At 39.6% G+C, this 72,089-nt stretch overlaps 1 protein-coding gene across 1 annotated transcript; it reads left to right on the top strand.

The window, feature by feature from the left end:
* The first annotated feature begins 36,677 nt into the window (after window positions 1-36,677).
* TMEM26 (transmembrane protein 26) lies at window positions 36,678-54,225 on the top strand. Its single transcript, XM_005153659.3, has 6 exons — window positions 36,678-36,981; window positions 40,201-40,279; window positions 45,999-46,112; window positions 46,658-46,878; window positions 47,898-47,974; window positions 50,263-54,225. The coding sequence occupies exons 1-6, from the start codon at window positions 36,791-36,793 to the stop codon at window positions 50,676-50,678; spliced, it is 1,098 nt and encodes a 365-aa protein (XP_005153716.2). The 5' UTR covers window positions 36,678-36,790; the 3' UTR covers window positions 50,679-54,225.
* The last annotated feature ends 17,864 nt before the right edge of the window (window positions 54,226-72,089 follow it).

The following is a 72,089-nucleotide window of genomic DNA, read 5'->3' as shown; positions in this document are numbered from 1 at the left end:
CTCCCATAATGAGATTAGGATAGCTTGTATTTAGCTGTATTTTTGTTGGGATTCAGCAAATGTCTACCTGTCCAAACCTCTGTTTTCTGGAAGAGCTATTGCTAGATCTGGCTCTGTACAAGCAGAGGAATTTTATAAGGTAACTGCCAAAGTAAGAAAACATAAAAATGCAATGCTAGCTCAAATATTTACTTGATGCTTTCTGAGACATTATGTCCTGAAGTGAAAAATAAAATGTAAACTCCATAAATCTCAAAATCTTTAATTAAGAACAACACCTGACAAGATTATTTTTTCCAGCTGACAAAAAAATGTCACTTTTAAAGGTAACTTCCACAGAGTGATAAAAACAAGCAAAGGGGCAAAAATTGTTCTGTCTTCACTGGTAGAAAATACGGAGGGGTTTTTGATAAGTACTTACAATGACTGCACTGTTGGCTTGGCACACACATCAAAAGACTGACAGACTTGATTCATGTTTCTGTGCAATACAAACAATGACATAGAGGCTGTATCTAAGCAGCTCTCAGCAAGTAATTGAAGGCAGTGTGAACAGATTCTAAAGGACAAGCAGCACACAGTTCTGCTGTTAATAGATAGAATTGCAAGTGAGACACACACATTACTATTTCGTGGTTCTCCAGTTATTTATTTCATTTTAAAAAGTCCTTTTTGCCTCAGGTCAGGGACTTTCAGAGTCCAACTGGTGCAGTTACTCTGTAAAAACCACTGAATTCTTGTAGCTGGTGGGGCATTTTTGCATTACCTGGTATAAGTTTACACAGGTAATCTTTCTCCTCTTTCTACAGGAGTGATGATGCCTTTGCAGATGAGTAAATGTGGACCCTGTACACTTAAAGACAACAGAGTCGGAATATGTCTTGCTTGATAAGATACAGCTGTGGTGGATCTCTTTAGTCATTTCTGGTTTTGCAGTACTGTTCTAAAAAATATAGTACAAGCAGTTCTGTTTTTAAATACAATATACTTTTCACTGGTACTATGGCAAATGAATAGGGATTTACTAGCATCATAGCAAGTTACACTAGGTCAATACATAATGTTTTCATTTTCTAGATGTCTGAATTCAAGTAATTTCCTCTAAAGAATGTTAATATGTATTCCAAACTAATGATGCATTTTCTTCTTCCATCTTACAGAAAACTATGCTGATATATCATTCACACCAAATTCAGAGGCAATATACATTTAAAACCAAGAAACTCAGGGAGCATGCATACTGGGGGGTGGGGACGTGGGGTGAGGTGGGTGGGAGAAGCGGGCTTTATAGAAGGATAAAAACTAGTAGTTTCTTAAATTCATTTGCTTGGGTTACTAAAAATCATTTGCTTGGGTTACTAAAGCATAATTAGTTCTGGGTTCGTCTGCAACATGCCTGATCTTAACCTGTTTAGGTCAGCTATTGTCTGCAGGTATTTGGGGAAGGTGGGTGGAAAAGGGAGTCTTACTTGAAACAGAGGATATTTTTTAGGTTAGGTGCTCTGAATGCAGCACTGATTAGGAATATAAAATTCTAGCTTCAAGGAAGTCTAACATATCTTAAAAGAGGGCGTTAAAGTAATTTTTAAAGTGAAAGAAGAAAGAAATCAAAGGCTCATACAAATGTTCTAAGCTGTCTTTTCACCACAGACGGGTTTTTACTAAATGTACTAAGTATCATAGAAAAGTTTCCCTTGACTAGAAAAAGCACCCCAGGGGTGCATTTAAAAAGATGAGGTTACGTATTTTGAATCTCTACTAGCTTACATCATCATTTAAAACCAAGATAATTTAGTTTCTAAAATTTTATTGAAATAAAAATTTTCTCCAGGTGTTTTCTGTTCCTTTAGGAATTTTTATGCTCATTTTCACTGAAAACTAGTTTAAGCAAGTCCTTGACTTGAGAGCTCCAGTATTTTAACCTGTAAAGAATTCATTCTGATAGCCCATGCAGGAAAGAAAAGCAGTAATCACATCTGGAGGCAAACAAAGCATGAATTGCTGTGCCGGCAACCAGCCAAGACAGTAGGGGACAAGTGTAAAAATATCACTGAAATAGCAGTACAAGATTCTAACCACATGCTGTTAGCAAGACAAAACAAGGTTGAACATTATTTCTATTGTCACAGATCATTGCATTTGAGAAGGAAAGAAATGAGGGGACTTGCAAACTGGGGGTCAAATTCAAATGTGGAATAACAGGGAGCAAATTGTTTGAAAGGCAGTGGGAAAGTAGCACTTGTTTACATCAAACCCACACTTAAACACCAGGGATTCCAGCTGGGAAGGGTTAAGTATTCAGAACCTGGTATTTCCAGTAAATTCTTTAATATTATATTCCTGATTTAAAATACAGTCACACAAATTTGAAGCAAATAAGGCTGGAATCATAGAGGGCACATGGAAAGCTACATACAGGTGACAGTTTAGTTAGTCATGAAAAAGCAAATACAGCTGCATGAGATGAATGCCAAAGCGCTTCATTATGTAAAGATTTACATGATGCATAAATTATCAACTAATGTTTAGATATAAGCAAGACGTTCCAGTCCAGCTCAAGGATCCATTATATATCCATAATTTTTAGATGTTGTTCAGGAATAGAAGGGGTAACCTTCACCACAAAAAGTCAGGTTTAAGAAATGGGTTTTTTTAAATAATAATTAGGTAATCATGCAGGTAAATTCCCCAATGATAACCTTGCAATCTGCAATATCAAATGCAATCTGACACAATATCCATCACTACCCTTCATATGAAAAGAAGAAAGTTCCTGTGATTGCAGGCAGACAGGAAAATGCTGACATTCTGAAAGGGATGAGATGTCAAGCACATGACACAGAAGACAAGCAAGAAGTGATAAACTACTTCCAAACATGGAGTGACAATGTATAATAGATATTGCAAGTCTCATCTCCATGTTTCAAGCCCAATGATATGAAGCTGAATTTTTGCTTAGAACCTATTTACGAGGTTCTAAACTATTTTAAATGCAAACACTGAATAGACTGAATGGAAATCAGTAATTTGATGAGCTTTCCACTTAGCAATGGAATTCTGAGAGAATTTATGACTGACACCAGCTGTAATAAACTGGAATTGCAACTAAGTACTGAAATTACGTTTCAAGAGAGCTACAGATTCCTATGAAAGCCAAGTGAGCCATGAATTCAAATTCATCAGAAATGGTACCTTTGATGTATTGTTAAAGAAAAAAGGAATTTTCTGTAAGTGCCAAAAAAATGATTAGGCAACATACAACATCAGAAAGAACATGGAGACTTGAAGTATAGTTGTACGAATAATAATACAATCAAAATGGGCTATTTCCATCATAGAACAAATGTAAGACCATGTGAAGGTAGATCTATGGAAACAGTAATTTCTGATTGCACTTCAAGTTAGCTGGATGCAAGCCAATTCCTGTCAGTTGTGCCAGCGTTATATGAAGGCCATGAAGAGGAAGCCCATCTCTGATTTCCAGACTGGCATTTACTTAAGCATCAGCTTAGGTGGTGGGAAGGGCACATACTGGACTGCCTACACTTGCCATTTTGATACATTGAGGTGACCAGCAGACAGACAGACTCCCATATGAGTACCACACCCTGCAAAACCCAATTACAGCACATTTCTGTGAAGGTGATAAACCATCACACTGAAGATGGGAACCTCCAAGCTCAGAGAAGCCGAAAGGGCAGACTTACAAACCACATTATACAACCAACTTACTCAAGGGCCAGGACTACAGATATGATTGACACCTCCTGCTATCACAAAACAGATTTAAAAAACAGCACAAATGGATTCAAATTGGGAGATTAATTTTGTGCCATTGCTTTACCATGTACATTATTTGGATAATACTAGATTCCTGGAAATAAATTTTTATTAAGAATTTGTGCACATTTTTGCTCTATCTTACCAGGGCCAATAATCTGTTTGGAAATTATTCTGTCCGTAAAGCAAGAAAGAACTTCTGTGTGATAGCTTTCAGCTGGTGACCCCCTTGATCTTGATACCACACTTTGAACAATAGCACACAATGCAAAGTGAATAGATTTTCTTTTTCTTTAGCATATAAAGCAGATGTTGATACCCAAGGGCTAATGGTCACTGTAAAGCAGATCTCCTTATGCTATAAATTCCATAAATCCAGTTTCTGTAGAAGGAAACCACAATATAAAACATTCTTTGGAAGAGGTCTAAGAGGAGAGACAGAAGATTCAGAAACAAATCAGAAAGCCAGGGATAAAAAAGCTTAAGAAGTTTGATGAAACAGGATGAAAGCCCGATTGATGAGACATTATTTCTATTCCTGTCAGCTTAAAGAAATTTGCTGAAGCACAAAGTACATATAGTTGGCAAAGGAAGCATGCAGTTAACTGCCTGATGAAAAAGTGAGGCAGAGCATTCATCATTTCTTCTGTTAGCCAACAGCAGTGGTGAGACTTAATCTTGTGTTTTCTCTGAGAGCACAAAGTTGAACAACCCTGCATTCGTGGGGCAATGCTAATACTGTACTGTTACTGCTTGGGCAGCTAACTTTCTGCACTCATGCTGGAGGGCTCATCACTCTAGGGTCCTTATGGTTTTCCAGCAAGTGGGAGAGAAGACACAATAAATTGCTCTGACCTGGCATATGTGTGTGTTCCTGATCTCAGATTTTGCAACACAAGACATCTGTGTAAGGCACAGCATGCAAATTCTCCTCTAAATATCAACCTTTTCCCAACCATTTTCATCCCTAACCTCTTTCTCTGAACTGCATCAGTGCTATGATCATATTCTCATTTTGCATCACACAGAACCAAAACACCATTTTAAAACATTTTCATTACCAACAGCCTCTTAAAAGATTAGTTTGGAAAGCCATTGTGATCTTCCTGTAATTTTTCCCTTCCTAATTCTTTCATGCCACTCTTTCCCTGCCATAGCATTATAAGTCTGCTCACACTTTTCTTTGCCTTAAAGCCAGTGTTTGTCCGTGATGTAGAAGGTAAGGAATCATTCACTAGAACACAGTGGCCCCCACTCATACACTTCAGAGCAAGTTAAATCCTCCCTTAGCAGAGTGTCACAGTTTAGAGTGAAGTATACAAACTGCCTATAAAATGGAAAAATTGTTTAGAAGAATAATATGGAAGCCTGTCTGGAAAGCACATTTTCTTGTTTGCAGGCTTTATTTACTTGTTTATTTTTAACTCAGCTGGGGATGAATCTCATACACACAAGGAGCTCCTCATACTGGGAGGCAGATCAGCAAAGCAGGTACTAGCATCAGTTCTAAAGCTGCTGATAGTATCAGGAAGCTGGTTTGGCTGTTTTCTGGTCCAAGCAGCACACCCAAAACCTGACTGACGGCTTTACCATGAACCTGTGCACCTCCAGCCTGGAGGCATGAGCATGTTGGGCTGCAGAGCTTGGAGAGCACTCCAGAGACAGGGGTCTGGGTTTGTCACAAAGCCAGGCAATCCTGGTTTGGGGAGACACACACCATCCATCAGAAGAAACTATTGCTGAGGAGCTTTCAACAAGACAAGGTGCATAGCAGATTTGAGTCATCTTCCTTCTGCCCCCATTTTCCCCTCAAATATCCCCAAGAATAGCTAAGCACCAATACTCTACAACAGGAGGAATCTGTGCCTGCCCTTTTCTCTGCTTTGTATGCTAGAATTGTCCTCTGGGTATTTCATCTGGTGGAAGAGCTGACCATGCTGCCAATATTTGAGTATCACCATCAATCACAAAAAGTAAAGCTGGTTACAAACTCAGTGATAATAATGCCAGACTAATTAGATTTTTGATAGAAATTTGCCATATTCTATCACTTTGCTCTGCTTTGAATACCTGATTCTAATCTTAAGCCAGTTTTGCACTGGCAGTGCTAGTTTGACTTCAGTGGAGCTAATGCTGATTTGTAGCAGCAGGCAATCAGAATAAGGCTCTTATTTTTCCTTGGCAATGTGTCCCCAGGGAAAACTTGTCCCTCTCCAGCAGCTGTTGCTTTGCTACATCTGTCTAACTTCCCTTTTTAATGTCCATTTTTTCAAGTTTTTTTCATGTCAATCAGTGTGAGATAACACCATTCGGTTTTCCCTCTTGCAATCAAGTTTTAGCAATCACAGCCAGATGTTGTTTTCATTACAACCCCAACCCCTTTTCAATAAAGTTTCGATGTTTAACTATCAAAAGCACTTTCCTTTCAGTTGCCAGATCTTAACGCTTTCATAATCTATTTCACCCTGACATCCTGAGCACAAATATGGCATGTTTGATCACCCCTGAATGTTTGCCTTTGTGTTCTTTTCATTTTCTTTTCCTGTTTCTTCTGCAGAGTATACTTTATCCTCAAATCAGGTCAGTCCAAAATACTACAATGCATTTCTCTATCTAAAGATATTTAGAGATCATTAGAGAGCAGGTGGGGGAGGGCAGATGGAGGCAGATGAAAATTTATCGATTTAAAGATCTGAACTTTGAAGAACTGCTTGATCCTTTTCTTTCAAAATCCTGCACATACTGAGGAGAGATAGTTGATATATTCAGTATTGTACTCTATAGGGATAAGTTCCTCCACAACCCAAACTGCATTTGATTTTTGTTATAAAATACAGACAGTTCAGCATCTAAAGAAATGTTTCTATAAGGGATGAAAATATAAAATACTTTAAACAAAATCACCCCCCACACACATTGTATATTGCTCAGGGGCTCTTATGTGGCTACACAGATGTGCTAACAAGAGGATATAATCTTACTCACGGAGGAAAGAAAGAACAGAAAGTTCAATTCCCCTGAAGAATGAGGGGTTTCACACATACAGCCAAGTTGTGAGGGATTCAAGTAAGCCTAGAGCAGGCATCATGAACAAGTAAGCAGAATAAAATTTATCTGAAGGATTCCATGTGCTATGTAATCATTTCTGCCTTGAGTGCAGGCCAGGTTTGTTCTCACCAGTTCTGAAGCAAGGAAAGGAGTCAGGGCCAAACCTTTACCATTGTATGATTGCCAACTCATAGCAATTGAACAATGACTACACTTCCCTGAAGGAGCTGCCTAGCTTTTAGAAATATAGGTTAGTGTAATGTGTGTCAGGTATAAGAAAGGTGTTTAAGAGCTCATCCTGTATTCAGTTTGATTGCAAGATTAATTCCCAGATGGTACAGTTCATGAGCAGATTTAATCCTATACTATTCCCTCTCTGCAGAATACAATGGTTCTTATTTAGGGTCCAATCTTGCTATCCAATCAGTGGCAGTTCTTATGTGCGAGAAGATAGGCACCTAGCTCCAGTGAATTAATGATACAGGCTACATCCATAGAAATAAGATTGAAGGACTGGACTTTTTCTGAAGAAAATTTATATTCCTTAAAAGTAAACTTGGATAGGATTGAGAATTAGATTCTAATCAGCACTGGGTTTATTCTGTTATGTTTTGAAGAATCTGAAATATGAAATCAGTAGCAAAAGAGAATGTTAAGGTATTTGCCACCATGCACCTCATCATTACCTGCATTGTACCAACTGCTGAAAGTATTAGAGGGTGGGGTAAAAGCTTCTAAACAAAGAGAAGTCAAGTGTCGGATTACCTGCTTTATATCAAAGATTTCTCCTAACCTTTTACTGCAGAAATAACAACTTGTTAAATGAAAACTCACTCATCAGTACATCAGTGAACATGACTGAACAGTGAAGTAAATTACTCGAATTTCCTTTCCAAAATTCCATTTCAACTTCTGCAGTTTCTTTCTAAGAGCAATGACATTTAACAGAATTCTTTAGATCACTTCTGTAATGCAGTGTCCTAATTACAGTAAATGTTCTCTGTACTTCACCAGTAGCTTGATAAAATTGATTTGATTTTTCTTTTCATTAGCAAAGGAAACAAAAAATTAGAGCCATGGTTACAGACAGGCTGGAAAACAGAGGTTTTTTATGCACAGGAACTGCTATGAAGAAAAAAGAGAAGTTGAAGAGAGAGGCCTAAAGAAACTGAGTGTCTGTTGTTAGCATAACGGAAACAAATGTATAACCCACTTGTAATATATTTTGGATATATATTAGTATACTTCAGAACTTTTGGGAAAAAATAGAGAAGTGTTTAATTACAGCTATTTGGCTCTGAGTAGTCACATTTTTATACATAAAATATATAATTAGGTATGCATGACAATACTTAACTGGCTGTACACTTAAGTACTATTAGTCCACTGTCCATAAGGAGAAACTCTGGAAAATGATCCGCATCTCATGATGGCTTGTTTAAAATGGTAACATGTAAACATAGAATAGTCAGGGTTGGAAAGGACCTTAAGATCATCCAGTTCCAACCCCCCTGCCATGGGCAGGGATGCCTCCCTCTAGACCATGTTGCCCAAAGCTTTGTCCAACTTGACCTTGAACACTGCCAAGGATGGAGCATTTACCTTTTCTTTGGGCAACCCATTCCAGTGCCTCACCACCCTCACAGTATAGAACTTCTTCCTTATATCCAACCTCAGCTTCCCCTGTTTAAGTTTAAACCCATTACCCTATATCCTATCACTACAATCCCTTATGAAACACAAAGGCTGTTGGCCAGACTCTTTGCTTTGAAAGATAAAAGGAGCTCAGTAACAATTTCAATAGAAAGCAGAACACATTCCACTTGGGCTGTTTCATTTCTGTAGATGTCTCCTTGTGTGCAGCACCTACACTAGCGTTTTGGTTAAGAGTGTCTAGGACATGCACCTGGGCTCTGTACAGTTCAATGTGACAAGGACAGCACGCCTCACTCGTGCTTATGATGGTGGTTGCTAAATGACCAGGTAAGGTTTCTGACATAGAGTCTAATGAAGGTATGTTTGTAATACAATGGCTAGATTAAAACAAATTAGAAGAAAAATACTGGCCAGTGTATGCTGCTGGGAGGGAAGAAAGAGCACAAGCTACATTTCTTTTGCCTTAGCTCCTGTTCAATACTTGATTATAACGCTAAACCTGTTTAAACTGGAACGTTCCCAGTTTCAACTTGAGCCTCAAAGGCTAGGTATTTTACAGCCCATAGTGTCACCAGGTGTAGTATTCACTTTTCAAAGTAATCATGATGAGCTGGTGGCTGTGCTCCATGTCCCTGATGGCCTGTCATAGCTTATCGCACTATATTAGAAAGGAAAGACCTTCCTGACATTTATGAAAAATCACAGCCCTTTATGGACAAGAGAAGGAAAAACTGGCTTCTCAGCAACAGGTAACAGATTAAAATAGGCAAGGCCTCTTGCACCACCCTCTTCCCCACCTATTTATGAGGGCTGAAAACTTTCTCAGCTCAGGCTGCTGCTATTGTGAAAATATAGTCCATTTATGCTAATGAAGCACTCAGTCACTGCAGTGATGATGGCCACGTTAGATAAGTTCTTTCTGTGAGAAAGTAACTTCTAGAGTATTTTTTAAATTGCAGAGCCCAAACTACTAAGCTAGGAATAAAGAAACAGGCTAAGATATCTGCACTATCACATTTTCAAATGTTACAGTAAGGAGAAAAAAAAGCTGCTCAGCTCAACCATATCTGACAGATATGTATTAGTCAATTATCTCTAGAAACATTTTCCATTCCAGTATTTGCTTTCCTTTGTAAGGTCCAAACTTTGAAACTTTTCTCAAACATATGCTTGCTCTACAGGAGACCTGTGTTTTGCTGGGGAAAAGATTCCAGATCCTGAGCACTATGGTCATATTAATGACAAATAAAGTGCAGTATATGCATGTGTTCAAGATAAGAAATACAGCAAGTCTTACATTCCATTCCAGTGTATAATCTGTTGTTCACTTAAGCAGGACCAGATTAAGACAGGCATTTAATGATGATATGAATTTCTAACGCAGGGAGATAATCTTGAGGTTTAAGAAAATAAAAGACAAGTGGTTGTTTTGGGGTTTTTTTTTCCTCCTATTTCTGTGTTAGAGCATTAGATTGATTAGTGAAAACTAACATCAGTTTCATTTGTGCATCCAAAGATGTCCAGAATTGTTTAAAGTTTACCTGATACCTGTGTCCCTGAGTGACGTATCATGTACTTTTATTTCTGATGACATTGAAGATGCAGCCAGAAAAGACCTATTGGCCAAACATCTGAGAAGTTGGGAGGGTAAGTTATCCCAGTTATGTGCAGAAATGATTTATGAAGTCTAGGGGTGTTTTTAGTTGTGACTCTTTTTGGGAATGTGACAAATGAGCTGGCTGCTAAAAGCTCCCTAAAGTCAAAACCAAATCTCAGTGTTGGGGCAATCCAAGTAGAGATGTGGGACACATAACTTGACCAAGGCAACACCAGTGCCACTCTGGTAAGTAAACCTGTGAAGAGAGGCAATGTATGGCATTGCGCAAGGCACTGACATATTGTCTGTGCTCATCCACCACAGTAGAACTCTCTTCCCAGCTCACTCTACTGAATCTGGTGCCTGGACTACTGCACCAGGTTCCAGGATGATCCTCTACTGCTGAAAATGAGGGAGAGGAGTAAGCTCTTATTCCTCGGCAAGAACACTCCTGAAGCAGTATTGCTGGGATAAGGGAAAGTGGGAAAAGCAAGTAAGCCTACAAGCAGAAAGGGCATCACAAAGGACTTTTACCCTCTCCACCCTATGCAGAAGCATAAATGTAAGGCAAGGCCAAAAGAGGGATCCAGCTTTCTAAGATGAAGCCTCTGCAGACTAGTGCTGTACTTTCTGCAGAGGTCTGTTCCTCTCACTATAGAAGCAAGATAAATATGAGCTCATTTCCTATTGAAGCACTCAAAAATTCAAAATGAATATTGCCATATATACAGAGGATTTCATTTCCTGTAACAGCATCCTAACACCCTTACCAATGTTTACCTCACTACAGCAACTCAATTTTATTCTTGGGTAATGGAGTCAGGTCATCAATTTTACCAGATATTCTCTCAATGCACTGTCAGATACATGCCAGGATATTTCAGGTGGTGTTACTGAGCTATTTGCTAGCCTGCCTCAGCTGGAGTGCATGAAACAGGGCTTAGGGTAACTAGTTCAGCATGGTGTTCCCTACCCAAATATAGACTGTACAGAACCAAAAGCATTGGGGTATTTCATTAAATATCCCATTTCCATGAGCCATTTTATCTGCTACTGATGGTCTTTAGACAAAGATCATTACAGTAACTTTAGCTACTACACTCTCATCCTGCACGCACACAATTTTACTCTATGCATTTTGCAGGACTTGGTAACTCTTGGCCTGCTTCACTGTCCAGAGTGCTCTCCCTGGCCTTTCACTGAAGTCCACTGCATCCCTCCTCACCCCCAGTCCGAAGGACTGAAATGCCCCACAGAGTTTGGAGGAACAGGATCTGCTGCTTGTGCAACCAAAGGCTGCAAGAGAAACTGGCTACTTAGTACCCTTACCCCTGGCTCTGCTCCCTAGTTCCTGTTAAAGTATCAAAGGTGAGGGAGTGAGAAGAGGCTTTTGCTAGATCTGGAGATGAAATGGCCGGCCACAGACCTGAACCACTGCCGCTCTTATCTTCTGTAATCATACAGCTACTTTGCACCTGCCCTGCCTCTCTCTAAAAATCAAGGAATGTAAGGGATTGCATTTGTCCCTAAGCTATTACTTTGCTTTAATTCCCTTCCCAAAGAAAATTCGCTTGAACAGTTTGAGATGAATATTTTCTTTTAAAGAATAGATGATACTAGCTGCCTCCTGCAGATAAGACATCTGAGTTTTAAAGCTCCCTGTTTTCATTCTAGTACTTTGATTAAAGGTTTCAAGAGATTCATTTTGGTCATTTTAACTTCTTTTCTCTGGAAAGTAGTAAAGGCTACAGAGAAAAAAGAAAAAGCAGCAGAAAAAGTCCTGAAGCAGGAATTCCATCCCACTTTTCTGTGTTACATGTAGTAAAATTTCAGACTCCAGAAAAAAATTAGGGTGGTAGCACACATGTATCCTGTTTCAGTCTTGAGAAGCAGCCTGAGCATGGAAAGATACAGGTCAGTTGAAATGACTGGAACTGCACTGATTGGAATCAGGAATGGCCTGATAGGTGGACCTGTATGGAAGCTGTTGTCAGACTCAATCTGTTGGTAAGAAAACAACAACAACAAACCCCAAACTAAAACAAAAATAATAATAAGAAAAAAAAGTGGAGGTCAATTCAGCACCTTGTCAGGGTAGGGAGAGGAAGTACCAGATCACTGGGTCAGATGCTGGGATGCGCAGATAGCGCAGCATGTCCAGTCCCACGTTACCTGCATAGAATCAAAGATATCTCAAAGCATGCCAAAAGTTGGCCATTCTTGCCATAAACCTATAGAGTCCGACTGACACTGTTTCACGTATGTGCCACTTCTTTGATTCTGGGTTGGGTGGCACCTCCCAGTTTAATTTCTATAGCTGCCCTGATTTCTGTCATATGATTTATTTGTGTTAACAATTGATTAGATTTTGGATGCGTGTAAGTACATGTATTGAAGTTTATCCTTAGCAATGCTGTTTCAGCGAATTCTGCATTCCCACCCCAACATAAAAACACCTTATCAAAAATTGCTATAGAGAAAAAAGCAGCACATAGGAATGAAATTCCATTTTAGTTTCTGTCGAAAATATTTTTCTTAAAGTAACATGAATTGATCCATAACTTATTTTACAGCTTGCCAATAATAGCGAATATAACATGCTCCCTTACTAGTGTTGCAGAAGTCCAAAAAAGTATACTCTAGATACATGGCACAGAGCTTTGAGAAACAGGTTATTCTTTTTTAAACCCTATATCATAAAAATAAAAAGCTCACAGTCCCCAAACTTAGTCGTATACCTCAAATTGTACTTGTGGGCAAGGGATGACAAGACCTTATTTATCTTCCTTGACCTTACCTTCAAGCAAGTTTGTCTCATGTTTTTCCTTGCTTGTTTTTTCCCAGGCTGCCTCTGCAGGAAGCTGACTGTCCACAGCATGCTTGGGCTGGCCATGATGACCAGGGGCAACAGAAGCTTGCAGGGAGAGCAGATGAGGTGCTGAAGGCATGTTCTCAGGACGCCTTCCTCACATGGCAGCCTAACACTCATGCAGGCATGCAATGGGGACCTGGAGCTCAAGAGACAGCCAGATGAACACAGCAGGGCACAGCTAGAGAATGAAAACAGCTGTCAAGCTTGGAGTCACCTTTTGCTAAGGAGGCACCTACTAGAATTACTGCCCAGGTGCACTGTAGGCTGGTGCTGGAACTGATGTGTAGAAGTATGCTCTCCCTCACTGCTCCCTTATCAGTAACATACTGTTGGGACAGACCCCATTGCCTTGACTTGTAGATCTCATACATACCTAACCCTGCAGATATGCTTTTCTACAGTTCAAATCCCTATTCCTAGACAAGACCTCAAAAACCACTACCACTGCAGACCTGGCAGAATAGTTGCATTTGCACACAGATGCCCCCTCTCTCTTTTCCACTACTTTTCTATAAGCCCCCCATGATTCTGCTCTTCACTCATAAAGACAGCATAGTTTGTTTCTCAGATTAGAGTGTGGCTAGAGGTCTGCCAAAGGATATTCATCCACTGATATTCTCCAAGAGAACTGACAACATTTTTATTCCCATCAGAATTGGCCACTTAGTTGATTATGCTACATAATGAGTGATAGACCAAGCCACACGTTATAACTTGCATTCCTCTGTGACTCAACATCAAGTCTTCCAGTGTCTTCAAAGCTTATAGAAAAAAACAACCCTAAAAGCTCCACTCCATCAAGGGTCCCTTTAGGCCAAGATGAAAAGCAGATTCACATTTATCAATCCTTGAACAAGAAAACTATCAATCACTGAAAACACTTAATGCAAAACAGCAAAGAATGTTCGCTAAAGGCAAACAGTACTGAGTGTTGGACTTACTCAGGAATACAGGGTAAAGGCAAATACTGAATATCTCTGCAGATATGCACAACCTATACATGACAAAGACACACTGCCCTTTGCCTAAACAAATCAAGATCTATACATCATGCTGACATTCACCACAGTTTAACTCTCTCACCTGAGAAATTACAGCATTCTATTTTATGACTTGCAAGGGTACAGTGGGATAGTTTGTCCTTGTGAAACTTAACCATTTCCAGGATATTTTCAGAGGTCTGGTAATATCAGCTGGTCTTACCATGATGCTGTAAGTAAGGAGTAATACACATTGTGGCGTGGTATTCAGTGTAATTGCTATTGCTGGAACTGAGTACTTGCAACTTTTGCCTTGCCAGCTAGCAAAGGAACACCTAAGACTGCCTGTTTACACTCAGCAACATATTTCTCTAGAAGAGTTTGCCATGTTCACTCTCACTAGCCAATTTTAATGAGACAAATTTGTACTAAAAAATGGATTAATGATGTAAGGCAATTGCTTAGCACTGCATGGGCACAAGTAAAAACTTTTTCAGGAAAGGAATAGATCCAGTCACATCTAACAAGGCCTGTGCACATAACCTAATCTTGTTTGTTCTGTGGGGTTCCTAAGATATCTATTATGATGATATCCAATTTTGGATTTTAGTTATTTCCTGCATTCAAAGAAACCAGCCTTTTATTTACTACACCAATCTCAGAACAGGAAAGGCAATATATTGCTAAAACTAAGGTACACAGACAATTAGCATGAGCTACATTTACTCAATAGATCAGGTACTTCACTCTCTGCAGTGCCATTGAAGTCTTTGAAATGTGTCCTAAGTGACTACAACAGTATTTCAAAGATCCCCTCAAAGTCCCACAAATTTAGACTCAGTAACATCAAGCAGTTGACAATCTCCAAGAGATATCCTGTAAAAACCAACTTTTCAACAATTAAATTATCACAGGAAAAAGATCAGAAAGGGTAATATTGTAAAACCAATTTATTCAGCCCCAAGGAGCACTAGCAGGGTAACAAACTGATTTCTTTAAAACTGGTGTGTTGCAATTGATTGACTTCAGTATCTGAGAAGGTACATTCAAACTTTGGTGGTAGCTGTTCCTACTTTTCTGTGACTTTACCTGGTATTTAACAAACTAATTTCTCCTGGTTGGAAAAACATATAAAAGCTTAATGATCTCTGATTTCCATCACTTGATTAAATTTGGTCAAAATGGGCTGTTACTTGGTACAAAAGAATAACAGGCTTGTCTGTGTCAGTCTAAAAGTGGTCCAAATATCACTGCAATTTTTGAAGGAAATCTAAAGGTTATATTCACAAAATGTAAACATATATATGAATGGTGACATATTCATGACTGCAAACTATCAGGAACATTGTCCACGAAACACCGAAGTACAACAAAGTTTTCTTCACACAATCATGCTCACTGACCAGGCAGACGATTTTGCTCTCAGCCCTTGATGGTTTGGATCAATTCATCTCAGCAGATTGGGCTGGAGCAGTCTAGCATACAGATGGGACTGTTCTAATATACGCCAGCTAGCACTAATCTGAATGTACAGCCAGCTAGCTGAGGACCATAACTACCTCTGATTCCTATCATGACTTGAAATGGAGGTGCTGGTGTAGCATCGAGAGAGGTGAGGCCTTTGTATGCTGGGAAAATATAAGAACTCTTATTACTTGCTGCAAGATCAGAAGAAACAGAACTGAAGAAAAGCACTGGCACATAAAGTTGATTCTTGGATATGTGCCCACCAACATCTACGTCAATTTTTCCCTGCATATGAATCACACACACACAAAAAGCACAGCTCTCATTCTAGTACTGAATTTTGCGGCCAGTTCTCAAATACAATTTATTCATTCCAAATGAACTATGAGCAGAACTCAAATACAGTCACATGGCAGCATAGTTTTAAAAGAGAAACTTACAGTAGTCAGAATGTGGGGAATTAGTAAAGTGAGAGCAGCTGCATTCTTTGGTCTAAAAACTAAAGCAAAGCAATTATGCATTATAATTGCTGCAGAAATATGTGTTAAAATACTTATTTGTTTTCTCTCTGATTTTGGCTAAGTGTTTAGTGGCAGTATTACAAGAATAGCTTTTGTAGCAGAACTTTCAACCAAGTCCAAGTGAGAAAACGCTGAAACTTTCATGAGAAATACCTACTTCCTGCCTTATGTTTAGAAGAGGAGGGACTGAACATGTATTTAGAATGCCTAAGAGTAAATATTTGATGATTTTATTGTAAATACAGAGAAGCAGAGAGAAAAGTGCTACAGAGTGGTCACTTGAATCACTTTATTTCTCCTCATTATTTGCTCCTAACTAGGCCAACCAAACTGCCAAAGGGAATGTCTAGCAGAAGCATTTGAAATGTCAGCTCCCTGGTGACCTATATATCCTCATGTAGTTATATACTCAGCTCATGTCAATCACTGCAGCTTCTTTAAAATCAGTGCTGCTATGTTCAGCATTCATCCCAAGGTTTTCAGATTTCTTTTAGCAGAGTCAGTAGCACCCATTTCTTTCATTATGGTGTGGTAGCAGCTTCAGGTGAATAAGAGTTAGAGTGACAGTCACCTGTTACGACCAAAGCTATTTATCACTTGCAGCATTGCACAAATATGAGCAGGATCCAGGATATATCAAAGTAACCAAGGAGATTCCTCATAGGCTTCAGCACAGTATCATCTGTACACCAGCTTTATTTGCTAAAGCTGTGCAGTGAAAAAGTAAGGTTAATACAGGGAGAGAAAGGCAGTGAAAAACTAGTTTACAGACCCCAAGGCTACTGAATAGGAGGGCAGGTAGACAACCACCTCATACCAATGGCTCATTTAAAAACATAAATTCTGTTTGTCTTACATTTGATAACATGTAAAACAAGAATATTTTAATCTGTCAAAAATACCCAGCATTTAAACTGAGAGATAAGGAAACTTCAGCAAGAGAAACAGCAGGAATCCTCACATTTTTGAGCAGGATCATCATTAGGTGCTCTGGAATTTTCATTGCTGTTTGCTGAAATTATGTTTTTGGCTAGTTTATCAGTCACAGAATAAACAATCAAGGGGAATCTCATGTATATATGGAATTTCATGATGCCAGCATTTAGTCCTCATTGCATTTCCTGGTGATGTTGCTAGTGACCCCCTCACTAAACTTATGCATTATGTGCCCACCTCTGTTCTGATGACTGCTGGGCTTCTCCTCTGCAGGGCTCCAGTGTGCATCTCCATGGTTCACATGCCTCAAGCCCAAACTCTTGGTAAAATATTTGAATTTAGATTAATTTATATAACTGTGTTATGAAATACTCTAAACATTTGCATATATATTATCAAAACATGATCAGCACTGTATTTGCCATCAAATTGTCACTTTACACAATGTAGGAATCAATCACAAAGGAGAGTTCATTACAGCAGACCTACTCTGCCAGGTACTCTTGTACAACAGATCCTGAAGACATATGGATGCTCATACAGAAAAGCATTAAAGAGGAACATTGCTTTGGATGGCATGGGTGCTTAAGGCTGACTTCAGTTGTTGCCTTGATAATAACTGCATAGAAATGCCTCATTGTTCTTCATTTGCCTTTCAACCCAGGTTAAGGCCTAAAAAACACTGGGAGAAGCAATCCAGAATCTAATGTTTTTACCCCTAGAAAGGCCCTGCAGACGTAACTTCCCCTGCCTGTTCTCCTGCCATCCTTGTCTACAGTAGTAGAGTCTCCAGGTGGGCTTCTGCTTGGAAACTCAGTGCTCCAAATGAGGGGGTGCTTCATGGAGAGACAGTAAGCTTGTCTCACCAAGAGCTCTCAATAGGAATTTCCACTGCGCCATATCAAGACTCTTGATTGCAACATTTAGGGCAAGGGCTATTATTATCTCATTTATTATGTTCATAAAACTTTGAGAACATTTCAGGTGCTAAGTCAGTTTTAAACGATAGCTACATGTTTTCTGCTTCTCCTCTGTTGTCTCCATTTCACTATAAGGGACTAAGTGATCTAAGCAATATTTACTAGCACTACCCATTTATCAGCAACATAATAAAAAATGCAAGCTTAATTTCCAAGTACATTTTTCTCTAGGAAGCCAAATGGTTATCAGAAAATAGTTCTTCCTTACAGCTCTGATTGATTGGGAATGGGGAGAGCCTTTCACCCATACTTTTTCCACTTACACCTGAGGTGTGCCAAAAGTACCTAGGGGTTTTATTTTTTCTTCCCTTGCTGGCTGGTTTACAACTTTTTTTTCCCCCCAGTTTTGTGAAATCTTAATTTCTGGCAGCTTTCACAAGCTGCACTTCGAGTTATTCCATCCATGTAGTGACTTCATCTCAGAACAGCCAAGATAAACAATTCTAACCATTTCATAGTATTTCATGTATCTCTTGATAACTTCCAGATTTCCCTATATTTCTTATGAATCCACTAGCACAGTATTATGCCTTTTGGCAATCTACTGTTGTTTCACTCAACAGCTGTAATGACGTGCTCTCCAATTTAGACACTTCCAATTTATATTAATGCTGCAATGCCTCTGATGACACAGGACTAAAAGCACTCCTGAACTGGCAGAATTTAAGATCTACTCCAACCCTCAGTTCATGTAAAGGAAAAGGCTTCAATTAGCAACTTACTGAACCATTAATTAGTATGTTACTTTTACTGACTTTTTCAGAATGTCTAAGACCCATGGAAGTAGAGGTTTCTTGAAAAATGAAAGACTAGAACACCCACTTTAGTTACACACCAGTGGCATAATACTCCCTCATATTCATGTATGCGTTGAAAAAGAAGCAGGACAATTCTGTTCCATAGAGCTGGGACAAACAGATAAGCTTATGCAATTATGGTATCAACACTAAGTATGTTCTTTTAGTATTTTTTAGTTATATTTTTAGTTACATTTAGTTATATTTAGTTACATTTTCAGATGATGGGAATTATCGTATACCAAATACTTGCAAGAATTAATAAAGCCATTAATTTAGCTGCCTAGAATTAGGATTTAGGAGTCTGAGTTTAGGTCCCATTTTGGAAAAAAAAAAGAGGAAAAAAAAGAAAACAAGGTAAAAAATAATGTTCTGTTACATAGTTCATGCTCTGAAAGTCTGAGACATATCTAAGTTGGAGAACAGATGCTACCAGCTAAGTAGGACAAAGAAAATCCAACTGATACTGAGCACATTAGCATAATTTATGCATTCATACAACTGATAGACACATTTCTGAAAAATCTTTTAAGTAGAATAGTGGAGCTAGTCAGCAACTTACCACAAGCAATTAATCATTCTCACAATATTCACAACATTCAGTTTTGTTCTTGCTATTTGAGCAAGTAATGATTAATTGATAAAAACTTAGCAAATGCACTAATAGCAGGTGCTTCTAATTGCAAATTCTCAGGGATAATCTGGTCTGAGCTACTTTATGCTAATTTGTACAGCATTAGTCATAACAGTCTGTAATTTTGTTTTAGAACAACGTTTTCTTGTAGTCACTATAATCTAATTAAGAATTTTAAATAGTAATTTGTATGAAGAACATATCTGAATTATAAATATGAGAGCCACACAGACTCATTTTGTGCCCAGTTGGCTCTTGAATACCTCCAGGGATGGAGACTCCACAACTTCCCTGGATAACGTATTCCAATGCTCAGTCACCCTCACAGTAAAGCTCTTCCTCATATTCAGGTGGAACTTCCTGTGTTTTAGAATAAAGGATTAAACAAGAGGTCCTTAAAAACATGCCTTCACCAATTTAAAGCCCTTGCTCATCTCATATAGTTTTAAACCCAATCCCATTGTTTATATTCCCCATGCTTTCTGAAGATTCCTTTTAACAGCAAGTACTTCCCTTGGAGGCTGAAAAAACAAGTGGGAAAAGCTGCATACAGCTACCAGTTACCTGTTTCTGCACTTGCTGTGCACCCAGAAGGCTCATTAAGGTAAACGAACTCAAGCTACTGGGCAAACAATTAGGCAAACAGGTACTTACAACAGCTAAAGGATTGAATGATGCATTTTTTTATTCAGTTGGGCAGATCAGTTGTATGAGCTCTTGTTCTTTAAAAATAAAGATGCCAGGAACTGCTACATTTTCATACCTACCATCTGAAATATATGGAAGCATGCAGCAGTAGCACTGGAGTTTATACCCATATACAGCAAATACCATGGGAATTCACCCCAGCTCCTCCCCTCTCTCTGAATCATCTTCTATTCGCTAGTCATCTCCCTGCCTTGGATAGCTCCTTGTTCCCGGTGTTAGGCAGACAACGATCTGGTTAGGCACACAGTACTTGAACCAAACACAATCTTTATGCATGAAAATACAGCAACACCAGCAAACTGCAGAAGGATTATCATTAACTGCTGACAGTGTCAGTGAGCACAGTAAAAGCTTCACATGGCCATGAGTCACAAACTATGCAGATAGACCTCAGAACCATGTGAAGCAAAATGGAGTAAAGATGAGGCACAGTGCTCTAAAAACCTGTAGTTCCACCACAAGAAGGAGCTGAAATTGACTTGGGGCCAAGGTCCACTGACACCAGCTTCAGCATCCTGCACAGCCAGCAGCCCCCAGGCTGGCACAACCCTGATGGCAGTGGTGGGAGAGGCTCTTGCCTGGACTGCCTACAAGCCTGTATAAGCTGGGAAATCCCTTACTGACACGGTAAGCCCTTGTGGATGTGGTAATAAGTCAAAAACTCAAAACACCCCCTGCAACAAGTCCTCTTTTCAATGTCATCAAGAGCAAATAGCAACAAACTCTATGTCTGTATGGGGCAAGTAGATTTTTCACAAGTCATTTAAAGACCTGCTTCAAAGTTTATTGGGCTAGAGAAACGCTCATGTCTCTTCCATGATACTGGATAAGGTCTTATCTCCTCAAAACACAAAAATGAATGGTCATTTCAAACACAGTTGGAAATATTTTCTGCATATACTCAATTTTCTTATAGAATTTCACACAGTGGATTATCTGAAAGCTAAAAAGCCAAGCTAGTGAATACTCTTTGCATTACTGTTTGTCCCATTAGTGTGTAAGCTGATCACACAACAGAACTGGAAGCAAGCCACAGCTAACTCCTCTCATCTGCAGTTCTTAGTAACAGTGGGGCGGTAGGATGTCGTATTTGATTTGAAACCAGAAGCAGCTGCCAAACAGATGTTCTTGCCGAGGCATGTAAAACTTTGCACTATATGTCTTTGACCAAAATGACAGTCCAAATCTGCAAGCTAGTAAGGCTTTGGGAAAGAGATGTAGTACAGACTAGGCTGTATATAAGAATTGCTGAACCTTGTGACTAGGATGGGACCTTCCCTTTGGGATGCTAAGTGTCTTGCCTATGTTAGCATTTACCCAGTCTACAATAGAACTAAATTCTAGGCATTACCCGATGACTAAACTAGGAGAAAATTGCAGGCTCTGAGCTCCTCTCTGACAGTGGTAACACCACTAGTGCAGTATCTAGAATTTAATACCTGGAGTCAATGTTTAAGCTAGGAATCTGGATTTGGCTTTTGTAGAACAGGTCAATAAATACCCTGGAGAAGAAGCGCTTCAACTTAATGTGGGTTTTTTTTTCTACCTGCATTGTAGTTAGCAAAATAGATACAAGCACAATAGAAGTCCATAAGCATCTTTATCAACACTGCAAGAGGGATAGGGAAGAACAGTAGATACTAGTTTCCTCAGTAGCCCTTTGATTTTCTCTTCCCCTTCGCACATGTACTTTTCATACCTCACCATTAAAAACTATATTTAAAATTCTCTTGAACATAAATTATCTATGACTTATGCATGGATCTCAAGCAGAAAAATTACTTATTTTCCTGCCAGAGATCTGCCCTACATGGCTTGAAAATAATTGTTAGCTCAGAAGCTAAAAACTGAAAGCCGGTAATTAACTTTAAATACAAATATAAGCTCCATTTGCATTAGTCTAAGACTTCTTATGCCATAAACATCTCTGTAGCACCCAAGTGTCTTTCAGTAGCGTACAAAGCAACCATGACTAACATCTGTCATGTGTCATTAATACTCTCATCCCTTAAGGGGAAAAGCATTTGCAGTGAAGTGTTCTGTTTTGGTAGGAAATTAAAAGAAAAAGCTGCACACAGCTATGTGTTTATCTTGGAGGAACCAAGACCAGAGATGTATTTTGCACTTGGAGCACAAGATGGTATCTGTGAGGGCCTCTTACTTGCAGGGAAGTTTATAACATGGTCTTGCAGTGCCCCCTTTGGAAAGTCTTTCTGGTACTGGCCTGTCTCAAGAACGTCCCATTAGGTGTGAGGAGAAAGTTATCAACCACAGATCTGTCAGCTGCCCTTTAGCAGGCCTGAGCCTAAGCCACTGGTTCCCAAATAGGAGGGCTGAGGAGCTGAAAGCCAAACAGTCAGCACAGTGAAGAAGCACAGGGGCTTATGTGCTCAGGGAGCTCGTGATGGTAGGGAGACTCCCGTGCTCTTTGGAGCGTCCAAGACCCAGGCGGCTTTATGGTGAGGTACCACTGAACTCCCCTACAAAGATCTGTCATAACAAGGGCACCTACAAATATTCTCTCCAGCTAACTGGAGTAATTGCCACATTACTCAATCTTATCTTCTCCCATCTATTCTTCAACTATAAGCTAACTATCTCATGTTGGAGTGGCACAGCATGGTAGTGGGAAAACAAGTTTGGTCATATGTAGGAAAAGGAAATAGGATGTATGTCACCTTCATAATATATCCCTGTCCAGTCCTTTTCAGGGCACAGCTGGACAAAGGTGAGAATGGAGTTTGCTCTAATTGGAGATGCAGCCTCTCACCAGCACTCACCAAGGTAGCCTCAGACTAGCTGGCTTGGTTAAGCTTGGGGAATGCTTATCAAAGACCAGAGTGAGTCCCTCCCTGATAAGACCATCCCCAGTTTTACTAAAGCACATTCAGTTTCACCTCTTGGCCCAAATCCAGACTGTTCTAGGACTGTAATATGAAGCTTCCATTATGTTATCTCAAACTTGGCCAGCAGTATTTTATTCCTAAGGAAATATTTGAAAACTGGTTTCTGGTACAGCTATGCAGACTCAACCTGCAATTTCACAAAAACTGATCACTTTGCTACATGTAATGTTGGTTTTCAGGTCCATCCTTGAAAACCCGGGATGAAACAGCATCTTCTGTGACAAATAGAAAAGCCAAACCCAGGTGCTTTTTTTCTTTTGCCCTGGACAGTTCCATAAAATCAAAGACTGCAGAGATTTCCTGGTCTACATCTCAGGAGCCAGAAGGCAGCTTTGATTCATCAACTAATGTTTAGCCTGATTTTTAGCTTCCTTCCTCAGTGGCTTCAAAGCAGCACACAACAATGCATTAAACCATTTTCAATCCAATAGACAACAGAATGACATAGCAATGGCTTACCTACCAAAGCTTTACAGCACATCTGCCTTTCCTATGCTGGTAGCTTTGCTCATGTGGGCATGCCCAGAACAGGTTCCTGAGCAATACCCACTGACCTGTTCTGTGTACACTGCTGCAAGGGCTCAAAGCTGTTTACATGCAAATACAAGAGAGATTAAAATGTCATTAAAAGCTTGCCCTTGGTGGCTAATGAAAGAAGTGGAATGAACCCACTCAGCCACCAATTTGAGGACCTGCAGGTCTGCCACAGACAGACCCTATATTTTAAAGGATGTTTCTTTTTGATATAAAAATACCTGGCAAAATAAAGACACATAAGGTTTTTGTGTTATTAGATATTTCATATTTAGCTCTTTTCTCACATGTGAACATTTTACAGCTGCACTCATGGATGCTGTGTAGTTACTGTAGTGACAGAAGTATTAAAACACCTTTAAATACCTCCATAGAGACATCTTTAACCTCTCTGGTACAGCTGTATTTATAGCTGTAGCAGTTGCCATTTTTTCAAGGCTAATTATTTTCACTTAAGATGATATTTTCCATATTCCATGAAGTGTCCCTTAGTTAATATGCTTTACTGTAACATTTCTCTTCTTATCAGCTTTATTAGTGTACAATACATGGGTAACACTAATTATCTTGTTCATAAGACAAAGAAAATACTCCTTTTGGAATGAGATCTTCATGCAAATTAAGAGGTAAATGGCATCAAGAGTAAACATGGGTATAGCCTCCTCCACCCCCTTGCTAACTTCTGGTAGTGACAGATTGAAGAGTTCAGGTGTGCTACTGAAAGAAACATTTTTAAAAGCTGGTGCTAAAACACTGTTCATATTACTGAGAAGGAATATGGGAAAGGATGAGTTTGAGGCCTGGTTGCAAAAAACAAACCAAAGCCCCAGAAAACACCCCACCCCAGCTCCAGCTGAGTCTGTAAAACATCTCTGCTACCCCTGAGTCAGTAATCATGACTTCTCTATTCCCTGTGGGTAACTGCCTCAAAATACATAAGGAAGAGCCATGGACTTCAGACTAGGAGAAAACAGCTCTGCATACTCTATTTCTTTTTGTTAGTTTACTTGTCTCTTTGATTACAAGCATATTTAACTGTAGCATAATGCAGCTCTGTTTTCAGTTCCCAAATGCCTCGTTCTTTAAGTGTTCAGTTTTATAACCTTGGTATGTAGGATTTCTAAACTGCGGAGCTTGCCAAAGGTGAGTGGACAGTTCATCTACATCCTCCAGAGTCTGCAGTATGTCCCTTTAGGACCCTGCAAAATGTATTGCATTTATTACTAGATATATTAACTCACGCTTCACTACTGACATCATACTAAAAAACGGTGCCCTCTTTCACTCCCACTACATTTGTGAATTTACCCTTCATCTCCAATACAGTTTCAATTCTGCCTTATCTGAAATATCAGCCACTTCTTGCCTTTCTGGTTCCTTGTCAGGCTCGTGAAGAGATTGTTACTACCAGTTCAAGAATGCATATCCAATCACCACATTGGAAGATTCTTGAACTTGTAGCAACAGCCAGCATATGAGTCATTTCAGAGCCTAGCTCTTGTTGTCCAGGCTCACTTCTTCCTTTACAGATGCCTCTTTCTGTATATCTCAAGTTGTCCCTTGTTTTGGTGCTCCTCATTTGGCACCACTTAATTTCTACACCTGGTACGACAACTTTCTCCTGTGACTTTTCAGAGTCTGTAACAACAGCTAGGAAATCTACTCAACTTTGCATCTTATTTTAAATCACAGTCCCACTTTAATCCTTAGAATAGGTGATCTGCAGTAAAACAAACCATAAAAGTCATAAATGAGAAGTAACAGTATAGTCCTCATACTGCCCTATCAATGTAATAAAGTTCATAACAAAAATGAGTAACAAACCCACACCTTTTTAGTGGAACCTTCTCTTTTCCAGAAATGTATGTATGTGGAAACCATTTCATTTTTTGTGACAATTCAGACTTGTTCCCAATTGGCATCGAACATGCATAAGACAGTTAAAAGAACAAGAACACCAGTCGAACCATAAAGATGAGTTACTCAGTTAAATATGAATAGAAAGTTTATGCAGAAACTGGAGCAGTCCACAACTACTGTACCATCCATCTATATTGCAACATCAGCATCTCAGAATGCGGACATGTATTACGTTTCCTCACAGTACACCAAATTACAATTTATAAATTATATGCTCATGTGCCATTCACTCTGTCATACTTGCACTTCATGTTTTGCATACTGATTTAATTTTCCAGTTCTGTAGCACCAGTAGCTCACTTTGTTCAGTACTCCTGTATATCTGCCACAGCTGAGTAAGCGTTGCCTACCGAACTTCTGCAGCTGCCATGGTAATTCAGGGTCACAGTATGCTACAAAGATCAGGAGCCTAGGTCCTCCCCACACACTCTGTGAATTTAAGGTTTTTCTGAATCTCAGGAGTTGCAACGTTCTCTCCTGCCAGATTTAGACATACTTTAAGAAAAGCCCAAAATTTCACAATTCTTGAGAAAAGTACTAAATATTTCCTGACTTACCACAGGAATGAAAGAATCAGCAAAGTGTCTTCAGCTAGGACTACTGTAAATCAGGATACTGAGCTTCTGGGCATTGTGGGTTACATTTCAAACCAACATACCTTACCATACGATTTATATGCCTCTTTGCAATGAAAGATATGGACAGCTTGATCAGCCCCCCATCATCCTTGCTCACCTTTCTCTGGCTCCAACCCCCACCAAGCAAACAAACACACCCCCCAAAAACCCTCCCACATACTCATAACAAACACAAAACTCAAACTACAAACTAGCTGTAATCAGTAAGCATTTTTTTTCTGATGTGATACTTACTATGGCCCGTTATTTGTAGAACTTCTGAATATGGCAGTTATCTCTTTAGGCTGAGACTCTGAGCTTTACATTTTGATGAGCCTATGCTAAAAGATTTTGGTTTTACTTGGCAGTTAAAATAATAAAAGCCTCCTCTGTGAACAAGTTACCTTTCTCAAATGCTTCAACAAGCATGTCAAAACTGTGTTGTCTATCTTTAAGACACTGAAAAAGGCTTTCAAGTAGTAACTGACAGACTCTGATGTCTCCTGTTCTTAGAAAAGCCCCCATTTTCTGATTCAATTACTGACAAAAAGAATTGGTAGGATTTCTAAAAATATGGTAATGTGGATAAACTTTCATTTCCACAAAATGAACATTAAAACACTAAATTAATAGATCCCAATCAATAGAGGTACTGGAGAGTATTAATCAACCAAGATGTTTTCAAGAGCAATAGGACTATCTTTCCCCATTGAAACTGTTAACAGAAGTTGATGAAACTGAAATACTCCAGTGAAAACTCTCAGATAAAATATGTTTTGCTCTTAAAGATAATAAAGCCTGATGAAACTTTCCTCTGTCATTTATTATAGTAAATGCTCTGATAAATTCCTAAACTGTTCTTTGAAGGAATTCGAGGGTAAAGCTGTCCTTAACACACACCAGAACCATTGCAGTAGATTCCTCCTTTTGTCTTCCCATTTGAATCCCTTAGTGCTGTTGCCACTATATAATAAGCATGGAAAAGTCAGCAGATAATTACAAAACTCAGTCTAAGACCTTTCCTTATTATTTCTTGTCAGATACTAAGCTTCTCCTGTCAAGTAAAATTTTGCTATTTCAAACATAGTTTTATCAGACTCAGCAAGTTTATGAGAACAAGTAGCCATTCATGGGGAGCATTAGTTGTGCTGTGGGTTTTATTGTTTGGTTTGGATTTTTTTTTGCTTGGGCTATTTTTGTTTGTTTGTTTATCTTGATTTTGTTCTTTTTTATTTAAACTGGATTTTCTGTGTGTGACTTTTCCCATTCAGCAGTGCTGAGATTTGACATTCTGCTTCAAGGCAGTTTAAAAACCATTAGGAACACACTGTGACATTGCTGAGTTTAAACTCCAGAAGATATTTGTACCTGCCTATTACACTATATAAGCTCTTTTCATTCAAGTCTCCCAAGTCATTATGTATACCAGGACCAGCATATACAGATGTCACAAATAAACTACAAGGGAAGTACAGTCAATGGGATAAAGCACTCAAGAGGAGGCAACAGATGACATTACTTATAAACAAGCTGACATTGTTAGCCATACAGTAGGGGTGATCAGAAACAATGCTCATTCTTTATGTTGTCAGACAACTCAACAATATTGGTTTACTCAATAAAAGAAAAACATTGAAGAACTCTGTGGATGTCTGACAGGTATTAATAACTTATGGATAAACATCATAGAAAAAAATCCTGGCACTCAGCCTCTCTTTTTGCCAGGAAAGAAAATGGTTGAGCAGATGGTTTGTTCAGAAACTGCAGCCTTTGGGAAGAAACTTGTAAGTAAAATTGAACATATTTTGCAACCAACAAAGATGTGAAAATATTTTGTCCTTGGGAAGTTTTCCCTGATAACAAGAGGACAGGAAAGTCAGTATCATGTTCCACTTCAAACAAGGTATTGATAATTTTTTACTTCACAGGCAAATACAACACAAGAACACAATTAAGCATTTTGATAGCTTTATGAATGCTTGCTCTCAGATAAAGACCCATGTCATTATATTTCTACTGCTATGATGCAGAATGTGATTAGCAGATTGCGACTTAGGTTTTTTGGGGAAGGAGTTTTTTTTTCTTTACACACTTCCCTTCCCTTTGTCTGCATTCATGTAATAATTTCCCAACCTGTTAACCTATATTTTATGGTACAGTCCAGTCTTTGAGTCCTTTCCAACAGACTAAAATGCCAGCTTAATAAATTGGCTTGCAGAAATATTAAAGAGTTTTGCAAACAGCTTCAGAATTATTTTCTTAATTAAATCCCAAGCACATGTCAGGGGACAAAATATATACATACAAATATAGGTACACATATATGCAGGTCGCTGGACTCTAATGTTCCCAGGGACAAAAGTGGATTGTTAGAACCATAGCCAAGTACCATTATTTAACTGTTAAGAGTGATGATGGCAAAAGCTTACACGCAACCTTCATATCAGGGAAAATAAATGTAAAATACAAAAAAATGGAAGACACTATTTATGAGACACAGATGTGTAGAGAAGCCAGCATCTTTCCATGACTTCCCTGAGAGTACCAGCTTTACTTTTTGAGACCTGGCTTCTCATTTAGCCAGCACTAACATTACAGGGAGGTTTTTGGTGTTTTGTTTGGGGTTTTTTTAAATGTATTCTACGTTTTTCCAAGCAAGCAAACTCTTTTACTTACACTTTGAGTTCGTCAGAGGCATATGATTGTAATTAGCAAGACACCTTGCTCAAAGAAGTCAAGCTATAGTGACACACTGGCTATATTAGCTTGGCCTCATATGCATTAGCTTAACTTGGTGCCATAATAATTACCTTAATAGAAATTCCAGTGAGTTCAGATCATGGAGAATGAACTTAAGTGTAACATACTATGCAGAGGTACTTATAATGTAAATGAAAACAGCACCATTAGCTTTTAGCTTATAATCTTGTCTTGACAACTGTCTTATAAAGCCTAAAATATTTTGGCTGTATGCCTAGTGTTCTGTCTGTGGAAGAACCTGAACTTTCCACTAGCAATAGCTACACCAAGATCTTTTGCCCAGTCACCATTTCATTGTGCCCCAAATCTGAGTAACATTTTCCTGTGGGGTCATCACATGATTCTTACACTAGAAAATGGGAAAGAGAATAACTAGAAAGACTATCCAAAGGATTCTTAGCCAAAATTGGAAGGTTTTCCTTTTGGCTGAGGATGAATACTATAGTTTTTCAGTGTTTGTAACTTCAGCTATTCCACTTTGACCATGGTAGAAATAGTGACTTCAGAACAAGGTTGCTTCTATTCTTTGAAATATACAGTGCTGAAGAACTCCTGCATATTAGAGAATCATAGAATCATAGAATACTTAGGGTTGGAAAGGACCTTAAGATCATCTAGTTCCAACCCCCCTGCCATGGGCAGGGACACCTCACACTAAACCATAGCACCCAAGGCTTCATCCAGCCTGGTCTTGAACACTGCCAGGGATGGAGCATTCACAACCTCCCTGGGCAACCCATTCCAGTACCTCACCACCCTTGCAGTAAAGAATTTCTTCTTTATATCCAGCCTAAACCTCTGCTGTTTAAGTTTCAAACCGTTACCCCTTGTCCTATCACTAGAGTCCCTAACGAATAGTCCCTCACCAGCATCCCTGTATTATCAGAAATAGAGCCCAAACTGGAGGAAGAATTACAGATCTTAAAATACATGAGACTTTATTATTCTCCTTAGTTCCTTAAGGAAAAAACCATCCTTCCAGAATGCCCTTTTCTTTTCTGAACTATAAAACCAAGAAAAAAGATTTATAACTGTTGAGAGCTATAAACTGCCCATATGCTTCTCCCAGCTTTAAACAGAGGTGAAAATATACCCCTCTGTGCCATATTTTGGGGCTGCAGAAGCTTTGATGTCAGTGGAGCTCTGCCAGCTTGCACCATCTGACAGTGTGGTCGGGAGCCTAGTGCTCACTGCAGGCCCATGCCCACTAGTAACTGACAATGTCATGTAGTTAAGTGTTTTCACCTTCTTTTCTAAAAGACTGTACTCACAATGCATTAAAATATTAACTCAATTTTATGCTAAGCTCACTCTCCTGAATCAGATCTATGTTTTGGAAGGCAGTGGCTCACAATAGACGATAGTTACCCAAAACAGCCAACAATGTGATGGGCTCCATCCTCCAAGAAAGAGATACAGAGAAGGTGAAAAATTACAACAAGCACAAAAAGGAAGCATGGAGTAAAAATTATGTCCAAATTATAGAGGTCAAAGAGAAAGTGAGAGCAGGCTGGCACTGGAAGCCTTTTGTTCTCTTCCTTTTATGGTACAGTTTTGCATCTATAATAAGCTTGTACAAGTATTTTCCTTTTGAGACTGGGTTCTGCAGGTGGTGGTGCAGGCACAGGGTGGGAATTAAACCAAGCTTTGTGGCCCTATGTCCTGGGTTCAGGAGTAGCAGTCATTTCTCTCCTTCTCAGTAGCTGGTGCAGTGCTGTGTTTTTGACTCTCAGTCTGGGAACAGCACTGATAACACCAATGTTTTTAGTTGTTGCTCTGTAATGTTTACTCTGACCAAGGCTTTCTGAGTCTCATGCTCTGTCAGGGAAGAGGGGAAGTCAGGAGGAAGCAGAGACAGGACACCAAACTAATCAAAGAGGTATTCCATACCACAGCACATCATGCCCAGTATATAAACTGGGGCAGTTACCTGGAAGGATTAGATCGCTGCTCAGCTGGGCTGGGTATCAGTTGGTGGGTGATGAGCAGTGGTATTTTCTTCCCTTGTTATTTCCCTTATCATTATTATTATTGGTGGTTGCAACAGTGGTTTGTGTTAGACCTTAGTTACTGGACAGTTCTTATCTCAACCTGTGGGACTTACATTCCTTTGATTCTCTTCCCCATCTCTCTGGGAACAGGGAGAGGAAAGGGGAGGAGTGAGTGAGCAGCTGCATGGTTCTGGGTTGCTGGCTGGGCTCAAACCATGACACCCTAATAAATTTAGTGGCAAATAGATAGATGCCCCAAAATACTGGGGCTTGATTTTGAGATAGGAGTGTTCTTTTACATGCCTCCTTTTCTCTCAACAGAGGCAAGATGGCTTGTTAAATTGTAGACTGAGAAAAGAGTTAAAAATCATAATAAAGGGGAGAGAGGCAGAAGCAGGCTCATAAGAAAGAAGAGATGGGAATTGTAATGTTCATGAAGCCAAAAGCTAGAAAATTAGACTAAATAATTGTCATGATTACTGAAGCTGAGACTGTAAAGTTCTTTTTAAGTGAATTATGATTTATGGAATAACAGATAAAGAAAGATTTCACCACCACTACCTGCAAAATTTCATAGGTTTTTATCAAGTAGCTCCTGTTGAGCCCACCTAGTTGATGAACATTCTTACCAAGTAGCAAATATAAATGACTTACGGGGATAATATTTCAATATGTAATGACATTGCTATATCTCTGATTCTTTTAAGATCTGGGTTATTAAATATTAAATATCAAAGCTGTAAATTATTGTAGCAGCTTTATACAACTAAATTAAATTCAAACAAAACCTAATTTCCTTAATCATTGACTGTAATCCTCCAGGAACATATGCTATTAACTCAGCTACAAATGGCACAGAAATTGTATGACTTCAGTTAAGTTATTTTATATCAAATTCTAATCCAGGGCAGAGTCGTCAGTAAATCTCCTGCAGTGATTTTAATGCTTCTGCAATCATATTGGTGCTTTACTGGAGAGCTAATCTTTTTATATTCTGTTTTTTCACTCCTTTATCCATTTCCTTCACACCCTTACTGAGCTATAGCTAGTACCTTCTGTCACAGATCATGTTTTGAAAGATCTGGCTTTCCCCTCTTGCATTTGATTGGCGAGCATCAAGCTTTCACTTATGACAGAATCAGATAGTTTTGGGGGTTTTGTTTCACATATAAAACTGAATCATTCCCATTAATTTCAACATGTATGTTAATTGCCACTTGTAAACTCTCTATAAGGCTGTCATAATTATTCACAGTTTGCATTCAAGCATTCAGAAAACAGAACAATTTCCTCCTCTTCAAGAACCCTAATGGAAGTAAAATTAAGCAAATTTAATTTAAGCAAGAATCTTCCTCAGAGACTCAACACAATGATCAGATAATAAAGAAATAAACCTTAGAGCCCTAGGAGGTAAGACTTGGAGAAACCTCCAGAGATCTAGTCAGCCTTATGCCCCACAGCATGATCAACTAAACTGCTGTCATTCCTGACAAATGTTTCCCTAATCTGTGTTTAAAAGCTTGCAACAATGGAGATTTGACATCTCTCTGTGTAATCTATTACAGTACTTCACCATCCTTCCTAGCAGGATATGTCTCCAGACATCTAATTGCAATCTTTCTTGCTGTTTAAGACTTTTACTTCCTTCCTTATGCTTTAGGACTGGGAAACAAGCTATTCCTGACCTCCATGCAACAGCTTCGTGAACACTTGGCTACTTCCATCTCTCCTCAGTTTTCTCTAGACTAACAGCACCCCCTTTTTCCTTCCTCAGCAGTCTTGTTTTCTAGACACTATATCCCATTAGTTCTGTCTTGGAAATGCACCACATGAAATAAGGTAGTTTAGTCTCTCCCAGCATCAAGGATGGAGGAACTAATAGCTCAAAGGCATATTACAGGTCTGTTAATACATCCCAGTGTGCATCCTTCATAGCAGAACAATATTGCTGACTGGCACTGAATTTATGACCCATTCTCAGCTACTTGCTTAATACCCTATAATTATTTCTTTATGAATATTGTAAATCAAATCTTCAAAGACTCTTTAAGATGGCAAATAGCCACTACCTCAAATATCACTACCAAAACATTCCAGTTTGTAAGTAAGCAATAAGAATGAATTCTGAGACAGCTTCCTTTGTTCATAGCTCCCACCACCACCACGCAAAACAAAATTAAAAACCTATAACCAAAAAAACCAACCAAACACCCCACCACAAAAAACCACCAGTGCACATAACCAGCAAAGCTCCCAGAACTTCTGTACTGGAATTCCTCCTCGCAGGATTTCCAACCCTTGTGCTCCTGTTTAAACTGAAGTCTTCTAGGTGTTTGAGCAAGGCTCCTGATTCTATAAGCACTGCAACCTAATGAGGATGTCACTTTGACTACTTAAAAATGAACCATTTGTTTATGCGCTTTATTCATTTCTCACTATAGAAGCGCTCTTGCACTTCTCCACTGGATTCTCCCTCATTGACCAAGTCACTTACACTTCAGGTAAGGCCTTCCCAAATGGAAAACAGCTGACACCTTGCAGGTTTCAGTTCTGTATTTATGTGCTAATATGACCATACATTTAGCAACAGCATGGTACCATTAACTTGCATTCAAACTGTGATACATCTCCAGCCCTAGTTTCTTCTTGGGAATTGGTGCAATTTTTAACACTTATGTGGTCTGTTTAGCAAAATCAGCATAGTGACTCAGCTCAGAAGCAGAAATTAGACAAATACATGTGCAGACACTCTGTGGCACAGTTCCAGATTTTACATTCCCATAGAAGGTCACTGGTACTGAGGGCACAGTAAGGTTTAACATTACCCAAATGCATAGCACACGCTGCAATTAACTATTACATGGAAGAGACATGTAGTACATCCTGACAAGTTGTCTTGGATGAAAATTCCACACCATCACGTCCAGGATTTGCCAGAAGATGGCAGCTCATCTGGAAGGATCTCTCAAATGTTCCCAGACACAGGCAATTCTCAGAACCCACTAGACAGTTTCCAGACAGAAAAAAGGAGGAGAGGGTATATCATTAGCAGAACACTCCATAGAGACACGAGTCTTGCTTTGAGCTTGGTTCAAAGCTATGCTGCCAACCTACCAATTCATAAACTGTACTGCTCTCACTTCAAGTCAACTTCTTTAGAGACTAAAAAGTCTCTATTACTGTAGCCATTTTGGGTCAAAGCAAAGGTCCATCTATCGCACTGTCTGCCTTCAACAGTAGACCTAACTCCATGCTCAGCAATAGAGTAAAAGAATAAGGTAAACACAAAGTTTTTCCACTAAGTACTCCCTAGCCCATGATCAATTAGCCTGACAATTGCAAGTTTCAAATTAGTGAAACTATGAAAAGAACAGAATTATTGGAACACTAGTACATGTAATGTCATAGGGGGAAAAAAAAAACATTTGACCATCTACTGACCCAACAATTCCCTGGCAGACTTCCTTTTTGCTACATATTTGAACAGATTTCAGACATTCTAGTTATTATGGTGTTTGTTAATTGTCCCCCACACTCCCTCAGCCAGTTACAGTGTTTGTATATTTAACTTTCCAGCATTTATAATCCTTTTGGTTTTCTTCATCTGGACACCATTTCTGCTTTTTGAAGGATGCCTTCTTGCTTCTGCAATCCCACCCTGCCAATGCTGTCTTATTTTCACTCTCTCTCAAGTTTTTCTTGATACAGATATTTTCTCTCCACTTCCCATGTGATTTACAGAAGCAATAGCCATACACCCTGCAAAGGTTAGGGCTTCCATCTGTCTTACTTTCAAAAAGCTTCCTGATCTGCATCTAGTTTTCCATTTTGAAGCTAAACACAGCAGTGTTGGAGAACTCTGGCTTGTCTTACTCCTGAAAGAATGCTGAGTCTAAGCACATTGAAATCCTAATTTCAGCAGAGCTTTTCAGCTGTTCCTCTCCACACCAAATCCTGTAAACCACTCAGAATTAAAGTCAAGCATTGCCCTCATGGGCTCCTGAACCTGCTGCTCCACAAACCAGCCACCGACACATTTAAAAATGTACTGCCTCTTCTAGACTGCATCACTGAAGTGATTCATACCTACTTCCTTCCTCTACTAAGCCTGTTGTGTCACTATAATGGTCCACTGGTCAGCTAAGCAGAAGCAATATTCTTTATTCTTCCTACTTAAGTTTGGGACTTCCACTGATGTGAAGTCTGGATTGTTCCTTAGAGAAATTACCTTATATTCAGCTCCAAAGTTTCTTTAATATACAGAACTACTATCTATCTGCAAAGCTCAGCACATCCTTCCTGAATATACAATATCATAGGAATGTCCCACTGATCATCATCTTTCCAAGTTTATGACATCTGCACTGTTAGGATCTTAATAAACAATTAGGCATACCAGTTCCCCCATGTCATTTCTTAGACATCAAGCATTCCCACAGAAGAGTATCTTGTTTAAACAATCAACCAGTTCTGTCTGTTCCCTGTTTCCCCTTCAACTGGGTTTGACCTTAACACCAGCGGAAGGGCTGTGAACCAACAGCACTCAAGGCACGATATGGCAGGGTGGCTGTTGGCAGAGGATTATCAGCAGTAGGCCCTTGACTTGAATTAATTTTCCTTTGAGTGTGAGGAGCTTGATTTTGTTGCTTCCAAAAGGCATGCTGCACAGTCCATTTATTTACTCAGGCATTTCCTGAGTGATCTATACTGCAGAATGGCCTTCTGTTTCTGTTTTTTTCTGGACAGGGTTATTTTTAAGTAGTTACCACCTCCATCTCCGCAGCCCCTAAGGGCATCAGCTGGCCAGCACCAGCTTCAGCACTTCTTAGAGAAAGAGCCTTGGTTTTGCAGTGGGTAAAACCTGGATATTAGCAATCGAGGAAAAATATCTTCTTAGAAAGATCCCAACTCCTACAAGAATATCAGCTTGTGTTTAAAGTAAAACAGGATATTTAAAACCAAAACAGCTAGGAAATCAGGATCTTTGGAGTGCCACAGTACATTACACGGACTTGATTTTCCATCTGTATTTTACAATGGTATATCTCAATTTAAGTGCTTTGGCAGTAAATTAAGACAAAACTGGAACAACAATGTCAATTCTGATCAGGAAGAATTTTCTCCTTGGTTACCCAAGTGTAATTCAAATAAAAAAGTATAATCGCTATAAGAAACAACATAATTTTTAAAGCTATTCTGTAGTTTATAATCTGTTTCTACAGAAGATAAAGGTCAGTCTAGATGTAGGTGACCTAACAGTCAAAGTTCTCTCCATTTGTTTTATAAATTCCAACTGGCCTATTTGATTACATTAGCATTAGATCTCAAACTGATTCCTGGAGTTCCTTACTGGGGCTACTTCTCTGTCCTGAAGCAAAGTGTGGATTATACAATATAGTAGTTTGCCTAGGTTTCAGTTCTAGTTAACTTTTGTATCTTCTGTTGCACACAGGGATTCCAGTATTAAACTAAGTACACAGTTTCTGCTTTCTCTAATGCCATTTTAAATGGATAATTTTCAAAGCTCCTGGACATGAATTATATCTTTTAGGGGGAAGGGAGAGGCAAGAGGGTTTTGTAGCCTCAGTAATGCAGTGGAGCATCTGCTAAAAATGCTAAAAAGCAAGGAAGATTCAAGTTCCATTTTGTCTCTTATCTAAAAATCTATGACATGAGAGCAGCAAGCGGGGTTAGCAGAGAAATGGGGCTGTGTGAACCAAACCTCCCTGCCGTTAGTCCTTGAGCAGATGATGGAGAGGGGCAGAAAGGCACCCCTCACGCCCCTGGCTCAGCGTGCTCAGAGCTGCACTGAGCGCTGCACACCACTGCAGCCTGGGAGCCTGAGCTGCTTGGGTTTTTGCTTTTTTTTGGGTTTTTTTTATTCCCTCTAAAAAGTTTTCAGGAAGTCTGGGGGAGGGGCAATGCCGTTTCTTTTTTGTTATAATGGGCCCCTTTGTGGAGATGGAAGAGATCTGTGTGCCTGTGGTGCGCACGCTTCCCAGTGATTCCCAGAGTAACTTCCCGGGGCTCCCTAAAAAGCGCAGGGCCCCTGCGGTGAGGGAAGAAGGGGAGGGGGCTGCTCCAGGATGGAGCTGATGGTACTGCTCAATGCTCTGGTTACTCGCTTGCTCTTTATATTACACTCTGTCATCGGGGTCTGGAGAGTGACTGCGGTGAAGAAAGAACCCAAGTACTGGCTTCTGGCACTGCTCAATCTTCTTCTGTGCCTGGAGACAGGGCTTACCCTCAAGTTTAAGCAAGGCAGAGGCTACAAATGGTGAGCATATCCCGCGGCTCTGACGAGCGTCTCTTGCTTCTTTGCATGTACTACGCCGCAGACGCGAGGCTGATTTTGAGCGGCTGCTGCCCGAGAGCGGCACTGCCCTCGCTTTGCTTCTGCAAGGCTTTCAGGGGTTGCCTTTTCTCCCCTGCTGCACCTGGGGATGTGTGTGTGGTGGGGGGGAGGAACCTGGTTAAGTCCTGGCTAGTCCATTGCCAAAGCCAGAGGGCTTTCAGGTGGGGAAGTTTTGAAGCAAACTACTTGGGAACCACTCTCTGTATAGCTCAGTGCGTGTATACATACTAACAACTGAAAAATGTGGGAAACGTAGCTGCAGGAGAGGTACACTTCCTTCCCTGGGGCTGCATTCCCTATACCTGCTGTTTCTGACGGTGCTAACACCACATGAATGTATGAATCAAAACTCAGAGGCAAATAAAAGATGAGCAGCAACAACTCTTGCAATACAGCAAGAGTGGCCTGATTATTTGGATTTGAGAGGCTATTCCAGAGGGGAAGTTTCACGCATGAAAGGCTGCCTGAGAAATGAACAAAAAAAGTTAGTCATAGCAGAGTTTGCCTAAGCACACGGCTTTTACATGCCTTTAAAGAACTGCTGCAGTCATCTACAGCTCATAAGCACTCAGCCAAAACAAACACTCTGTAGAAAGGAAGTGGTCATGTAACTAATTGTCAAGATTTCACTAGGACCTATATTTAAAACTGAAACTGCAGACAGGCCCTGGGACAAACCCAGGATCAAACAATAAATTATTAATAAAAAAGAACCAGAGTATTCCAATGATCTTAAATTTCTGCCCAGTGCAACCTGTCAAACTCATTTTAATAAGCAGTGTTGTGTGACACTTTATACAAGTGTTCCATGCTCTAAATCTGAATGTAATAAAATCTGTGATAAAGTCTGGGACACAGGAAAATTTAACAATGGCAGAGCTCCAAATGTACAGTTATGAGACAAAGGCAGATTGAGCAGATCCGATTCACTAGAGAGGAGACAGCAGCAGAGTTTTCATGAAGGAACTCTTGCTATGGCAGCTTTTGGAAATTCCAAAGCAAAATAGCTATGGAAAGCAAGATCCATTTTAGATGATGAATACATGTGCTGTAAGGGCTAAATTTAGCTAGAAGGAAATTCTGAAAGCAGATGTGTTCCAACACTTTAAAATACGTTTATAGGTAAGAACTGTAGACAAATGGCCAGCATCTATTTCCATTAGGATAACTCTGCTCCACTGGAAAACACTCATATTCAGAACAAACACATTTTTAGAAAACACATCCACAGATGGTCACTGATCCAAGCAATGGGCAGACTGTGCCACAGGACTCTCCTGTTTCCAGGAGCCTCATATTCTCTCCATTCATTATTGACAAAATACTCACTTCACCAGCACAAGGATTTAAATGGCACATGGGGAGAAAACAGTATTACTGTGGGCCTGGCCACTTAACACTTCCTCTACATTGCTCCTTCTGAAATAAAGGCAGGGTTAAAGCCCCTGTAGTCTCTTGGCCTGACGTGTTATCATTAGCTCAGCATTGCTGACCTGCCAGCTGGATAGATTTTTCATGTGCTATATAAAAATATTAAAAATATAAAAAAAATCTACAGGAAATACTACAAAGTATGTTATTTCTCCCATTTGAATGAGGCGTATTCTCAAAAAAAAATCCAACCCAAACAAAAAACAAAACAACCCTCCAAAAAGCCCCAAAACCCAACAAAAACAAACCCACTAAAAATGCAACAACAAAAAAATAACAACCCCAAAAAAACCCAAAAAAGAAACCCAACCCCATCCTAGACTACAGCACCACAAAATCACTTTTTAAAACAGAAAGCAAAAAACCCCACTGCCTAAACAGACAGCACACCCTCACCCTCAAAAAGAATCAGAATCCCCCACCAAAAAAGCCCCAGACAAACATACACACACAAAAACCCCAATCCCCCAAAACCCCAAAATGTACAATCCAGAACTATTTTAGAAAGAATTGTTTGAAATATTTCAGAGCCACTCAGCAGCCCACTAATTTTCCCAAGCAGCAATTTCTTTTCCTTTTCCTCAATACTTAATCTCCACTGGAAAAGTCAGGGTTACAAAAATTAAGGTACACTCAGGGTAGGAACAAACAATAAATGCAACAACATTTGACCAAACCATTGCTGTGTTTACATACTTGTAAGCAATTTAAATTCACTGCAGGATGTGCCAATGACAGGATGGAAGCAAGCAAGCATCCCTAGTTTGACTCCACTGCTCTGTCCTGGGCCATTACATATATGTGATACAAAGGCTGCTGTGCACCTCAACAGCATTGCCCTTATGCTCACTCCACACTATAGCAGAACTAGATGGAACATGAGTGGCATTTGACCTCATTCCCACTTTTAAATTATGGGAATTAATAATAATAATAATAATAAATAATAATAGATAATCAACAACCCCCAAAAGACCTGTTCTGTGTTTAGTAAGAAAACATCAGTAACCCTCACAGAAGTCAGTGCTTGCAGAAGGAGTAGTGGAACCTCTCTACCACTTCCAAGTAAACTCACCTGAAGAAGCTGAATAAAGCTTCACCATCATAGGCTGTATAGAAGACTGTCAGGGAGAAAAGAACTAGAGACAGAAACCCTAAAGAATTATGCAACTGCCAGCAAAAATGGGGAAACAAGGCCAAGACCCATTTTCATAAACCATTTTAGCCTGCAGTGAAAGACCTACTGAAGAAATTATTGTTTTAGGCAAACTGATGCTATTTCTACCTTCACTGTGTCAGTGCACAGGGTTCTGATCAACAGCCTTTATCCCCACATCACTCAGTGAAGGGACTCAATGTATTAATTCACCTTTCAGGAAATCAGAAAAAGCATGTTAGGTAGAGGGTTTTTTTAATTTTAAGTACAGAGAATGCTGTGATGGAAGTGCAAGCAGCAAAGTGTCTTTGGTTATTAACAAGGGATCTTAAACTTCCATATATGATCTTAGATGGAGGTATAATAAACCTGTGATTCATAATACTGATAGCATGAAGAATTTGGAAAGAGTATCAACTCTTATTTGCAGTTATCCTATTTCTTAATAAACCATATGGTAGGAGGCACAAGATAATTCTCAATGCAGATAATGATAGGTATATGATATTTACAATGCGATATAATAATAAACTGTCTTCTATTTTCTTCCACAGGTTTTCACCAGCAATATTTTTATATCTGATTTGCACAGTACCATCACTATGGCTACTCGAAATCCATCACGGAACTCAGGTATTTGTTATGAGACAAGATGGACTAATTCGAAATTGGTGCATTATTTGATGGGTTGGATTTGGGCATACAGACAGAAACCTGGCAGGTCTGTATTTTATACTGGTGGGTCTCCCAACCCAGCTACAGCTAAGACTATGACTACTGCATTTTCCCAGCTAAAATTGAGACCATTTATTTGCATTTGTCTGGGGAACAGAGGACTAGAAATCTGAAAGACAGCCTTTCACCCCCAGTTTACCAGGCTGAATCTTCATGAGGATGGTGAAAGAATTTAATTGCTTTAGAGGCCTTTGTAAAATAAAGTATGAGTTTCACAGCCCTTACAGGCAGATACCACAAATCCAAGCAAGCCAAAATTGAGACAGGTATCACTGAAAGAGGTCTTCAACTCAAATTGCCGCATGCCTCCTTGAACCTAGGAGAATACTCACAGATTACAACTGCAGAGAGCTGGCATGGTAATTTGTCTGTCAATGTTTACATCCTTTCTTTGTGCTGTATAGTAATCTAGGATGGGGTGTCTGGATTTAAATCCAGGACTAAAACACATGGTAACATTATTAAGGCAATTGTTCTTTTGACAGATGGAGCCAGTTAGGGCCAGAGCAGAGCCAGTTTAGCTCAGCAGCTCATGTTGTATGAAGCACCTCCTCATAGGCTGCTTTCAAGCCCCTGTAGCACTTCCATGTAGTGAGAAGGGAATTCTGTCTCTCCCAGAATTTGCACATATGCAGTACCTTACATCCACAACAGAAAAGGGCCTGATAGAAACAGGAGCAAAAATAACAGAAAAAAACCCACATAAATTAGACTAAGAAGACCTAGTGCTTCATTTTCTGCTTTGAAACATTGTTACAACCCACAGAAGCATAATCAAATATTCAAAATTGTGTTTACACTGAAAATGCCTGAGGCTTTTTCTAAGTACAGCAGCAGGAATTTATTGTCTTCTTGTTTTGCCAGATCTCCTTAAACAGTCAGAGACAGGTAATGTGGATATTGAGAACATTTGTCATAGTTAAATCTCATCCAAGAAACAGGCTAATTCTGTAGTCAAAGGCAGCAGTTTATTTCCCAAAATGATGTTAGAACATGGCATACTTTGTTCTTATTGATATACTGCTACTGTGAATTAAAGAGGGAGTATATCAAGTTAACAGCTTAGTTTATACCTGGAGAGACAGGATAGAGAGTTCTGGAAATACACAATATAACAGATTCAAAACCAGTATGTCCAGAAGGGCAGCAGCCCTCCTAATAATCTCAAACACAGTACCCAGACTAGTACTATTCCTGATACTAAGGTATTGCTGGGAATTTCCTTATTAAAATACTAACAGAACAGGTGATTATGCAGTTGCTAAATTCACGCATTTAATATATGTACTACAAAAACAGTTTGTGGTCTTTGAGGCAGTAGAACTTTGATCTCATGTTTAACACAAAAAATCAACTGCTTAAGTTGGTGCTGTTATTTGAGGTGAGTGCTAATATGCAGCGTCTCTTCCTGAAGACAGAGGCAATTCTGCCTAAGTACTGCAGAACTGGACATAAGTAATACCATTCATATATCAACAGTGAAATACTCTCTGCATAGGAACTATTGGTTTGTAGTGAAGTATTTGGGGATGAAATACACGTCTGGGAGAAACCATAAAGTAAACTGAACTGTACTGAGTGAAAAAGTTGCTGTCTGCAGAATGGTGGCAAGAAAATTAAAACCATTTGATCCATTAAAAAAAAAACCCTAAGCATTATTAAAAAAGTATGAGATCTCAGATAAAAAAATCCTGTTACCTTTTCAACTCTGTCACGTAGCTGTGACAGAAAGTTATAACTGACCACCTTTTGCAGGGCTTACCTGACTACCTGTGATGAGTGAGCATAGGCTTCCCAGTCAATAAGATATTGATAGATAGATAGATATTTGGCAAATATTTCATTTTTAAGCACCTTAACTTGAATATTCATTACTTCCTTAAAATGTCAGTGCCTGTTCCCTTAGCCTCATTCTGAGGTGGGATTCTCTTATCAGCTAAAATTCTAGTATATCACTCTCCTAGAAGAGATCTTACATCTTTCACCTTTTCTCTTCCTTCCCATACCTGTTATCGTCCTCGATTTGGAAATCAGGTTAAGCAGTCTTTTCTCCCTGTTTTAATTTTCAGCTGTCCTACACCACCAAAAGGAGCAGTCAAGGTTGCTTTGCATTTCTGACATCATACATGTTGCCATAGCAATGGCCACTCTGTTTCCAGCCAATCACAGAGAACAAAAGGGGTACCTGTTGCTTGGCAGAGGGCCTGCTTCAGGGAACAGCTAGTCTCTCCCATGCCATACTCAGACTGCCAGCCATACATTAATAGGATGCAGGGTACTCTGCCTTTGTATTCAAGTACCAGTTTCACTATTTCAGTGCTGGACCCATTGTGAAAGGTTTTAGCTAACCTTGAGAATAAGGGATTGTGAATAACACACAAACAGAAACTTGCTGAATTAGCTCAGTTTCAGGTGTACCCCATGCACTGATAGCAAGCTCTTTGCAGGCCATATATTAGGACAACACTATGTCATGAAACAGAATTTCTGGTTTGATTAGGTATTTTATGAATCAGACAAATGTAAGCTTCATGTTGAAGAAAAAATGAAGTAAACCAAGCTAGAGTATATGCAAAATGTGTACAATTTCTTTCTGTTTTTTTTTTCATGGTTAAAAGACTTAGGCATTTTTGTTTAGCTATGCACAAAGTCTTGGTACCCAGGAGTAACCGAGGTAAACCAAATTTATCAGCTGCCTGTGAAATTTAGCATTTTTCCTTGCCACATTCCCCTTAAGTCACTGCACATATATAATTGGCTAGGCAAATATGCCTGGCACCAGCAGTCCTATTTATATGCATATACACGATGAAAATAAAGGCTCTTCTCCAAACTTCCAAGTGAATCACCACCACAATCACCACTTAATAAATATTCAGAGAGAAACAAACCAAAACTAGATATGAACATACTTAAATTAAAAATCAGGAGCCTACTTAAACGACTGGCTTTGCAGTGCAGTTTTCCATTTCCTGTCTACATGCAGTTGAGAAGAGATATGGATCCGGTCCTGAGGAGTGCCATTCAGTCAGAGTTCATGGAGCCTTGCACTGAAACAGTAACTCTGCCCCCCTCCCTGCTCAGCTTGAGTAGTTACAAAAGCTATGTGCAAGGAAACTGCAAAAGATGCTGATGAAGTGAATTAATTTTCTTAAAGAAATATTCCCCACACCTTTGTGCCACTAGGATGGAAAGGGGGGGGCAGAAGAAAAGGGAAAAACTAAACAACTGAAAGAGCCCTCTGCCCCCTTGCAAGCCTCATGTACACTGTGGCATGCTTTCTTCCACCTCTGTCCAGTGCTGCGAGTTGGTGATTCCGGCACCTCCTCTGCCCTTTGCAGAGGTTATACAGACCAACTGTGAGAGCTATCTGCTCTCTGTTGTTGTCACAGGAGAGCTATGGCATCTGCTAAACAGCAAACATGCACTTTGGAACCCACACAGTAAAACTGCTACAGGCTCCTATTTCACTCCTGTCTTTCAGACTCCCAATTTACTTGTTGGGAATTCTCACAGTGTCTGAGAAGGGATGTTCACCATCATACACATACACATACAGCAAAGAGCTTGCCCTACATGGGTCCTGCCTCAAATTTGGCAGATTCATCCCTGAGAAATGGGGCTTTAAAAAACGAACAAGAAATCTCCAAATTCTGATGTGATATTTAATGCAAATTCATGGGTCACTTCCTTTTACCTATGCAACACCAGGCAGGGGTGCAGAGGAGTGAGCTCAAATGCAGACCAAAGGCTGTCAAAGTGAATTAGGCTTCCTCCTCCAGCACAAGTTAATAACCCATTTGCTCTACCCAGACAATTTGTTTCAAGGTAGATATTAACTTCTTAGTATTCTGGGGTGGTTATGCCAGTTACACAGTTTATGGTTTCCTCAGCCAACTGTGTCACACTGCCTGTGGGGCTTACTCAGAAAGGCTTTGACCTCAGGGGTGGCCTCCATAGGCTTTAGAATTGTCTACAGGCAACAGACAGATATTCCTCCAGAGCACCAGTTAAGTTTGTTTCTGAAACATCTTCTGAACAAGCTGTTCTGTCTCTCTCCTTTGGTTAAGGGGCTAACCAAGTGAGATAAGCCCCACAGGGTTCTAGCCCAGCAGAGTAGCAGCCCCTCAGCTCACTCCTTCCATGTCCAGAACATTAGACCTTCCTCTTCCGCATGGAAATATCATCATCCTTACATCTGTATGAAGACCTTTCAAAGCTTTCACACCCACAATCCAAAGGTGGCAAGCATTCCATTTAAGAGCCTTTACCTCCAATTACAAAAGCAAAAAAGCCTGACTTTTTTTTTCCACCAGATTTTTCAGACCATGGGAACTTGCTCCATTTTTTTATGACAAGAGGCAGCATTTACCCAGATACTGAGCAACATTATCAGGGAACAAATAAAGCATCAAAGTAGAATCTGAAATTTGCTAGAATGTAACATTTGCTGGAAAATGTTGCCTTTATATTGGCAGGCATTATGCTGAACAGAGCTACTCAGTATGCACTAGAACACATTCCGATTGTTGCATAAAATCACTCTCCATGCAATAAAATGGTGGGGGGCCCAGTGGAGAAATGCAAATCATGTGTTCTCTGGCACAAATAGGACAGGATAAAAGTCTTTAATAACAGCATGGTTTGATTTTCTAATTATCCCCTTTTATTACAATGCAAAGAGATGTTAAGGGATTGCTATGAAGATAGAATTTTAGAACCTTACCCCAGTTACTCCAGAGTCAGCCTTGCGTGTGAACTGAGAAGGGCAGTGCGGTGCTACAGACCTACTGGTTTACTGCTGTTGAGGTAACAGTATGTTTTAGCCAACATCCTATTTCCCAGAGCACTGGGTACTTGGAGAAAGCAAAAATACCTGTTTTTTCTCTACAGGGGTAGGCAACACCACAGATTCATTTTTCTTAATTATTCCTGTATCTCACCTCTCACATAATGAACCTCCTTGCAGAATAAGACACATCTTATTTGGGGGGGGGGGGGGAAGGGAGTACGGAGGAGGGGAGGTGGGTTTGGGGGAGAAGTGGTGGTGCATGGGTGTGTATGGGATGACAAAGAATGCAATCCAAATATCCCACCCCTACTCTATTCATTGCAGCCTAGATATATATTAGATATAGTTAAGATGTATACTAGTTATATACTAGATAGATTCAAGCCTGAATATAGAGACTGACCGGGACCATAAACCAGCAGACGACCATGACCAACTCTTAACCCTATTTCAGTTTTTTATCTAGACTGAGACTATGTAAGAAACTCAATAGCCTGCTCAGGAGAGCTGCAGGCAGATCATATTCAAAGAATGCCATCTTAACAGCACAGAGATGTCATCAGTCCTTGAATTTACATCCTCTTCTACAGTAAAATCTTACACTTGCTCAGGGACCTAACATCTCTTCTGTCCTCATGAGAGGAATCCTTCCCTTCTGAACAAGAGGGGAACTATATTCAGGGTGAGCATCCACCTTTGCAAATACTGGCTGAATTTCACAAATGAACCTTCTACAGTTCAGCAAAACAGGACTCTCTCAGCCACAGAGTGCATCTGCTCCTGTATGGGATGTTTATGCATGTGTGATGTTTTTATTCACAACAGTACTGCAGTAATGAGCCTGGAGCAGTTCAGGTGAATATCAGCAACCAAGACTTCAATCAATCCAGAGACAGCAGTCACGGAAGTGAGGGAACAGATCACCACATCATTCAAACGGTGGGACAACTTTTCCTATTCCTAGTTAAGATCTTATGATAATTAGAGCAATTGGAGACGACTTGTTGTGTTTATTTGATCAGTCTCCTCATGCAGTGAGGGACACTAAAAAAACAAGCAAAAGAGAATCGTTTCAGAAAACCATATGTGAAAATGATGTACAGTGTGCTTCATGCTAACTACTGTTTGTAGAGCTAGTCTCTGTGTGAAGTGGTGACTCTCCTACCATTATGCTCCAAATCTCAGGAACTTTAAAATTTAGACATTCCGAAAGTCTCTGGATCATGGTTCTGCAAAGGATAATGCTCAGCTCGCTGAAAAATGAGAACAGAAAGAGCAGTACTCAAAGAAAGACTTGCTATTCATTACCCAAAGTTTGTATTAACATGTCTTCTTCAAATTATGCCTACCACATAAAAATTATTTGCTCTAATACGATGTAAAGGAGAGCAAAAGCAGGCTTAAGGATGAATAACAGGCTCTGAAGGTTATCTATAATGTCAGTCTCCTGAAGATACAGTATCTTCTTATTGTCTTTTAAACAGGCTAAAGTCTTTGTGAATCAGCTCTCCACAATCTGTGAGACTGTTTGGACACTGGCCCTACACCAGACTTTTTTACTGCTACTAGTAGTTGGGAGATGGCTTCTCCCTATTGGAGTTGAAATCACCCGGGATCAATTGTCTCAGCTGCTTCTCATGTTTGTGGGAACAGCAGCAGATATACTTGAATTTGCTAGTGAAACTTTGGACATTGAAGACGTTAGGTAAGGATTATTTGCTGACGTTAATAATTTGTATATTGCGAGATATTTGTTTTGTATAAAGATCTGTTTGTGCACTCCTCAGTGTTCAGACTGGTTGACCTGTTATTTCCCACAGTTAACAGGAGGCTACATTCAAGGCTGTGTTTTCCTGCTCTCACCTTTCCCTCTGTAAAGGACCTAACAATCCTAAGAGCTTTGTTAGGGATTATTCTTCTGTTGCCAGCAGAGAAACATATCATCCATCACAATAGAAGGGTACAAAGAGCCAAACAACTAGCTTAACTCCCATGCAGCGCCAGTTCTTACAGCTACAGGAGCTGAAATGCTGGATACACAGTAAGCCTCTTACAGGTTAATGAATTGTTTTAGACTAGCAAGGAAGCAACTGGACTTTGCTTTAGTGATTCATTATCCAAGTTGATTCTTTGATTATCTCATTTGTACTTCATGATAGAATGACAAAGTGTTCAAAGATAAAGAAGAAAGGGAGTGGCATAGTCTGATGTGAATTTTCAACACTGTGATCTCCCCCAGAGGATGTAAGCTCATCTCCTCACAGCAGTGAGAGATGAGCTATGAACATTTATCATAAAGAAAAAAAAAATCACAGAAGAGTTTCATCCTCTTTTACATATGTACTATTATATATATTTATATTGAATAAAAGGTTTTAAAGCAGGAAAAGAGGTCCTTCCCACTTGGCAGAGAAGCTTCAGGCTTGCAAGGAATGTATAATCACTACAATACCTCCTCTTTGAGCCAGAGAGTCTATTTCCATATGCTTATCATTATAATCTTAACATCAGCTATTTAATGTAATCACACAACTGGAACATGTAGCCTGAACAGCAAAAGTTCCATGCCAAAAAGTGCCTCTGTTTTCCTTAGTCTTACCAATAATCAACCGCTGTTTTGCTCAACTACCCTTTTAATGATATTCCAAATACTACAGGAAACATTTTTGTTATCACATAAGGAAACTTCATCTTCACTGTTATCACTTCTTTCCTTTCCCATAGGAAGAATTATGCTCTCATAAATGCAATTCTTGCTGTATGGACGTGGAGTATGTTACAGTTTCCACTTGATCTTGCAGGTTAGTTCTTGCACATAGATAAGAGAACAAATGCTTAAGGTTTTTGCTGGCATGTCTTGTGGCTGTACACATGCTACAGGCTACACCAAGGACTTCTGGTGGAGAGCAATTTATATGACAATGATGGCTTTTGAAGTATGTCTATTGTGGTTTCATTGCAGGAAACACTTGTTTCTGGCTGACCTCTGATCTCCCCGATAAAACTCCACTTCCAGAAAAAAATGGATTGCAATATTCTATTAAACATCTGCTCCAGTTGCCTGTTACTGCCTTAAACTTCTTCATGCAAGCTCTTGAGTTAGATCTAGCCTATTATAGATCAAATCTGGGTAGGTTACTAGACCCTGTGGAGATACAGGCAATTGTTAACTACAGGGAACAGCACAGCCAAGAAAATAGATGTTATCATAGGAGAAACTACTTATTCACAGGGAACATAAAGGACTATATAATGTTGGAACTGTACACTCTTATCTTAAAGGGCCCAGCATTCAGCCAGTTTGAGTTTGGATTTGTCTCTAGGCAGAAAAGGCTTCCCTATATCCAAGAAGTATCACGAACGTTACCTCAATCATCATCTCTTCCAACCACTTTAGCCTCCAATCACTACAAGTTTGCAACTCAACTATACCAGTCCAAAGATACATTGTCCTCACTAGCATCATACATAAAAATGCACACTAGGCTGACACACTAACTAGAATAATAAATGAATAAAATAATACTGGAATAATTGTTCTAGGAGTTTTTCATTAGCCTTCTGTTCATGGACAGCACTAGGCTTTGTTTTCAACACTGGTGTTACAAAAATATTTCAGCATTTCAGCTCATCTGCTCACCTCCCAGAAAAAAGAATAATGATGCAACCACATTTCAGATATATCACAGCTAAAATTCCTGTTACTAGAATATATAGTCTGTTAAAGACATGTAATACTTAGGTTTAGAAGACTTCATATACATCACCTCTACACAAATAAATTTAAACAGTGTTTAAACAATCTTAGTATTAATTTAAGTGAAGTAACCCCTTGTACTGTGCATTTCTTTTTTCCTCTGGCTACTGCTTTTGTGCTGATATACCAGTTAAAAATCAAACTATTGGTCACATATTACCCTGATATTTACTATGGTTTCAGTTTATCTTGGGTAGCTTATACAGTTGTACAGATAGTACTTTTTATTCAAGTGTCAGAATATTTACTCACAACATGAAGTAAAATTGAAGTTCTTAGGCACTGACTGATTAAACAGTGCAGTTAGGACTATTAAACAGCAGCAGTGCAAAAACATATTAACAAATTAGCTGCTGCTGAAGCTTTGCCTAATGGATTTAGAAAATTTCTACATTCTACAGCTAATTTTCCACTCAAGGCTCATCTTCTTCCCCCTTCCCTTCCCCTCAGTGTTCACTCAAACAATAGAATTATTTTGTTGAGCTGAAATATTTGGCAGTTGTTACTGCATCACAAGTAGCTATGATTTTTAAACTAATGAAAACCCACTGCCTGAGACACATTAGTTAAGATACATGCATTTTCATAAGAGTCAGCCATACTCACCACACAGACACTCTTCTGATAATCATTCTCTAGAGGCCATGTCACAAAGAGCATTCTAGCCCACCACCACTTTTATAGTCAAGGGGAACACATTCATGTGGGCAATTTTACACCCAGAAGGCTAAGAATGAGTAACTGTGGCTCAGTTCTTCTATGGCAGGCAGTGACTACAGTTTCTTCGTATTCATAATACTTGATATTACCCTGCACTGACATGACTTATTCTTACTATGACACATGAAAAAGGCAATGGCTATCTAGTGACTTCAAAATCCAAGGTCTTAAACAGCCTGCAACAAATCAAAGTTCTGTAGCTCAGGCTATTTCAATTCAGCATGGTAGTTTGTTGGGTTTTTTTTCTTAAAGATATATATTAGCCTAATATGTTGACTTAACAGAAAAATGCCTGGAAAAGTTGTTACAGAATGATTAGGTGATCTACTTTTGTTTAATGTTTTAAAGTGTTTAAATGCTGATAGCTTAGTGGGATAGAAAAGGGGAAGCAGGTTTAGTCGGGATAGAACAGGGGAAGCAGGTTTAGTCGTGTTTGGCAGACCACGTAAGTATCTGCTTAAGATAAGCTTGGTGTGTTTTGCTGAAACAGATTCCAGAAATTGGATATGCTTTACATTGAACTGTTCATAGTTGATTGCATTTACTTCCCTTTAGGCCAACCCTGGCTCAATTTTAAGAAGTTGCTTTAACATAACTGTGTTTTATTTCCAGTACAGCATTTTGGCTGCAAACCAACTGCATCAACTCGGCGGATGCCCAGCCTGCTGCTGTGCAGGTACAGTGCAGAACTGTGGAACATTGGGGTCAGCCTTTTCATACAGGATGGTCCCTTCTTCATTGTACGTTCAATCCTGATGGGCCACTTCAGAATATTCAATCAGATGCTGGTGTTTTTTACAGCTAAGAATATCTTAGTTGTGACTCTACAATTGTATCGTTTGGCAGTGATAACATTAGACTTCCGTGCTACCATTCTGCAGAAGAGCAGGAAAGGAGAAGTCAGCTGTTGCCCATGCGAGCCTTATAAAACTAGTACTCATGCTACTGTTGATCAAGATACCGAAATGAAAGAGCTTGTTGCTTTTCCTCCAAAAGAGGAAACCCAAGATCCATCAGAAGATAAGTAGCACAGTTATTGACTTGAAAGAGGTTGCATTTCCCACAGCTTCTTCAGAAGGGCTTAGCCTATTTCTGTGAACAAATATGCCTTCAGTCCGTAGGTCATCTCTTCCACTAAGAGATCAATAATTTCTTCTAAATTGTAGGGGAAAATTCTGAAGCAAACTCATAGAAATGGGCCTTTTTTTTCTTCTTTTTTTTTTAATCCATTTGCATGGTGGGTTTTGACTAGTTCCCTAATATGTTATCCAGAGGTATTTTGTAGCCATAGTTTGTACTAGCAAGAAAGGTCTGACACACTAACAAAGTCTGTTATTTTTGGTGGCACTGTGCTAACATATGTACTTGCATGTATTTGTGTAGAGGGACAAGTCTAACCATTATGGGAAGTACAGAATCACTTAGCTCTACTTGAATGGTCTGGCTATAACTAGAGTGTGATGAACAATATGTTCACCACGTATGGGAGCATCTTCAGGAGCGACAGCTGGGCAGACATGCAAGTGAAGGGAGATGATAGATTTCTACTGCTACTGTGACATCTAAACATTGCTCATTCAAGAAATTTAAGCAAATCTTTGTCAAATGTTACCTCATCCTTGCCTGGATTCAATTAAGAACTATGCAGCACCATTACACTGCATACACAGGACTCTTAGGACCTGCATGGTCTGAGTAACCCAAACCTCGCAACTACAGAACACACAAAAAAGCAGCCCTACAGATCATTAGAAGACTACAGCATTTGTCTCAGGCATTTTCTAAAGAGGTACTTGCTTTCTGTTCTCATCAATTAGAACACCACAACTCCCCCCCCCCAAAAAAGAAGATCAACACCCAAAATGTTTGTAAAGACTTTTATACTTTTTCCCCAGTTCACTGTGGCTGCAGTTGAAACAAGTTTTTAAAATGTCTCAATTTCACATGATTTTTAAACGTAGCCTGACTCAAGCATACAATTTAACTAGACAGAATACGGCAGTGCTTAAGTTTGAAAGGACAAGCTAGACAAAAGGATTCAGGCTTGTGCTTCACATTCCTTAAAGCACCACAGGGTCCCACAATAAAACTTGAGAAACTGTCTGGTCTGTTGAATGTCAAGATCCATGTTTAAGAAATGGCTGATAATTACTGATTTACTACTTTCACATTTGCAGTGAACAACATAGGACCAAATTAATTTCTCCCAAGGACACACTCTAAAGCAGCATAAGACCATTAACTTTGTGGAGCTTATCTTATAGAAGCTAAAAGTAACATAAGTGATTTTTGAAAAATTGCCTAAAAATACAGATTTCTGCATCCATTTTAAGAGCAATAAAAACATGACAAACATGAAGTGACCTAATTGAGATAACTTCCCTTATTAAAAAATCACAATTAAACCTTAGTTTCTAAAGCCTCAGCTATCTAAAAAGAGAATCTACTTTCAGGAATTAATAAAAGGGTTTCTGCCACCACTGCAGCAGTCATATGCTTATTTATCCATAGCCTGATAAGCAATCATATGTTTATTCTTTAAAAAAATTAACATTATTCTATCTATTAACAAAATTCTATCCCCCAAACACACGAACTGTGTTTATACTTGTGAGCTGTTACTTTTCTATGCAGGATCTGGCACTTTCATTACAGAAGAAAATGCGCAGACTAAATGAAGGAAGTCTTATATACATCACAGAATCACAGAATCCCAAGGGTTGGAAGGGACCTCAAAAGATCATCTAGTTCAACCCCGCCACAAGAGCAGGGTAACCTAGAGTACATCACACAGGAACTTGTCCAGGCGGGCCTTGAATATCTCCAATGTAGGAGACTCCACAACCCTCCTGGGCATCCTGTTCCACTGCTCATAGCCCTTTCTACCATTTAGAATTTAGTTATAATGTGCAACACCTCCTGCTTTCCTTATTTTGGGCCTTTTCCCAGCAGAAATTTACTAGAAGAATTTCAGGTCCTTTCCAACCCTCACCATTCTATGATTCTGTGATCATTTGCCATGGCATTGTGAGGTAAACATACGGAAAGTGGAATGCGACTTTATTTGGGATTTTAATTGAAGTATAGAGGTAAAAAAGCTAGAGTGTTGCTGCTGCTGAGTTGTGCTGTCTAAAACCTTTCACATTAGGGTGAATTTAGAATCAGTTAACAGAATTGCAACACATTTTCTCCTTGTTGATGCAAGGCAGGACTACTTGCATTCATTTTGAGTTTACCACTTGCTGATATAGTAATTATCCTGTTAAAAGGATCCTTTCTAATTAATTTGGAGTGTACTGAGCTTGCTAGAACATCATTTTAAATTCATCAGCACAAAAATTGCAGGATGTACTTTTTTAAACAACTGCCTACCAGATTCAGCCTGCAGCAAATGCAGGATCCCCTGGGATCAGCAATAGAGACGCTACAGCAGGAATATTTTACAGAGAACTATATTTCCTGGTCTTCAGGCTGTTCCATTTTAAACAGCACTAAAGCTTCTAATCAGATTTATGTGAGAAGAACTCAGTTCAGTGCTAGGTTGTTACCACTATATCCCATTCCTATTCACTCACAGACAAAATAAGCAGTGATTTGTATTTGGACTAGACTTGGACTTCCCTTTTCCTCCCCACTATCAGGGGTGATAAACAGATATTTAAAACCAAAAGAAAACAGTCAAACAAAACACTTGAATGGTGGGTAGTCTACCTCCCCACCTGTGTACAGAGGGAATCACACATGCCAGGTAGCAGGAGGAATGACATATAGTTCCCTCTACTTAATTGAGAAGCCTGCAAACAGCAACTAAAGAAGTCTGGTGGGTTGTATGTTTGGTCACAGTGGCAAACCCCTGTTGCAAGCCCACTTCACCTTCCTCTTGCAATTTTTTTTGAGAGGGAGGACTACAACACTGCTGTTTCCCAGCAGGCTGAGTCAGCTGAATAAGCAGCTGGGTGTGAGGAGCCATTCTCTCCTCCTGCAGCCTTCCAGAGCTTTGCACTAGGCAAGAGGCAGAGTAGATCTTGAAGATTCGCCAGCACCTGTGGTGTACCTAAAGAACAACTGATGTCGCACTTGCTGCTCAGGAAAAGCTGCAGTAAGCTTTTAGACAGAGAAAATTCAAGCCTTCAAAATAGAAGGATTTCAGAACATTACTTAACCATTATTTACTTGAGTCAGGAGAATTACATTACTAAATCTGTTCTGCAAGTACATATCTAGCCATTTACTGCTGCTTATTCTAGTTTTTCCTGCCTTGTCCCTTTAGATTATTCCATATTAAGCCTCATTAAATATTTTACTACTTGTCTTTTCCTGCGCTAAAATGCATTTCTCCTTTTCTTTGGACGTCGGCTCAAATAAGATCATAGCCCTGAGCCTGAAAAAAAACCAGAACAACCCAAAACAAACCAGCAACCCCCATTATTTTATTGCATTCCTCTTGGTATTTGTACTGTATTATATTCTCTGGGACCATGTGGAAACGGAAGAAAACATGCAATTACTTTTGAAAAATTCCAACTGTATTTCGCAAATAAAAGGCAGTTACCTCAGGCATAGCTGCCAATTTATTATGTGAGAGCTGACTGTTATATGTTCCAATTAATTACATCTTCCACATGCTGCTTGTCCTTTCCATCCTTGTAAGTTAATTACTTAGGCCAGATTCTGATGGCAGCCATTGCTTTGAAAACCCACAGCAACTGCAGTGAATTCTACTTCATTCTGGATAGGTTCACCTTTACTCACAACCTTTGTCTCCAAGTATGCCAGTCACAGTGTTAATCCCAGAGAGGATGTGTTTAATATCTTCACACAGGATGCATTTAGATACCTATATACCCCTGGCAGTGCCTAACGCATACAGCTTTTATTTCTGTTAATAGTGTGCTAGATTGCTGATGGAAACAGTCTACAGATGTCTATAAAACACTTATACAAATACCTGAACATTACAAATACCTTAAAGATCAGAGCTCTAAATACTAAGCATACAATATGCTGAATACACTGACTGAAAAAAATAAAACTTATGAGTTACATGGAATATGTTCTTTCCATGCACATTTCCTCTGTTGCATGAGACCTAGCCTCTCAAAACCAAAGTTTTTGAACAGAGCATTAGGGCAGAACACTAGCATCTAAAACTGTACAAATCTGCTTCTCCAGTTCTGTGTCAATGGAGAATAGGCAAGCCTTGAAAACAGCACATTGGATAGTCCTTGACCCCTTTCGTTTTGGGTCCAATTCTCCATCTTTTTCCATGCTGTTCTCTTACCTTCCTTGTGGAAGGAAGGAAAACAGACAATGAAAGGGGTCATGATGGCAGAAGTAGTAGAGATATTTGCCCAAGACTGGTCACTGCACCAGCAGGGAAACACAATGATTCAGACCTCTAATGACATACATACTAATGACTGAAAAAAATCACATGTGAGCTGTGTTCTGAAAACCCTTCCTGGCCCTTCAGAGGCAGCATGAGAAGAATCCTCACCAGCCAGCATTCCACCCCAGCAAGCTGCTAATACGGGAATTACGGTGATTACGAGTCTGTCTTTTGTAGAAAGCTCCATGCAAACTTAATTTTGGCTCACTTGGCTCCCACACTTTCCTTTCAGACTGTGTGGGTGGGAAAGTGACATAATATTAAAAAAAATCAAAATAAAAAACAAAACAAAAACCCAACAAACCCAAAAAACAACAAAACCCCACAAAACCCAAAACCCCACAAAAAACAACAAACCAAACCACAACTTTATGCATCAACATAAGCTCTTACCTCACCTGCTACATGCTGTTCTTTCCTTGTTTACATTTCCAGATGCTTTCTGGGCCCCACCTCCCACATTTCAGTACATGGACAAGAGAAACACCTAACTTCCCACTGCTGCCGTGAGTCTTCACAAAAGCACAAAACCAGTCAGGCCAACTAAAGATTAAGAGCCAAACTTATTTCTTCTTGTTAAAGACGGACGGTATCTACAGCTGACAGAGTTTCCTCCATTTGTTTGTAGATTACTGCAGAGAGAAGATTGTGTTCTCGAGTAGTCTTTCTGTGAAGGACTAGCTTATTGAAACAGCAGCATCATTTTCTGTAGCCCTATGGATTAATATCTGCTTCAAACAACGTTATGGTCATACAAAGTTTGAAATGAGGCTGTCAAGATGCAGGAAAACAATATAGTTGTTGAAGGGTGGCATAATATAAAAGCAGCATTTTTAATTCTGGGAGGTGGGAAAAGCCTCCAAGCTGACTAAGGAAGGCCTGCATGGATGTCATTTGTAACAGCGATTTGGAAGATGTGAACTAAAAAAAACCCAACACTTTAAAATCTTCAGCATCCTATACCTCTAAATAACAATATTCTGAAACAATCATGCAGGATAGGTGTAACCACAACTAACACGCAGGCCTCACCAAAGACTCGAGAATAGGTTTAGAGTGCAAGAAAAATAGTTATTATTGAGAATGATCTAAAATGAAAGAAACCAGTGTTTCACATTTGAAGAATGCGTTAGGCAGGATGCCAGGTAAAATTAAGTCCAAGTGCTTCACAATTTTAGACTCCTGATAGAAGACACAAAAGCTTGTCTTTTACAACAAACTTGGTAGAAGGTTTGTTGGGGCATCTTTCAGGATTGCAGGAGACACTAATATGCTCAGCAACTGCAGTACATGAACCAAGACAGCTGTCAGAAACTATAACCCACTGCAGGCCTAATCCTGCTTTCAGTAAGCATTCACATTGCCACTGCTGAAGATCACTGCTATGTCTTTAGTATTGCTAGAGAACCATAAAACCAGGATTCATTTTCTGAGGCAACCAATTCAAATATTTTAAGAAGCACCTTCTGAACAGACTTATCACAACTCCCAAACTAGAATTCTCTCTTTTAATCATTAGAGGTCAGCTCTTAAGTGGTAAGCCTTCTCCCTGAGGAAGAATTCTTCCCCTCGCACTTTCTTCTTTCTTTCCCCTTTTTCCTTCCAGATTTCACACTGAGGTGAAATCTAGCTGTCCTGGTCCAGTAACAAACCAACACAAGTTAATATTTGGCCTTATGAGCTGCATGTCAAGTTTAACTTAAAATTTAATTTCCACTGGGGCAGGGGAGAGGAAAAAAAAAATAGAATAAAAAAAATAAAAGGCTACTTTGTGGTCTAATCCAGGGAATACTAATTCATTAAAACCAAAAAACCTCCTACATGCAGAAAAGGGAGAGAATGCATAAGTAACAGTTGCTACAGGGGTAGCCTGAAGCCATACACCAGCAAGTTACTCTGCTTGTATATTACGAGAATTTTTATCCATCTAATCAATAAGGAATGAGTAGTTACTATGGCAATTTCTACAAGGTACTTGTGCTGCAGTAGAGTATGTTCTAGAAGGACAAATACACTTACCACTCTTATGTAAATTTTTGCACCTTTTACAGTATTGCAGTGCCATGTGTAGGCTTGAGAAAGATGAGAAGAATAAGGTGAGAAGAATAAACGGAGTCATAAGATAGTGATAGTTATGAAGGATGGCTTGGGAATTAATCAGTGACTAATACGTAGCAGATTGAAGCAATCCACCAACATTCAAGCAAATCAAGCAGCGCTTTTGCATATCTTTAGCTTGATATCACATATAACAAGATTTCTCTGCTGTATTTCCCTTTGATTATCTTCCTTAGAGTCTGAACCGATGGGGCTAGAGTTTATTCTTTCTTATACCACCATTAATTCATACTAATATTGTTTTCAAAGGATAGCAATACATTCTTCAGTACCTAGGGCTGATTACAATGGATATATTCTCTTAGGGCACAATACTCCATAGCACTATAGGGACTGCTGACTCTTACACAGAAAACAAGGATAAAACTTCATTCTCAAGATCCATAATACTACAATAGAAGTACAAGGTTCTTTAAAAACTTTTGAAAACAATTGATCATAATAATCTCCATTAAACACATAAAGTACATATGCTTCCTACAAAATGTTTATCCCAACTCCATCATATATTTTGCAGTATTTATCCTCTCCTCCTCTACCCCCCTCTCCCTCATCTCTTTTCAAAATATCATTTTTCAAGTATTAGAACAAATGGGAAAGGACCAATGTCAAGGAGAAACCTAAACACTACAGAGGCAGGCAGCTCCCTTGGAGAGGTCTGACAAGACAGACATCATGCCTGCCTACAGAGACAAGTTAAGATTCATCACAACTGCTGAAGATGGATCAATACTTGTAGTGCAAACCTGTTAAAAAGATAGTGAGGAGAGAAGCCTAGGTAAATTAGCACTTGGACAGCTTCAGATGAGAGAAACAGGCACGCACAAATGCAGGGCCCTAAGGGCACTTTAAAACCTCTGTTAACATCCCCTAGAATCCATATACGAGTAACATATGGCAAATTTACATGTGTGTTAACTTCTGACAAACATACACACCTGACTGAGCTTCAGATTTTTATGCCTTTTTTCAAATGATCAGTGCTGAGAACTGGAAGCTCAATGTACTGGGCTCTTTTCCAAAGCATTCAGATACAATCATATTTTTACTTATAAAATACTAACTCCAAGGTTATATTATAAAAAACCCCACTGATTCCTACATAAGAAGGCTCTGGGACTCATTGTAGTAGCAAAGAAATGTCCCCAGAAACCTCACAGGTGGAAAATAATTAAAAGAATAAGTACAACCCTTAATAATTATGCAGATTGAAAAGAGATATTTGAAGTGGGACAATCCCTTTGAAACCTAAGAATGAAAGGAAGACCTTTTATCAAAAGACAATAAACTTAGGCAAACCTTTTAAAGGCTGGAAAAATAAGGAATAGTTGTATAACACAGTCTAAGCTAATGCTGTGATAATGTGTAAACACGCAAACACAAATCCAAAGCTCTAACAATGCACAAAAAACACCTCTTAAAATAGAAGGGGTCTCTAACAAGCTTACCCTACGCACACCACTATGAAGGAGCATGCTAAGAGGCTGAGCTGCTCCTATAGAAGAGACTCAACCTTCACACTCTGCCTGCAGCCTATGTACCACAGAAGTCAACCACTAGCTGCATGAAATTAAGACTTGAGTCTGTCTGGATACACTTATCTTAGGACTCTTGAAAGGACTCACAGTTGGACAAGAAAGGAGTTTAAGCAGACAGTTTATTTTCTTCCAACTGTGTTACCTCAACAGTACTCCCATTAGATGATTTCAAGACCATTTCCTTATTAAGACCAGCTACATCAGGATTTCCACTGCAGAAAAAGGGAACGAAACACAAGCAGACTGGCACAGAGACAGTCAACATCATAAAACTAGACTTGGAAAAGGCTTTACTCTCACCTCTTAGAGGTTTACGGGGGTCCTTAAAAGCCACAGAGCAATTCCTCAGAAAATACTATGTAATGAAGTTACAATAACATTGTTCAGAAGTTAGTTTGTCCCTTCACTTCATCAGCTGGGTATAAGAAATAATATCCTTTTAAAATGAGCAAGGACAGAGAACAAAAAAGATTTTTATAGCATGTTTTAACAGAACTGTTTCTTCCAGAAAAGGTTTAATGCATAACTTGCGTTTTAAAGGTCTATTTCTGTAGATGGGATATGTTACATCAAGCCTCTTTGTTTGAATCAAGAAAACTGAGCAAGTCTGATACCTCCCTGAGGAAATCTTCAGCTGATCACATTTTAATTTGCACCAAATGTTTCTGTGTCTACCTCCATAAACTCATCCTGGACAGAACTTTCTTACATCAAGTTGTCCTTTTAGCTAGCTCTGCAGACAAGGTTCTCTTTAAAGCACTGAAAATGGAAGAAAATATGGCCTGTAAGGAAACACAACAGGAATTGACTAAGCATCTAAGCTAGTTCTCAAAGTGGCTGTTTTGTGGAAGTGTTTCCAATGAACTTCAGCCAATTTCCATTTTACTGTTTAAAGAGCCTTTCACTGTGGTCTCAACGGATGTGCAATAACACCAACTATTCACATCACAAAACCCAAACCATTTTAGAAGGACAACATAGTTAATTGTGCTGCACTGAAAGAACTGACTTCTACTAGGAACTAGAAATTACCCTCCAAAATAGAGAAAACACCATTTCTCCTACAGAATGGTTAGGTCTTAAAAGAAAAGGTCTGAAGCATATCAGCCACTTTTGGATAGTATATCCAAGATAGAGCACAAAACGTGTCCTGTGAGTTATGAGCTCTCCACTTTCAGTATTTTGCACTCCCCGGGCTCCTATTATCCAATATCTATTGTGTAATGTCCTATTTGTACGCTCCAGGCTGTTTGCTGGTTATTTTTTATCATCAGTAACAACTGTTTGCTGCTCACACTACCTTCCTTACTTCGGATCTATGCTGCCCTTGCATTCTCAAGAAAAAAAAAAGGCAATACAAAACTCAAACAAAACAACCCAGCCCCACAACACATAACCCACACTTTCAGTGTGATGGAGGACTTAAGAGAACAACTGTCACAAGCACCTGGCAAGATCTCAGGTCTAAGACGCAGCAAAGACAATACTAAATATTACACTCAAACTAGAGCGTGAAATGATTTATTCTAGGATGAGTCACTGTTAACAGTTTAATGGAAAGTAGGATCTTACCACCTACAAGTGTTGAAAAAAGAAAACAGGGAAAAAAAGCCCTTTACTGAGTCATAGTGGCAGCAAAAGTTAATCCTCTTCATTCTACTGTCTTTCTGGGTCCTGAAAGGTTACTCTCATCCCCAACTCCTACACAGCTTTGTGCCAAGGAGCCTCATAGACTTTTTATTTACAGTCATTTCTGAAAGATGGACTCCAAGCTACACAAAAATTGAAAATAAAAGCAAATAAAGCCTAAGCATCACTGCTTTCCCACCATATCTCACAACAGCTGGGAACACTGGTGAAGGAGAACAACAGAAAACGCTGCACAGGCATCTTTGGCCCTGTAGACAGGGAGATAGAGAGACAGTGTGTTGTTGCATTAACTCAACTGTGTTGCTTAACTGCCTGATGAATGACAAGTCACATAACCTGACTGGCAAAACCAGATCAGAAAAAGCCAGATCAGGGACCATTCAAGCCTAACTGTTGAACAATTAGGCTTGGATTTAGTGGGTCATTACTGACTTCAAGCTCTCTTCTCTGTTGCTGACCCCCACAATATGACAGGATTATCCAAGGATATCTGTGTTCAATGCCGAACATATAGGAAAAAACAACAGAAAGCTCTTCAGATTTGCCTGATCTTGGAAAGTTTCTCAGGAAGGACAATTTGCAGTTGCAGGATCCCTTTCTGTTTTAAGTGGAATTAGTCTATCCAAAATAGTTGTTTGCAACTGGATGAAGAGATTGTGAGACACTGATGAGAAACCAGAGTGGAGGACTGACCAAAGGGAGATGGACCCTTTCCCCAAGTAGAAAACAGAAAAGGGGAGTTCTGCCAGTTTTCCATGGTTTTCTGCCTTCTCTATTCCCTTAACAAAGAGGGTCGGGATCCCAAATAGTAATGATGGTCTAGACCTGTTTGGCCTCATCTACTTTGGGCTTTGACTGCATTCAGCCAGAGCTGGAAAAAGGACTATTAAGTAGCACTGTCAGACTGGCTTGTGGGAAGAAGAAAAAAAACTAAAAATGCATTAAATCACCATCTTAGAGATGGGTCTGAGATGTGGGAGATTTTTTTTAATTACTTAAAAAGTGACTCAAGGCTCCCATTTTCCTCTGGCAATACTTACAAGATATAAAATTCTTTAATGCTCAATAGCTTGCTTGAATACCAAGTGATTCAGCAAGTTTTCCATTCATCTATATTCATATTTTCAGCCACAGTGAAAGGAAGACAATAGAGACCAGATATGAAGAATACAAACAGAGCTGTGCAGTCAGGCTTTTCCAGAATCATCCCAGTCTGTCAGGCCATTATTCCAGAGTGGTCAATAGTGGCCAGTTTCCTATTCATGTTGCTCTACGGTTACAACAGTATGTCAAGCAGCCCCTTATATTCAGGTAAACATGAGTCTTCCAGAATACTGATGGTCTTTTCTGACAGTAATTAATTGTATAAAGGACAGTGTGTTACACCTTCAAGCCTCCAAATTCTGTTTTTGACAAAATTTGATCTTGTATTTCTATTTAGCATGACTCTGCTGTGCTTTACACTGAATCTTCCAGACTCCTTTTAACATTGAACCAGGGGTAGCTTCCAGGCTTGTCCCTCCAGCTCCTTCCCTTTTGTCATAGAATCCCAGAATCCCAAGGGTTGGAAGGGACCTCGAAAGATCATCTAGTCCAACCCCCCTGCAAGAGCAGGGTAACCTAGAGTACATCACACAGGAACTTGTCCAGGAGGGCCTTGAATATCTCCAACATAGGAGACTTCACAACCCCCCTGGGCAACCTGTTCCAGTGCTCTGTCACTCTCACAGTAAAGAAGTTCTTCCTGATGTTAACGTGGAACCTCCTATGCTCCAGTTTACACCCATTGCCCCTTGTCCTATCACTGGATATCATTGAAAAAAGCCTAGCTCCATCATCCTGACACCCACCCTTTACATATTTGTAAACACTGATGAGGTCGCCCCTCAGTCTCCTCTTCTCCAAGCTCAAGAGACCCAGCTCCCTCAGCCTCTCCTCATAAGGGAGGTGTTCCACTCCCTTCATCATCTTTGTGGCTCTGCGCTGGACTCTTTCAAGCAATTCCCTGCCCTTCTTGAACTGAGGGCCCCAGAACTGGACACAATATTCCAGATGCGGCCTCACCAAGGCAGAGTAGAGGGGGAGGAGAACCTCTCTTGCCCTACCAACCACACCTTTTCTAATGCATCCTAGGATGCCATTTGCCTTCTTTCTCCTCATCTGCCCCTGGACAGAACTCAATACATTCTAGTCATTCTCTCACATAAGGAGCAACTCCACCACCTCACTTTGCTGACTTATCTTTCCTAAAAAGGACATAGCCATCCATGAGCACATTCCAGTCATGTGAGCTGTCCCACCATGTCTCCGTAATTGCCACTAGATCATAACCTTCAGACCGCACACAGACTTCTTACTCCTCCTGTTTATTCCCCATGCTGCGTGCATTGGTGTACAGGCATTTCAGGGAGCGAGCAGAGCACGCTGATGGCACCCTCGGGAGGCAGGAGGCCTTCTGGTCCTCATTAATACTAGAACAACGACCCACTAGTTCAAACCCAGCTACAACCCCCTTGCACTTTGAATCTAACCTGAAGCTCTGTGAGTGAGCTCTGCTAACTCTTGTCCTAGTACCCTTTTTCCCCTGCGGGACAGGGTCTAAACTATCCTTTCCCACAAATGAAACAATAGATTGATAGTCCTCCCTAGTCCGCCATCCTTCAAGCCCTAGCATGTTTCTCTTGGGCTTGTCCCTAAAAGATCCAGTTAAATCCCCTTCCCCTTTCATATCTAGTTTAAAGCCCTGTCAATAAGCCCTGCTAACCCCTGCCCCAAAACCCTTTTCCCCCTCTAGGACTGGTGTATCCCACCTGCCACCAGCAAACCAGGTGTCTCATATAGCAGCCCATGATTGAAAAACCCAAAGCCTTTAGCACCAGTCACATAGCCATACATGAATCTGCAGACTCTTCCTATTTATCTCTTCACCCTTGCTTGTAACAGGTACAGAGGCAAACACCACTTGTGCTCCAGACCCTTTAACCAGCTGTCCCAGGGCCCTGAAGTCTCTCTTCATTGCCCATGCCCTCCTTGTAATAATTTCATCACTGCCAACCTGAACAACCAGCAGCAGATAGTAGTCAGAGGGCTGCACCAGATCAGAGAGTTTCTTTTTAACATCTCTAATCTGAGCCCCAGGTAGGCAGCAAACTTCCCTGTGGGATGGCCCTTCTGTTCCCCTCAGAAGGGAGTCACCCACCACAATTACTCTTCTTTTCTTCTTTGTTAGGGAAGTTCTAAGGCATGGGGGTGAGTGACAAGCCCTAGGTGACTCACTAGATAGATGTACCCCTCCATCTCCATTTACCCGGCCCTGTAGTTCCAAGACCTCATACCTGTTATTCAAGGGCAACTGGGAGGGAGGAAAGGATTGTGAGGGTTTTCACTTACCTCTCTGAGGAAGGACCTCCGTCCATCCATCCTTGTCCCTTAAGTTCTCTCCTTCTGTCTGATGGCAGGAGGGAAGGGGATCCATCACTTGTGCAACCCTCTGCCCCTGCCCTAGGCTGTGACTCCACCAATCCATTTCACTTTCACACTCCCTGATGGCTCTCAGCCTTTTTACCTCCTTTTTAACCACTCGCAGCTGGTGCCACTCCTCCTGTTTCCGCCCCCGGTGAGTCACCTCCTCAGGTGAACTGAGCAGCCGGCTCCTGGGTAAGTCCTGTTGAGGACTTGAAGCTCCCTCCTCAGTGGCTCTTGTGGCTCTGAGGTGAGGCTCCTGGATGCTGATCTCCCCCGGCTCCACTCCGGTGTTGCAGGTGTCCTCTCTCAAGCTACTCACCTCAGCAAGTGACCAAGTCTGCAGAGGAAGTTCTGTTCTCCAGTAGCGTGAAGGTGCTGTTAACATTGTGTACAGCACTTTGGCAAGCATTTAGGCTGACATGCTTGTAACAGACTGGTAGGTTGTTGACATAATGGTCAGGAAAAGGAACAACATCTCCTTTCTTTTATTTTTTTTTCTCTTGTAATTCATTTAACACTGGGGGCCTAGACCCAGACTTGGGCTTCTGTGATAGTAGCGACAGCTGTCACACTGTAGACTTGGGATGTTAGACCCCCAGTATATTGGTATGGTTCAGTATACTGCAAGATGAAGAGATTTTGTTAGATTAAGTTCAGTAAGTGACAGATACATTTCTTGACAGTCACATGCACAAAAAAATTGAGCAAAGAATCTGAAGCCTCCACATGAGGACTGGACTGTTTGCAGGGATGAAACAGATTCAGAGGTTTCTGGAATTCTGGTACTGGAGGATGACAAACGTGTTACAGCTCACACACAGTCATACTGGTCACATCTTCCTCAAGTTCTTCACAGCAAGAAAATGGTGACCCCTCAGCGTAGCTGACAGCCATGAGGATCTTCATCTATTATTCCATGTACCATTCCTTGTTTGTTAAAGCTATCTAAGATCATGCAATACCTAAGATGACTCATTAATTGCTTTTTAAAGGTTTCCAGCATTATTTGTCTGAGGAAAAAACACCTGTGAACATTCTCCACCCAAGTGAACTGAATAATATAGCTATTAGTAAAAGGAGCAAAGCATCATGATAAGACACTTCATTTAGAACATGAGTTTATATTAACAACCATACCATTTGCACCTAAAAAAACATGCAAAGTAATGCAGCTCAGTTCAGCACACACATAAATCTCAATGTAGCTAATCACACTAGTCTGTCCACACAAAATGAAATGAACTGTGAGTAATATTAATGCACATCAAGCCGAGGAAAATTATTTGCATGCTATATAAAGATCTGTTTGGGCTTCATTCAGTTCTAGCTGGTTAGGAAGTGAGGATAACAAGGAAAATAGGACCCTTTCTTCTGCTCAGCAAGGCCGAAAGCTCAGAAAGTTTTGCACACACAGTAAGACAAATCATTCTCTATTTTGCAAATAGTGTTTTGCCCCTGAAGAACAGTTATTTGGTTTGATGCATTCCCATGATTTTCAGGCACCTACATGAAACAAAGGTGCATATGAAGACAGATTGAACAATAATGAAGTCAGATGTTCTGGCATACTGATAATGTGCTTTCAGGTCACGAAGTAACTACATCTAATGGCACTTTACTTAGTAGAGATATATACAGTTCAGAAGCAGGAAACTGGAGAAATCTGTGCAAAGACCAAAAAAGCTATAATAGTTCATACCATCTGAGGGTGTGGTCCAGTATACAATCATGTCCTCATCAAGGACTTGAGGTAAAGACTACCAGATGCGTTTCCCAGGGGTAGACAGTTCAGGTAGAGGAACAGACATCAATGGTTATAAAAGGCCTAGTGCTTCCTGAACACACATCAGCATTAATGTGGGCCATTGCTGTATATGGAATTAATATCCCTAGCTAGTCATACACTTTCAAAATGGGGATATTAGTTACTATCTTAGGCTCTCTGATTAAACAATTATGCTTTCTCTACTTGTACGGATTAAGCAAGAAAGAAGGTTCCCAGTCTCCTCATGATAACACACAGAAAGTATAATTTGATGCCACATATATTAATCAAATGAATTAGCCTTAGGAAACAACCACAGATCCCATGACAAATCCTTGTTATGCCAGAGACAAGGCTTAGTTCAGCAGGCTTTTCCTAGTCTGAGCTGTATTGAGCAAATGACCCTTGCCTGAGTGTATGGAAAATAGTGACCTCTGTAAGTGCAGATGCAAAGAAAGGTAACAAAAATGGGTTGAGTTTTGCATCAACATTAAAATTTGTTCAAGCAGGAACTAGCAATCAGGACAGATGCCTGCAGCTATGCAAGACCTCTTCTTTCTAAGTCCAGGAACAGAAAGAAATATCCTAGAGTATCTGAGCTTGATAAGCCATTTTCAAGTGCTCTTCTGAATAAAACAGTGAAACAGACTGGCTCTCTAGAGAAACTGAGCATGTAGATTGAGTACCAGCCAATAGTATATGTTTATAAGCAACAGCCTGATTCAGCCAACTAATTCTTTTTTGAACATTTTTGTTGTTTAATTGAGGAAGAGAGAAGCAACTGGCAGCCTGCCATTGTAATGTGATATCTTGGCAGGAAAACACTTTGTTATATCACAACCATATGGTGGTGGAAAAGATCTTTTTTCTATAAAGTTCCTGTAATAGTCCATTTCCATTTTTAATGAAGCCTTTCTGCATTAGAAGAATATGTTTGCTTCTCGGTTTTATCACAAGAATTGTTAGTGCACGACTACATTTTTATACCTAATAATAGCAAACATTAAAAACATTACAGTTTCAGATGTATGGTTACCTCTTCCATTGTGAAAAGGTAAATGAGCACACTGATGTAATACAGCTTCTTTGCAGAGTTAACCCTGGTTACCCATAGCAAGGCATTCCTTCCCCCCACCCCCATTCCAGTGGATGAGAATACTGTCCAAATCAGCTATGATCAAATGAGATTTGCCATTCTTTGGGAACAGTGAGAACAGGAAGATATGTGGGAAGTTGTTGCTTACATTTCTGTCTTCACCAACTCATCTCAGTTCAAGGAATGACAATACTAAATAGATTCCCGCTATGTCTTCCTACTGCTAGTAGAATTTCAAAGCAAGTCAATGCTATAAGAAACTAAATTTTTAACACATTCTTAGGACAGGCTCCTACTCTAGTCCAGCCAACTTTCACTCTGTACATGTCTAGGAATCAGCAGGTACCAGCATCAGTAAATTCAAATGTTTTAGATACAGAAGTCTGCAGGCTTTGACTTTCCTGTTGGGATATGTCTGTTATCAGTATGAGGCCAGAAATGAGATTTTGGCACATGCGTACTCATCAGAAGCCGGTACCAAGTATGTGTTACTACACTGCTCATGTTTCTAACTTTTATAGTCTTCTATCTTTGCAACACAAAAATGAAAAAAGTACACAAGAATTTCTTTCCCATTAACAGCAATCCAAACACCACCACAATCATCTCTGCACTCACCTTTTTTTGCCAAAGAAACTGAAATACAAGATAACACACAGAGGCACTTATCTAACAAAGGTTTCTCTAGCACAACAAATAAATTTCCATTAACGGTTCCTGAGGCTGATCTGTGCAGGATCCTAGTTCAGAACACATGATGCTCCTACAGCTTATGATTGCTCAGCCCACTCTGTTTCTACTCTCAGGAGTGCATAAAGCAGTGGATGGGTAGCTGGATTCTACTTCACTGAAGTTCTTTGGCCAGCTATGGCTACACTGAAGTGCAATTATAGATTAAATAATACTCCTGACTACTTCCAGACACTTAAATGTGAACATCTATGCAGTCAGGCAGATAGGATAGCTCCTGGCATCTTTCTGACCCATGAAAAACAGTATTCACCCCGGGAACTCCAAGGTGTGAATTAGAGTCACGATGTTCTAGGAGCTGTCCCCAGCTAGCAGTACTTATACATGTGGAGGTGTGGAAGGTTTCTAAGCATAATCACATGTTGTTCTGTGCCAGACAATCTTAAGGCCTTGACACTTGTGTAATTCTAACAGGTTTAATTTAGTAGAAATATATAAGCTAAGCAATTCCCATTGATTTCAGCCATGGACTGATGTCAAGAACTAGTTGCACTCCATGAGTGAAAGTAATATTCTGGCCTTCATTTGAATTTGCTCCGAGCCCTTCATGATATTGTTATGATCTGTATCATATACGTATGCCTACAGGAACCAGATAACAACAGGAGTACTGAACTCTGGAATGAAAACTCATAGGGAGGAGTTTGTGAAAAAATGCTAGAAAATTCAACTGCTGTGACTTGTGTGGAGGCAGCACTGAAGTTTCTGCACTCACTCCCTGAGCAGAAACATTACCAGAACAGGTACAAATACAACACTATTTCAACAAATGGTCCATAACTTGCCTGCGTTAGAATTCAATTTTCTCTGCTTTCATATACCTTTATTGCACTTCTTGGAACATAACAACTAAGAGGTTTCTCTTTATGGCATGGAACATAAGAATGTTATAAAAGAATATTTACAGCAAAATATCCCCCAGAGTAATTTACATTACTGTTGGCTCTTTTGAGATACTTGGACTAACCCTGTCTTTCAGGATTTTTCTTTTTAAAAATGCCTGTCCCTTGATAAAGGCCTTCACACTTCAGCCAGAGAAAGCACATCTTGCTCACATGATATATTTCTGACTGACAGCATAGTTTGCAGCCTTAAAAATATCCGTATGCAGTAGTCAAAACATAGCATGCTTGCAGTCCCTTGGAATCTTAATTCCAAGTCTGTCTTACTTCCTGTCAAAACTTACAGAATAAGCAGCAATCAGAAAGATCTACCGTGAGAAAGAGTGAGTTTTGCAGGCTCCAATGAGACAAAAGAAAATGGTTTCATCTTCTAATTTTCCATAGCAGAATTTTAAAACAAACAATGCAGCCTCAAAGCAACAAATCTGAATGGTATAGCTCAATGGAGAATAAACACACTCTGAAAAGAAAACTAGAGATGAAAGAAAGACTTGACTGTAATTTGCATTTGTTAATATGAAATAAAAAAAATAAGTAAATGTCTATGATAAAACATTAATAGAATTCACCCAGATTTACAGTTTGAATTTGATTCTGTCATTCCTTCTTATATATAAGCCATCAGCGCTCAGGCTGCGTAATGCTCAGGCACCATTATTACAGTAATACAGAAGTCTCCTATGCCTAGTCATGAATCTTAACTCTGCCAGTGAATGGTATACCAACAGTAAATGGCCAAGAACACAGAATTTCTCTAACTATCAACCATACTCTCAAGCAAGTATCCCTTGAGTAAAGCTTTGTATTCTGCAGGCACTATTATGAGTTCTTTCCAAACCTTGCTTACAAGTCAGCTATAAATAACGCTGAGAATTTGCAACTGTTCCCCTCCAGATCAGTGGTGAAATTTACTTAAACTTTGCTGCATCTAGGAGTGTAATGGTATGTGGGAGCACTCCAAAATGGCTACAATAGTATAGCTCATGACTCCTACTGTATACCTCTGGAGGAGTAAACTGAAGTCTCTGGTCAGGTTCCAGACATGAAGTGAAATCCAAACCCACCTCATTACATAGATCACTGAATCAAGGCATGGACATTTAAAATGTTCATGTGCATACAGGCACAGAGAAGTGAGCAGCCCTGGAGACAGTGAAGTCACAAGTCAGCATGCTTGACAGATTTGTTCAAAACCAACTTGTATTACGCCTAAGAGCAACTAACTCTTTCCTTGTGTTCACTACATTCTCTCTCTTCGTTATGTGAAAATGATCATTCCAACCTGCAGAAAAGTGTTTAATTATTACTCAGTTTCATGGTCACAGCGTGAAGTTTTTTTCGAAGATGTCTTACAGACTGAGGAAAAGAAAAAAAAGAATAAAAAAAAAAAGGCCTATTGCACTGTTACCTAAGAGCCTATTGAAATACTCTAAGTCTCTGGGCATGCATTATGTATTCACCAAGTTTGCTGCTTGTGATGTAAGTTAGAAATTCTCCTGCTAGTTTTGATTACAGCTGCAGTCACAGATTTGAACACCAGTAGACAATCATTCTTGTGAGCCTGCACATAAATATAAAACATTTCCTTTTTCCTTATCACATAAACCTTCCCCTATGATTACTTCAAAATGAATTCCTGTTTTCTTCAGGTTTTCTCCACTCACCGTTTTACAATTAACAGAACGTATTTCATCCAACAAAGCTCTGTTATTTGCATATTCAAAGGTCACCATACAGGTTACAGTTATTTAACTATGAAAGAGATGATAATTTCACAATCTTTTTACATGCAGATAAAACACAAAATTACCTCTGGGTTTTTAATTTGCACATTTACAGACACATGATAAAGAGTTTTATGATAATGGCATAAGCAGCATAACGAACTTTCAATTAGGCCGTGACAGCTTTTCCCTCTAGTCTTTGCATTGTCATTTTATTATTTAAAACACTGTCATATCTTTATGGGAGCAACAAAGAATTTTACTTATTACACCCATACTTGGAATCAAAATGGCAGCTTCTCCCAAGAGTACTGCTGCACATCTGCATGCAAGTGCTCCTTGCCAAGCAGGGTGGGAAAGAGATGGAATCAGATAGAATTAGATAAACAGACCATCAGGTTTTATGGTGGCTATCACTGAACAGTCCAGATCATCAGATTAAAGCAGTGGTGAATGGCAAAGAAAAGTTCTATACATTGCTATAGCACCCTTGTGCTTTCACTTTGTTTCATATTGCTGTTGTACAAACACAGTAGAAATCCTGCTGAGAGTGAAATCTAAATTACTACTGAAAAAAAGCAATGCTCACTGAATTTCCTATGAAACTCTAACAAAGTGAAAATCTGCCCCCATCTAAGTAGTTATTGGCATCCTATACAGAAGATTAGGTTCCTTGGCATGACACTTCATCCACCTCAAGTAAACCAGTGCAGCTGAGCTAATTCTGAGTCTAATCCATTCCAAAGTTACCCTTTTCTTAGTTAACACCATGGCCACCAACCCAACTTTTAGAATAAACAAGCAGAAGACAAACCTTTCTTAATATTATGAACGACTCCAATGTCAGTTGCTGTGATTACTTTTTATTTGTATTGAAAGCTAACCATGTCAAAGTCATATTTAATTTTTTTGTACGCAACTGTCTGCACTTTTAAGCCAGAGAGATTGCAACAAAGCAATTCTTGTATTTTTAGGTGTCTAATCAAAATCTGCTACTGCAACTTGAAGAGCCCTAGAGTTACAAGGACTAAAAAATGTAAAAATTATGTGAATTTAATGAACAGTAAGATCCCACAAACCTCCAGAAATTTATATTACTTATGAAAATCACAGGTAATTTTACATCTCAGCTAACTGCAATAGAATACAGCCATTTCTGCTCATATCTGATGTAACAATATTGCATACCAATGGTAAATCTTTTACGAATGGAACAATTTTGAAGGGTGTAATCAATAGTTTGCACAAAAAAACCAGCCAATTTACTTCTGTCTCAAGCAGTCTGAACAGAAAAGAAAGGTCAGAGACACATGTAGGCAAAGAAACCCTTTTATGAAAGTCATAACATATGACTACAGTAGGTTTATAACAGCTGTTGAGCTTTTCTACCGCCAGAGGTTTTACCTCCCTTGATATGTGTCTTCCCCATCTTCATTTGCCATGAATCCCATCTCTGCCTGGAACTTGGGCAGTTCAACACGTTATGCAGTGAAGCAACCTTCCTCTACCCCATCCTGAGACACCATAAAATATCTCTGCATCTTCTCAGATTAATCTCATTTCATTTTTGTCTCAGCTGTAGGTTGGTTTATAGAGGGAGGGGAGGAGGAGGCAAATGTGAGTCACAATGGATAGTATTCTAACTGTACAGATTACAGTTACTCCCACAGTAACTGCCCCCTCCAAAACAGAAGATTCAAAATAATAATACAAAATACACAATCTTAGAGATAGAATGCAAATTCTTCAAGACTTCTACTACAGGAAATACAATCATATTCCTTCATGGCTGGACATGAGAACCCAAATTACAATATTACAAGAGCAAACCAAATGCCATGCATTTAAAAGACTATTTAGAAACACATGAAGAATTTAGAAGTCTGGCACACCTAAGACTGCATAAGAAGTGACTGAAGACTCACTGAAGTGAAAGTCTGAAGATGAACTGAAAGTTTTTAGGAGTTAACGAAAATGAGAAACCTGGTAATGAGTGTTCCTCTTCCTGATTTCATCTGAAAGTGGTTTTGTAAGAAGCACTA

This window comes from Melopsittacus undulatus, chromosome 4, assembly GCF_012275295.1.
Source record: "Melopsittacus undulatus isolate bMelUnd1 chromosome 4, bMelUnd1.mat.Z, whole genome shotgun sequence".
Lineage (NCBI taxonomy): Eukaryota > Metazoa > Chordata > Aves > Psittaciformes > Psittaculidae > Melopsittacus > Melopsittacus undulatus.
Note: the sequence above shows the minus strand (reverse complement) of the source record. Positions and strands in the feature narration are given on the sequence as shown.

Excerpts from the sequence above, each read along its gene's own strand:
- TMEM26 (XM_005153659.3), top strand. The coding sequence starts at position 36,791 with ATGGAGCTGATGGTACTGCTCAATGCTCTGGTTACTCGCTTGCTCTTT. Across the intron at positions 40,280-45,998 it reads AAATCCATCACGGAACTCAG|TACTGCAGTAATGAGCCTGG; the intron begins GTATTTGTTATG and ends TATTCACAACAG. Across the intron at positions 46,113-46,657 it reads ATCACCACATCATTCAAACG|GCTAAAGTCTTTGTGAATCA; the intron begins GTGGGACAACTT and ends TCTTTTAAACAG.